This window comes from Lotus japonicus, chromosome 1, assembly GCF_012489685.1.
Source record: "Lotus japonicus ecotype B-129 chromosome 1, LjGifu_v1.2".
NCBI lineage: Eukaryota > Viridiplantae > Streptophyta > Magnoliopsida > Fabales > Fabaceae > Lotus > Lotus japonicus.
In genome coordinates this window covers 68,582,397-68,654,485 of record NC_080041.1, presented here as the reverse complement: position 1 = coordinate 68,654,485, position 72,089 = coordinate 68,582,397, and the positions used below count along the sequence as shown (strand labels likewise).

Here is a 72,089-nt window from a genome sequence, read left to right as displayed (position 1 = left end):
AATTATGAACTAAAAAGGGACTTAACTTGACTAACAACTCAATGAAGAACTCAAAAGGGAAAAGAAAGAAAGAAAAAGGACTCGACAAAGATAGAATAAATCTCGGGTCATCAATTACCTAACTTCTATTGGACACCATGTGCTGCCCATTGTGTGGATTTAATCTTGGAAGACATTGGAAAGATCCCTCTAATAAAAAAAACAATGGAAAGGGCTATATATCTTGTTGGATTCATCTATGGTCACTCTAGAACCTTGAGTTTGTTAAGGTTCTATATCAACAAAAGAGAATTGGTGAGACGTGCTGTTACTAGGTTTGCTACATCCTACCTTACATTGGAAAGGTTGCAACAGGAGAGATCGCATTTGAAAAAGGTGTTTGTGTCTGATGATTGGAATAATAATAAGCTGTCCAAATAGGCCAAAGGTAGGCAAGCTACAAAAATTATTTTTTCAACAGCTTTTTGGAACACTGTAACTTATATACTCCTAGTCATGGGTCCACTTGTGGAAGTACTGTGCAAAACAGGCAGTGAGAGAAAACCTTCTATGGGTTATATTTATGAGGCTATGGATAAGGCTTAAGAAGCAATTAAGAAATCCTTTGAAGGGAATCAAAGAAAATATTTGAAAATTTGGGAAATCATTGATGGGAGGTGGACATGCCAACTTCATCAGCCTTTACATGTTGTTGGCCACTATCTAAACCCAAAGTTCTACTATAGTAATCCTGACTTGGAGTTTGATTATGAGGTGACGAAAGGGCTCTATGACTATAATGATAGGTTGATACCTTGTGTTGAGATTAGGAGGAAGATACTTGAGGAGCTTCCACTTTACAAAACTAGTACTGACATGTTTGGAGAACCATTTTCTATTGAACAAAGGAGCAAGATTGCACCTGGTGAGCATAGTTGATTTTTTTAAAAATATGTTATAGCAATTGCTTTCTGCATAACATATATTTGGACTTGTCTTTTGCAGCTCATTAGAGGAGAATGTATGAATTGTCAACACCAAATCTGCAAAGGCTAGCTATCAAGATCTTAAGCTTGACATGCAGTGCTTCGGGATGCGAATGCAATTGAAGTGTTTTTTAGCAAGTAAGCACTTAGACTCCAAACTGAACAAATTACAAATAGTAATTTTTTCTAACTTTTGAGTTTCGTAACTTAGATTTTAATTATTATATCTTTTCCTATTTATAGATTCGCACTAAGAAAAGGAATAGAGCGAGCACGAAAGGCTTCAGGATTTGGTGTTTGTGAAATACAATCAAGCACTACTAAGGAGGTACAATGTTAGAGATGAGTTGGATCCTATCTCGCTGACCGACATTGATGAGTGCAATGAGTGGCCTGTTGGGAAGATGGACGCGAATGAACATTATGTTGGAAATGAGAGGGTTTTTGCAGATGATGACCTTACTTGAGATTTTGTAATGGATGCTTCTGGACTTGGAGATGATGGAATGAAAACTAGGCAAAAAACTAAAAAAAAGAAACAATAGCTCAAGTGCTGAAGGTTCAAGGAAGAAGAAGAAGAAGAAGAAAAATTGTTCTTCAAAAGGAAAAGAGGTTGTAGTAGCTGAAGAGGATGAAGAAGAGATATAGAATATTGATTTGGAGGACTCAGAGGTTGATGCTTCAGGATATATCTCTATCTTTGATGGTGAAGATAATGATTTTTTGGGGAGGAGGAATGAGGGGATAATGAGTAGAACCTTTTGTGTTTTTATTTTCACTGTGTGGAGTTTACAATGACTGATTATTTTGAACTGCCTTGGATATTTTAATATTTTTATGTTATGAATGGTTATTTCATGCATTTTCATTACATGTCTTTTTTTTATGTAGCAGTTTTTTATTTGAAATAATAGCGTGTGACAAGCTTTTTTTTATATAAAGTTTAACTTATTTTAACCACTATGCAGTTTCCGCTATTTTCCCGTGACCTTATCCGATATATGTCATAGCGGATTTTGGCCTCATCACGATTTTCCGTGATCCGTGATTAATTACACTGTGCAGAACCGACTCAAGTTGTGTGTAAGAGGCAGTTTTTAACACACAAAATACGAACCCCACAAGCTTCCTTGCTCCTCGAGGAGCCTCCATCTCCATTTGGCCATTAGAGATTTATTAAAGGCCTCAAGATCCCTGATGCCTTACCCTCCATCCTCTTTCGGCCGACAAATAGATCCCCACTTCACTCAAGCTATCTTTCTCGAACTCTCTTCTCCTCCCCACAAAAATTGCATTTGAGTCTTCATGCATAAAGAGGAAATAGCTCGAGGCATTTTGTAGAAGAGCGGAATGGATGAGAGGGCTCTTATAATCAAACAAATTCTCTTTCGAAATGAAAACATTTTTCCCTTCCAGGAAGAAAGTCTCTTTTTTAATTTATGGATTATCAGTTCCCATGTTACCCTCCTCCTCAGATTTCCCCCTACTGGGATTCCCAAGTAAACAAAAGGGATATTCATGGTCTTGCAATTTAGAAGTTGTGCGTGCCTTTGTAAATCAGATGCATTCAAGTGTGCTCCTTCTACTTTGCTTTTGTAGAAATTCACCTTAAGGTCTGACATAAGTTCAAAGCATCTCAAAATGCTTTTAATGACTAATACATTTTGGATGGTTAACTCCCCAATGAACAAAGTATTATTCGCATACTAAAGAAGTGAAACCACTACCCCTCCACTTCCAAATTTGAAGCCACTAGACAAGTTCAATTGAACTGCTTGCTGCATCATTCCACTTAAGCATTCAATGAGGCTTCTATTAACCAAAACTGAAAGAGAAAGGGAGCTATGGGGTCACATTGTCTCAATCCTTTCTCCATAGTAAATTCCTCTATGAGGCTTCCATTAACCAAAACTGAAATTGAAGCTGACTGGAAACATCCTCTAATCCACCGAATCCAAGTAGCACTAAAGCCCAACCTATGCATCATATAACACAAGAAGTTCCAATTTACTAAGTAGTACGCTTTCTCATAGTCCACTTTGAACACCAAACATGCTTTCTTTTTTCAAATGACTTCGTCAATGACTTCTTTTGCCACCAAAGCACTATCCAATAACCCCTTCCCTTCTATAAAAGCTTATTGGTTTTCATCGATTATAGGCCTCATAACCAATCTAAGTGTATTGGCTAGCAGTTTTGACATTATCTTGTACATGCAACCAATAAGGGAAATTGGCCTGAATTCATTCAGATTGGACGGGTTATTGACCTTTGGAATTAGAGAGATGAAAGAGGTGTTCCCTCCCTTAGGACATACCCCATTCCTGTAGAAGTCCTCTAGAACTCTCTGAATATCCAGCTTAAGCACATGCCATAAAGATTTAATGAAAAGAAAGTTGAAGCCATCCGTCCCGGGCTCCTATCCCCCTCACAATCTAAAACCGTAGCCCAGATTTCCTCTAACCCGAAGCTAGTCGTGATAGATACATTCTCTACAGGTGAAATAGAGCCGAAATGGACACCTTCTAAAAGGAGACCCGCCCTCGGGTTCACTTTGAATATGGACTCAAAGAACTCTTTGACTTTGCTTTTTACCACTAGAGGATCATACATCCAAGCACCTTCCACTGACAAGCTTCTAATTATGTTCACCTTCCTCCTCCAATTCTCCACATTGTGGAAATATTTGGTATTTGCAGCATCTCATTCTTTGATCCATCTATCCCTTGATTTTTGGTTTTGTAAAGTGATGACCCGGATTTAGTAGTGTTTTTAGGGTCATTTCTTAGCTTGTTTTGAGTCTTTTTCGTGTGTCTCATGTAGTGTTTCATGCATTTTTACTTTTATTTGTGCATTTGCATTAGTTTAGTAATTTTGTAGTTTTATAAGGGCTTTAGTTGCATTTTATTAGAGTTTAGGAGTCTTAGGCAATTTCCACTTGTTTTGGAGCCTTTGTGCAAAACTGACCTCTAAGTTTCTTGATATTTTCTCTAGCTATGTCATCAAGTTTTCAGGTTGTAATAGCTGAAGAGGGAAGGTCTATAGGCTTGGAGACTTGAAGGAGGCAATAAAGTGGAGTTAAAATGGAGTTTAATGAGTTTTTTGACAAGCACGGGGGGTCATGCGCCCCTGTCTGGCGCCTGAGCGCCAGTTAACCAGTATGTGTTTTTGCCAGAATTTGTGTCTGGCGCTGGAGTACCCCAGGAGAGCGCTAGAGCGCCGACACAGCAGAAAAACGTCCATTTTGCCTATAAATAGGTTTTTAGTGGTTTTCTTTTGTAATCCTTGATACCCATTCCATTTTTACATAAGTTTAGAGGTAGAGGAACATCTAGGAGAGTGAGAGAAGGCTTCCAAGCTTGTAATTCAGGTTCTTAGCCAAGCATGGCTCTTGCCATGTTTGGCTAATCTCTCTTCTTATGCTTTGGTTTTCATGTAAGACTTTTCATATTTGAGTTATAATCTTAAGTTCTTTCCCACATGATCTTCTTCTTTCCTTGAATCCCATATTCTGAATTTCAATCTAAGCTTGTATGCATGCTTGCTTTTTGCTTTTCTATAATCAGAACGGAAGTTTGTTATAGATTAGGGAACCGATTTGGGATTACCCCTTCTTTGCTTGCTACTAGGAATAGAGGAAGGGCTGGGGTTTGTTGGCCTGAATTTGCATGATCTAAAACCTCATATAAATGACTAAGTACACAAGGAATTGGGCTTAGCTTTTAGTTTGGGAGAATTGCTTATGTGAGGAATCAATAAGTGAGTAATTAGGCTATAGCATCAAGGAAAGATCCATGAGAACATGTGCTTAGAATGATGTGCTTAAATTGACTAGTTGAGCAAGAACCCAAAGCATGTTCTTTTCTGAGTTTTTGTTTATTTTATCTTTGCTACTTCGACATATCTTTGATTCAATAAAATAAATCTTCATACTCAAGACTTGAACTGAATTTTGTCACTCACAATCCCTGTGGTTCGATAATTAAAACCGGGTGGATTCGTACACTTGCGAATTTACCAACATAAAGACTCACTCATCTTAGACAATCTCCAAAATTATGCTAGAAAATTCTCCCTTAGCTGGTTCTTTCGTGTACTTAGACTCCCATCGTCCTCCTTTAGATCAAGGTCATCACTTTTGTTACTAGTTCTTTGCACCTCATTTCCAAGTCACCAACATGCTCCTTATTCCACGATTTCAGCTTTTGTTTTAAGATTTTCAGTTTTTCCTTGAAGACAAAAGCACCCGACCCTTGAATACTAATTGAAGACCAAGTATCAGAGATGAAAGTCCCAAAAGAAGGATTAAACAAGCAGCAATTCCTGGTTTTGAAGGGTTTAGGGCCCCAATCCACACATTCACTCTTCAGTAAAGAAGCACAAAGATCAAGACATTCTTCTGTAAGACAAACTGAGCATTGTTTGGCCAAAAGTCCCACCACGTGAATTTTCTCCCAATTAGAGGAATGTCATCACGCTCCATAGAATCAATAAAGGCATTAAACTCCAACATTTCTCCCGTACCAACTCTAGCATCGACATTATTCCCGTTTCTCTCATCCATACTTATAACTGAGTTGAAGTCCCCTACAATGGACCATAATTGGGCATCAAGAGCCTTCCACAGAAGAATAAGATCCTGACCCCCCCAACCTTCTTTTCCCCCTTAGGCAGCAAGGAAAGTGTACATTGACAATTACACAATCTGACTCTTGCCACTTTCCTAGGAGACCGATGAACCCATTACCAGGAAAACTTACCTCAATCTTGAAGACACTCTATTTCCAAATGCACAAAAGACCACTTGCTTTGTTTGTGGCAGGAACATCTAACCACTCCAACTCGTTGTCCCCCGAAACAGCTATACAAGAAGCTCTATTGAGCACCTCTAACTTAGTTTCCTAGACCAGAAGTAAATCAACGTTGTCTGCTAAAACCAGCTTCCTCAAAGCCTTCTTCTTCACTATTCCTCCCAAACCCCTAATATTATAACAAAGAATCTTCATTGATCACACCTTGTGCACCCTCCTTCCTCTATGTACGATTCTTTGCAGCCTCGGTACCATCTCTTTTTTCCATCTCCATGAGCTCGCAAACCATATCCTCATCAGAGTCTTGGAAACTAACTCCCAACCGCGTCCCCAATTCCCACAATTTGGAAGCTTCCTTTTCCTCATTCCTCAACCAAAAGATTTTATTACAATTTCGAAATCCAAGTCTGGAATCGAATTGCTAAAAGAGTGAATCAATTGACATACCTCATAGTTATCGCGGCCTATCGCGCCGCTATTGAAACTGAAGGGTAAATGACATAAAACCCCATTGTTTTAAACCATTGAAGGTTAGTGTTAGGGGAAAATTAGGAATTTTTGAGGAAACTAGGTCAAAATCATTCTTCATTTATTTCTTATTCATTCACAGCCGCTTCTTGCTTCTCTTTCTCGGGTTCCACTTCCTTCTGCCTCTCGTTCTCCGGAAACAACTTCTTCTCCGGAGACAACTTTTTAGAGGTTAGTTTGTTTTTCAGTTTCCTCTTCTATCTTTCCCACTCTGTTTGTTTTCCACTTTTCCTTTTGTTACCCCTCTTTTTTTTTTCTATTTTGTGTTCCTCTTACAGTTCAGTTTTGTGCTATTTTCGAAATTTTCCTCTTTCCCTTTATATTTTTGAAATTTTCCTCTCACTGTCTCTTCACACTTCAGTAACCCTTTCCTCTTCTCTGATTTCCATTGTTGCTGTATATTTTGTTTCTCTTCTTCTTATGCTGGGTTTTCTACTCTTTTTGTGATACCAACCATGGAATCCCCCTTTGAAGTTTAACCAAACAATAGTGAAGAAGTTGTAGGCAACTGGAGGTGTACAACAAATGGGCTTTACAAGCCTATAGAGGATAACATTGATATAACATGGCAGTGGAGCAGGTTGAAGAATCCACATGATAGGAAGAGAGTAACATGTGATTCTGTGGGGTAACAACTTCAAGAGGAATTACAAGGGCTAAACGTCATCAAATGAAAATATCGATGGCTTGTAATAAATATAGGAAAGTTCTAGAAGAAGTGGTGTTGTTGTTGAAGGAAGCTCTTGCTAAGAAAAAATGGCAAACATAATACTTGACGTGATTGATTCAAGATGAAGAGGAGGAAGATCGGTTTCAAGAAATTGTGTCAATTAAAAGTGGGAAAAGGCCTATAGTTTCAAGTGGGGCTTCCTCTGTTGTTTATAAGAAGCCAAATGTTAAAGGCCCATTGGATTTACTTCTTATGAGAGATCCGTTGACAAGTTTGAAGTTGACAAAATCTAAGAAGCTGACAAGCATGAATGTTGCATGTGATAAAGAAGCTAGAGCAAGGACAATCCAATATATTGAGAGATTCTTTGTTAGGAATAACATTCCATTCAATGTTGTGCGATCAAAGAGCTTCAAGTTGATGATTGAGGCTATTGGAAACTAAGACACTCACTTGAAAGCTCCAAGCTACCATGAGATGAAAGTCCCACTCCTCAGAAAAGAGTTGGAATACACCCAAAACTTGATGAAATGTAATGTGGAAAAGAGGGCAAAGTATGATTGCTCGATTATGTCCGATTCTTGGACGGATAGGAAGCAAAGGGCTTCGATAAATTTTTGGTGAATAGCCTTGTTGGATCTATGTTTGTTAGGAGTGTTGATGGATCTTCATACATGAAGACCGGATATAAGTTATTCCATCTTTTAGATAGCCTTGTTGAGAAGATTGGTGAGAAGAATGTTGTGCAAGTGGTGACCAACAACGGAAGAAAGTATGTATTGGCCAGTAAGTGACATTAACTAATACTTTGTTAGTGTCTTATTGATAATGTGTTGCTCATTCCAATATTTTTTTATTTGGAATTGGGTCTTAGGTAAACTTCTACAGGCTAAGAGGAAGCACTTAATTTGGACTCCATGTGCAGCACAGTGTATTGATTTGATATTAGAAGACATTGGCAAGCTTAAAAGAGTTCAAAAGCCCAACAAAAGGGGTATAAGTATTGTTGGTTTTTTCTACAATCACACTTTGGCATTGAACACCATGAGAAAGTTCACCAAAAAATCAAAAATTGGTTAGACATGGAGTTACAAGATTTGCCACAACGTTTTTGGCTTTGCAAAGGTTGTACACTCAAAGAAACAACCTTAAGAAGATGTTCACTTCATAAGATTGGTCAAAGTCTAACTTAACTAAAGTCACATTTTGGAATGATGAACACAAATGTGGTATTCATGAACACATTTTGGAATCATGTTGCTTATTGTCTTAGGGCTATGGGGCCATTGGTGCATGTCCTAAGGCTTGTTGATAATGAAAGGATGCCGGCAATGGAATACATATATGAAGCAATGTATAGGGCTAAGAAGGCCATTAGAAGTGGTTTTAAAGGAAATGAAAGCAAGTACTATGAGATTTGAGCAATAATTGATAAAAGATGAGAATATCAACTTCACCACCCATTGCATGCAGCAGGACATTTTCTAAATCTGGAATACTTTTATGCCAATCCAGATATGGATCGTGATTAAGAAATCATGGGAGGTGTCTACACATGTATTGAGACACTTAGTGAGAATGATGAAGTGGGTGATAAAGCCGTGATTGAATTGGTTGAGTATAAGATGGCTGAAGGCTTCTTTGGAAGGAAACAAGCCATAAGATCAAGGACTACAATGTCTCCTGGTAAGTGAAAATCATGCTCCTTATATAGATTAAATCTTAAAGTATCATGAACTAACTTATGTTGCATTATCTTTTTAGCTGAGTGGTGGAAGTCCTTTGGACAGAGTACTCCTCATTTGAGTGTCATTGCTATTTAAAGTGCTAAGCTTGACGTGTAGATCATCCATTTTTGAGCGAAATTGGAGTATCTTTGAGCATGTAAGTTAATATTTTATTTACTTATTTTTATAAAGTATTAGTTTAGAGTTTCATAAAATAATTATGAAACTAACATTTATTTTATATTATAATATAGATTCACTCAAAGAAGAGGAGCTGTCTTGAGCATAAAAAGTTACAAGATTTAGTCTATGTGAAATGCAACCAAGCTCTTAAAGAAAGATTTGATTGTCGTGATGTCATTGACCCCATTGTCCTAGATGGCATTGATGATAGTAATAAGTGGTTGTTGGGAGAAATGGGTGGAGATGGAGAAGAACATGGTGAAAATGATTTTGTTTCTGAAGGGGATAACTTAACTTGGGGAGATGTTGCCAATGCAGGAGGTGTTGATGAGCCCTTGACTTATACTAGGAGGACAACAAGAAGGGGTATTGATGCTGCCACTACATCTTCTACTACTAGGCCTTCAACCACTAGAGGGAGGGAAAAAGCAGAGACAATGGATTGGTGATAGCAGAAGTTGATTTAAAAAGTGAAAAGGAGAGGTGGAGGAAGAAATCTACCACTCGGACACAAGTGAAAGTGACAATGATGAGGATCCTGATCTAGAATAAGATGATGATTGATGGTTTCTTATGTAGTTAGGAGCCTAGTAACTCTTATTTCAAATTTCAAGGTTGTTGTTCATGTTTTAAACTTAGATGCTTGAACTTCTTTAGCATTTTAGTGGTTTTTAGTTGTGTGTTATTGTTTTAAGACTTATGACTATTATTGCTATAATGAATGCTGTGAATTTTAAGTAATATTTGTTATTTTTTAGTATTTATATGTGTATTGTATTAAACTATTATTTATATTCAAAAATCAAAATAACGGCCATCCCGCTATCCGTTATCCCGTTATCCCACTTTCGAGGTTGGCCGCTATGTGCCGCAATTCTAAATTGACTACTATGGCATACCTCTCTTCTATTAATTTTCGGATTAGAGACCCCCTTGATAGCAATTCACGGTCTCCTATGAATTTGCAGTTTCTCTGACTAAAGAACCTCGAGACACTCCTCTCTAGCTAAGGGAAGCCTATTCGTGGAGAGATATTGGTGGTAAGGAAGCAATCACGGTGACACCAACTTCCCTCTCGCTTGGATCTGCGTCAAGCTCCTTCTCCCTGTTGGACACGTGTTGTTCAGTAGAAAGCTCTTCCCCTCTATGTTTATCGGGTCCGAAAGAAAAAGGAGAAGAGAAGTGACATCCTTCCCCAAGTGTATCTCCCATTCCTAAGTCACTCATCTACCCATGAAGGGGGGGGGGAGGTTTTGTAACACCCCAATTCTAAACAGTATATGTATTGCAAATATCAGAGTGATAAAAAGTTTAACACTCATGAGGCATTACATAATCACTTAAAACATTATCATAATGCTCCTGTAACAGATACATAGCACATAAACTTTGAGATGAACTCATAAATAAACTTTAATGCTCTTGTGACAGTTAATTAGTCATTGAACTAGTTCACTTTGACAAATAGTTATGCAGCGAATCCAATGTCTTTAAAACTTAAAGAAAACATAGTATCTTGCCCACAACTTAAAACAGAAACAACTTCTCAAATAACAACTTAATTCAAATTATAACAGAAAGGAAAACAAGCGTCCATTTCCCCCCCGAGTGCTACGTATCAGAGCAAGGACTCCAACTCGAACTAAAAGCTATAGACTACTCCTCCTGGTTACCTGCACGTTACCGACAAGGGTAACATTCAAACAGAAGGGGTGAGATATCGAGTAACATAAATAGGAGAATGAAAATTAATATGCTAGATTAAGGCCACACCATTTCCTTTTACATTTACATAGCTCAGTTACTAAAAACAGTCACAAATAACATCATCAACTCGGATACAATTCGAACACAACAATGACTATGCATATGTATGTGGTACCAACAGGGCTTCAGCCCTCATCACTAATTGCCAATTATTGGAGGCACAAGGCATAAGCCTTCATCACAAATCGCCAATACAGGCCATCACAGAGTATGCAGATGCTATGCGACTCAAAAGAACGTATACATCTCATAATCATCACTTCAACATGAGGCATTGCGCCTATATCACTACATCACTAACATCGCTTAAAACAACACAATTCAGCACACATGCATTTTTATCAACTATACAATTACCCTGACATCTTAGGCAATTTTGGCAACAAATCAATGAAACAACTCACTTAAGCATGCAATCATGGAAGAAGCTATCACATATGGTAAATAAATTATGGATTTCATGCTAAAGGTGTTCAGCCACATGCATAATCCTCATAGCTAATACATGGCACATAAAGACATTAACTTTCATACAACATGTAAGCTAAATCTAATTATATTTTCAAAACAATCAGAATTTCCGTAATCTGGAAAAACAGCAGGAACACCAGCCACTAAAAGCGGTCTCATGAATTCGTTACTGAACCAAAAATCATGTATTTTATATGCCTAGAAAGCTAACTTAAAGTCCTACAATTTCTTAGTTGATCACATCTTCATTTGAGCACTCTAACTGGGCGAAAACAGGTCTCGAAGTGTACTGTCCAGCCCTCAAAACAATCAGAATTTCCGTAATCTGGAAAAACAGTAGGAACACCAGCCACTAAAAGCGGTCTCATGAATTCGTTACTGAACCAAAAATCATGTATTTTATATGCCTAGAAAGCTAACTTAAAGTCCTACAATTTCTTAGTTGATCACATCTTCATTTGAGCACTCTAACAGGGCGAAAACAGGTCTCGAAGTGTACTGTCCAGCCCTCAAAACAATCAGAATTTCCGTAATCTGGAAAAACAGCAGGAACACCAGCCACTAAAAGCGGTCTCCTGAATTCGTTACTGAACCAAAAATCATGTATTTTATATGCCTAGAAAGCTAACTTAAAGTCCTACAATTTCTTAGTTGATCACATCTTCATTTGAGCACTCTAACTGGGCGAAAACAGGTCTCGAAGTGTACTGTGCAGCCCAGAAAATTTTGGACAGCAGCACAGCATCATCAAATCTGTGCATAAATCATATAGTACCTAGCCATTTAGCAAAGTTTCCTATGAATCATTGCATACATTGATAGCATCACAGAATCCATGTATCATGAATCCCATCAACCAGACCACAGGTACAACAATCGTAAATTCAAGACAGAAACTCAAAACAGAAATTCAAAACAGAAAACCATGGCAAACCAGAAATTAAAACCAGAAATTTAGTCCAGGATTTCAATCCAGAATCTGTGAACCCCAATTCCAGATTTTTCCTCCCCCATTCAATCACCCAGAATCCCCAAAATCATTGGATTCAATTTCAGATTTCCAGAGCATCATTAACAACAACAATTATACATCCCCAAATCCACATATCATTCACCAAAATCCCATTAGAAACTCAAAACCCCACCCTTACCTTTGGATTGAGTGCAGCTCCGAGTTCCCTGATCAAAATCTTTGAAACGGAACCGTTCTCCCTCCCTTTCTGAGGTTTCACGCACACACTACTCTTTCTCTCCTTCTCCTCCTGCTACCTCTCACACGCACGGCCTTCTTTCTTTCCTTTTTTCCCAAACCCTTTTTTTTTCCTTTTTAAATCTCCATCCTACCCTTTTTCCACCTTAACCCTATTTTCAATATATTATAATTCCATTAATACTATTACCATCACAAAACTAAACCCTCTTAATTAATTACATACTATTAAAATTAATACTATTCTAATATTAATTTCTCCTGACTAAAATTTATAATTTACCCGATTATTAATTAATCGAATACAGGTGTTACAGGTTTCTTAACCATATACTGATAATCCAAGAAAGGTTAAGTTATTGACTGTTGTGGACCAGATTCCACGGAAGCCAAATATTAAATTAAGATCACAAGGAATGTTCTGTTTGGAGAGCATGATCATATAAAAAATATCTCACTCCTCCCGGAATGAAGCAATTCGATATATTGAAGCAAAATACTTAGGTGTGTCAGCGCTATTGGGTCATCCCTTGAAGCTTCGAGGGAATTCTTTAAATGAAAATGACCTCCTTCCAAACCAATATGAATTCAATGTGATTTAGGGTATAAGTGCCCAAAAGGCATTGATGGCTAGGTGGGCTAAGAGGAGAAAAATTGGTTCGTGCAGCCAGAGAGATCCCAATATCACCTCCATCATTGCCTCTAGCAGCTACTCACTTGATTCTGGCCTTGCCTTTTGATATTTTACACGCAACGCCTAAAATCACAGAATGCACGAGACAATGTGTTGACACCAAAATATTTAGTAGTTCGTAACGACTAGAAATTGCTTTTATGGAAGAAAGGTTAGCCTACCATTTCCCAAATTGTTAGGGCTTAACTGCACTTTTGGTCCCCAACTTATACCAATTGTGCGATTTTGGTCTTTAACAAAAAAAATTAGCACTTTTCGTCCTCCACGTTAACTGTCGTTTGCATTTTTGGTTTTCCATTATCTTTCTGTTAGAAATCTAACGGTTTTTTGGAAAAAAAACGTTAAAAAATTAAAAACCCAGAACTGGCTTCATCTTCTAACATCTTCATCATCATCTTCAACCTAAAACCCAGAAAAATTAAGAAAATAAAAAACTCATCTCCTCAAACTCATTCTCCAGCAGCTCCTAACCAGACGACTTTCACCAATGCAATTTCCCTTCCTCGCAGATTCTTCAACTCACGATTTGCAATACGTACAGGCATCGTCTCCACTGTGAGATTGTCCCGCACTTGCACATCATCCATCCGAATCACATGTGATGGATCGGGTATATATTTCCGGAGTTGTGATACATGAAACACATCGTGCAAGTTAGCAAGATTTGGCGGTAACGCCACTCGGTAAGCAACTTTTCCAACTCTATCCGATATCTGATACGGACCAATAAAACGAGGAGTGAGCTTCTTAGACTTCAGAGCTCGGCCAACACCTGTCACAGGTGTGACTCTCAAAAACACATGGTCACCGGCTTGGAATTCCAAATCTTTCCGCCTTTTGTCATGGTAACTTTTCTGTCGACTTTGAGCAGCTTTCATCTTTTCTCGAACTAACCTTACCTTCTCAGTAGTCTCTCGAACAATCTCAGGTCCAAGTACTACACTTTCACCTGATTCATGCCAACACAACGGAGTCCTACACCTCCGACCATACAACGCCTCAAAAGGGGCCATCCCGATACTAGAATGGTAACTATTGTTATAAGTGAACTCAATCAACGGAAGATAAGTATCCCACGAACCTCCCTGCTCAAGAACACATGCTCTTAACAAATCCTCTAGAGACTGGATCGTCCTCTCGGTCTGACCATCTGTCTGCGGATGATACGCCGAACTCAACCTCAACTTAGATCCCAACGCTTCTTGCAAACTCTTCCAAAAATCAGAAGTAAACCTCGGATCTCTATCTGACACAATACACAAAGGAACACCATGTAATTTCACAATTACCTTAGTATAGATTTCCGCCAACTTGGGAACTGGATATGTGATGTTAATAGGAATAAAGTGTGCCGACTTTGTAAGCCTATCAACAATCACCCAAATCGAATCATGTCCTCTCGAGGTATTCGGTAATCCCGTCACGAAGTCCATCGAAATGCTATCCCATTTCCATTCTGGGACTTCTAACGGTTGCATCAACCCTGCAGGTTTCTGATGCTCAATCTTCGACTTCTGGCAAGTCAAACAAGCATAGACAAACTGTGCCACATCACGTTTCATACCAGGCCACCAAAACAAGCCTTTCAAGTCCTGATACATCTTAGTAGCTCCCGGATGTATGCTCAAACGACTTCTATGACTTTCTTCAAGAATCATTTTCTTAATTTCTTCATCCTCGGGAACGCAAATCCGACCTCGGAATCTCAACACGCCTTGCGTATCTAACTTGAATTCATCATTCTCCGACTGATTAACTCCCATCATCCTATCTACCAACTTCACATCCAGCTTCTGAGCCTCTTTGATATTGTCGAGAAATTCATTATTAACTTTTAACATTCCCAACATAACACTTTGCGGTGTCACTTCGCAAACCAAACTCAAGTCTCGGAACTTCTCAATCAATTCCAACTCTTTAACCATCATTGCCGACATATGCAAGGTCTTTCGGCTTAAAGCATCAGCCACAACATTAGCTTTGCCTGGATGATAATTCAAACCGAAATCAAAATCTTTCAGTAATTCCAACCATCTTCGTTGTCTCATGTTCAACTCCTTCTGATCAAAAAGATACTTCAAACTCTTATGGTCACTAAACACTTCAAATCTGGAACCATAAAGGTAGTGTCTCCAAATTTTCAGCACAAAAACAACTGCAGCCAATTCTAAATCATGTGTGGGATAATTCTTCTCATGAGTTCTTAACTGTCTCGACGCATAAGCAACCACTTTACCATTTTGCATGAGTACACCACCTAAACCCATTAAACAAGCATCACAATATACCACAAAAGGCTCTCCTGGATTAGGCAAAGTCAACACCGGAGCCGACGTCAACCTCTTCTTCAATTCAGTGAAACTTTCCTCACATCGAACATCCCAGACAAAAGCCTTGCCCTTACAAGTAAGCCTAGTCAACGGAAGTGCCAACTTAGAAAAACCTTCGATAAACCGCCTATAATAACCGGCTAATCCCAAGAAGCTTCTAATCTCAGTAGCTGACTTTGGAGCCTCCCATTGCAACACAGCATCTACCTTAGAAGGATCTACGGCAATGCCACTACCGGAAATGACATGACCAAGAAAACTAACCTCTTGCAACCAGAATTCACACTTGGACAACTTCGCATACAACTTCTTATCTTTCAAAACTTGCAACACAACCCTTAGGTGGTCTTCATGTTCATTTTCCGATTTAGAGAAAATCAGAATGTCATCAATGAATACTACCACAAACCGATCCAAATATGTATGAAAAATACGGTTCATGTACTCCATGAATACTCCTGGCGCATTAGTAACACCAAAAGGCATCACCGAATACTCGTAATGCCCATACCGAGTTCTGAACGCGGTCTTCTGAATATCATCTCCTTTCACTCTAATCTGATGATATCCTGACCTCAAATCAATCTTAGAAAACACTCTTGCACCCACTAATTGATCCATCAAGTCATCAATTCTCGGAAGCGGATACTTGTTCTTAATCGTCACTTTATTCAGCTGTCTGTAATCAACACAAAGTCTCATACTTCCGTCTTTCTTCTTTACTAACAATACTGGAGCTCCCCACGGTGATACACTTGGTCTTATAAACTTTTTCTCAAGCAACTCCTCTAATTGCTTCTTCAGTTCGGACAATTCAGATGCAGACATCCTGTACGGTGCCATGGATACAGGTCTGGTACCAGGTACAAGATCAATTGTAAACTCAACTTCTCTTTCTGGCGGTATATCAGGAATTTCATCAGGAAATACCTCAGGAAATTCTCGCACCACTTGCAACTCATCAATTATAGCTTGATTCTCGATAGATAACGACGCCAACAACGAGAACATCTGCGCTTCGTCTTGCATCAATTGCCTTAGCTGTTTACCAGTCATCAAGCCATCTTCTTCCTCTTCCGCAGTAGAAAACCTCAACGATTTGTTATAACAATTGATATGAACGTAGTTATACTCTAACCAATTCATACCCAAGATCACATCTAGACCGCTTAACGGTAAACAAATCAAATCAACAACAAAGTCTCTGTCGAAGATCGACAAGGGACAACTCAAACACACACGAGAAGTAGTCACCGATCCCTTAGCTGGGACCTCGACGACCATTTCCCCTTTCATAGAAGACAACCCCAGACCCAATCTTTCAACACAAGCAGCGGCAATAAAACAATGAGTAGCACCGGTATCAATAATAGTGATTAATGGCGTACTATTAATGAAACATGTACCTCTGATAAGTCGGTCCTCACTAGGTGTCTGAGTCCCAGCCAAAGCGAACACCTTGCTACCAAGCGCTTTCTTTGGTTTCTGACACTGAGTACTTATATGTCCTTCTTCACCACAATTGAAACAGACAGCTTCCTTATGCCTGCACTCAGAAACTGCATGTCCCGCCTTACCACAACGGAAACACCTCTTCACCTCAGCAGTAGTGCACGCATTGCTCCTGTGACCAGGCTGCCCACATTTGAAACACACAATCTTAGCAGGAGCGTCTCCCCCACTAGTCCTCTGACCTGGAGAAATTCTCTGTTTACCCTTTCCCGCATCATAAGGCTTGCCGCGGTTCTGTTGACTCTTGCCTCTCTTATCGGTAACAACTTTGTGATGAGCATTGCTATCTTCTTCAAAGATTCTGCAACTATCAACCAAATTAGAGAAGACACGAATCTTCTGATATCCAACAGCCTTCTTGATGTCAGAGCGCAATCCATTCTCAAACTTGATGCACTTAGAAAATTCAGCACCTTCTCCATTGAAATGTGGGTAGAACTTAGCCAACTCAACGAACTTCGCAGCATATTCTGTCACTGACCGATTCCCTTGTTTCAGCTCGAGGAACTCAATCTCTTTCTTACCCCGAACATCTTCAGGATAGTACTTCCTCAGGAACTCCCTACGAAACACATCCCAAGTAATTCCCTCGCCTGCAGCTTCCAATTTGTCGCGCATTTCCAGCCACCAGTCATCAGCTTCGACTGCTAGCATATGAGTGCCATACCGAACCTTTTGAGCTGGGGTGCAATCCATCACACGGAAAATCCTCTCAATCTCCTTCAACCACTCCAATGCTCCATCTGGATCATGCTTACCCTTGAACACCGGTGGATTCTCTCTTTGGAAGGTCGCCCAACTACGAGATCCAGCATTCTCGTCAGCATTCGGCTGGTTCTGCATAGCCTGAGCCATCGCTTGCAAAGCAGCAGCAATCGCAGCATCATTCCTTCCAGCCATCTTATCACTACAATACAAAAATCAGTTAAAATGAAATAACAATACTCGATTGTTAGACAACTACGACTCGTTAACTTGGCCGGACGGACCGACCTGCTCTGATACCACTAATGTAACACCCCAATTCTAAACAGTATATGTATTGCAAATATCAGAGTGATAAAAAGTTTAACACTCATGAGGCATTACATAATCACTTAAAACATTATCATAATGCTCCTGTAACAGATACATAGCACATAAACTTTGAGATGAACTCATAAATAAACTTTAATGCTCTTGTGACAGTTAATTAGTCATTGAACTAGTTCACTTTGACAAATAGTTATGCAGCGAATCCAATGTCTTTAAAACTTAAAGAAAACATAGTATCTTGCCCACAACTTAAAACAGAAACAACTTCTCAAATAACAACTTAATTCAAATTATAACAGAAAGGAAAACAAGCGTCCATTTCCCCCCCGAGTGCTACGTATCAGAGCAAGGACTCCAACTCGAACTAAAAGCTATAGACTACTCCTCCTGGTTACCTGCACGTTACCGACAAGGGTAACATTCAAACAGAAGGGGTGAGATATCGAGTAACATAAATAGGAGAATGAAAATTAATATGCTAGATTAAGGCCACACCATTTCCTTTTACATTTACATAGCTCAGTTACTAAAAACAGTCACAAATAACATCATCAACTCGGATACAATTCGAACACAACAATGACTATGCATATGTATGTGGTACCAACAGGGCTTCAGCCCTCATCACTAATTGCCAATTATTGGAGGCACAAGGCATAAGCCTTCATCACAAATCGCCAATACAGGCCATCACAGAGTATGCAGATGCTATGCGACTCAAAAGAACGTATACATCTCATAATCATCACTTCAACATGAGGCATTGCGCCTATATCACTACATCACTAACATCGCTTAAAACAACACAATTCAGCACACATGCATTTTTATCAACTATACAATTACCCTGACATCTTAGGCAATTTTGGCAAAAAATCAATGAAACAACTCACTTAAGCATGCAATCATGGAAGAAGCTATCACATATGGTAAATAAATTATGGATTTCATGCTAAAGGTGTTCAGCCACATGCATAATCCTCATAGCTAATACATGGCACATAAAGACATTAACTTTCATACAACATGTAAGCTAAATCTAATTATATTTTCAAAACAATCAGAATTTCCGTAATCTGGAAAAACAGCAGGAACACCAGCCACTAAAAGCGGTCTCATGAATTCGTTACTGAACCAAAAATCATGTATTTTATATGCCTAGAAAGCTAACTTAAAGTTCTACAATTTCTTAGTTGATCACATCTTCATTTGAGCACTCTAACTGGGCGAAAACAGGTCTCGAAGTGTACTGTCCAGCCCTCAAAACAATCAGAATTTCCGTAATCTGGAAAAACAGCAGGAACACCAGCCACTAAAAGCGGTCTCATGAATTCGTTACTGAACCCAAAATCATGTATTTTATATGCCTAGAAAGCTAACTTAAAGTCCTACAATTTCTTAGTTGATCACATCTTCATTTGAGCACTCTAACAGGGCGAAAACAGGTCTCGAAGTGTACTGTCCAGCCCTCAAAACAATCAGAATTTCCGTAATCTGGAAAAACAGCAGGAACACCAGCCACTAAAAGCGGTCTCATGAATTCGTTACTGAACCAAAAATCATGTATTTTATATGCCTAGAAAGCTAACTTAAAGTCCTACAATTTCTTAGTTGATCACATCTTCATTTGAGCACTCTAACTGGGCGAAAACAGGTCTCGAAGTGTACTGTCCAGCCCTCAAAACAATCAGAATTTCCGTAATCTGGAAAAACAGTAGGAACACCAGCCACTAAAAGCGGTCTCATGAATTCGTTACTGAACCAAAAATCATGTATTTTATATGCCTAGAAAGCTAACTTAAAGTCCTACAATTTCTTAGTTGATCACATCTTCATTTGAGCACTCTAACAGGGCGAAAACAGGTCTCGAAGTGTACTGTCCAGCCCTCAAAACAATCAGAATTTCCGTAATCTGGAAAAACAGCAGGAACACCAGCCACTAAAAGCGGTCTCCTGAATTCGTTACTGAACCAAAAATCATGTATTTTATATGCCTAGAAAGCTAACTTAAAGTCCTACAATTTCTTAGTTGATCACATCTTCATTTGAGCACTCTAACTGGGCGAAAACAGGTCTCGAAGTGTACTGTGCAGCCCAGAAAATTTTGGACAGCAGCACAGCATCATCAAATCTGTGCATAAATCATATAGTACCTAGCCATTTAGCAAAGTTTCCTATGAATCATTGCATACATTGATAGCATCACAGAATCCATGTATCATGAATCCCATCAACCAGACCACAGGTACAACAATCGTAAATTCAAGACAGAAACTCAAAACAGAAATTCAAAACAGAAAACCATGGCAAACCAGAAATTAAAACCAGAAATTTAGTCCAGGATTTCAATCCAGAATCTGTGAACCCCAATTCCAGATTTTTCCTCCCCCATTCAATCACCCAGAATCCCCAAAATCATTGGATTCAATTTCAGATTTCCAGAGCATCATTAACAACAACAATTATACATCCCCAAATCCACATATCATTCACCAAAATCCCATTAGAAACTCAAAACCCCACCCTTACCTTTGGATTGAGTGCAGCTCCGAGTTCCCTGATCAAAATCTTTGAAACGGAACCGTTCTCCCTCCCTTTCTGAGGTTTCACGCACACACTACTCTTTCTCTCCTTCTCCTCCTGCTACCTCTCACACGCACGGCCTTCTTTCTTTCCTTTTTTCCCAAACCCTTTTTTTTTCCTTTTTAAATCTCCATCCTACCCTTTTTCCACCTTAACCCTATTTTCAATATATTATAATTCCATTAATACTATTACCATCACAAAACTAAACCCTCTTAATTAATTACATACTATTAAAATTAATACTATTCTAATATTAATTTCTCCTGACTAAAATTTATAATTTACCCGATTATTAATTAATCGAATACAGGTGTTACAGGTTTCTTAACCATATACTGATAATCCAAGAAAGGTTAAGTTATTGACTGTTGTGGACCAGATTCCACGGAAGCCAAATATTAAATTAAGATCACAAGGAATGTTCTGTTTGGAGAGCATGATCATATAAAAAATATCTCACTCCTCCCGGAATGAAGCAATTCGATATATTGAAGCAAAATACTTAGGTGTGTCAGCGCTATTGGGTCATCCCTTGAAGCTTCGAGGGAATTCTTTAAATGAAAATGACCTCCTTCCAAACCAATATGAATTCAATGTGATTTAGGGTATAAGTGCCCAAAAGGCATTGATGGCTAGGTGGGCTAAGAGGAGAAAAATTGGTTCGTGCAGCCAGAGAGATCCCAATATCACCTCCATCATTGCCTCTAGCAGCTACTCACTTGATTCTGGCCTTGCCTTTTGATATTTTACACGCAACGCCTAAAATCACAGAATGCACGAGACAATGTGTTGACACCAAAATATTTAGTAGTTCGTAACGACTAGAAATTGCTTTTATGGAAGAAAGGTTAGCCTACCATTTCCCAAATTGTTAGGGCTTAACTGCACTTTTGGTCCCCAACTTATACCAATTGTGCGATTTTGGTCTTTAACAAAAAAAATTAGCACTTTTCGTCCTCCACGTTAACTGTCGTTTGCATTTTTGGTTTTCCATTATCTTTCTGTTAGAAATCTAACGGTTTTTTGGAAAAAAAACGTTAAAAAATTAAAAACCCAGAACTGGCTTCATCTTCTAACATCTTCATCATCATCTTCAACCTAAAACCCAGAAAAATTAAGAAAATAAAAAACTCATCTCCTCAAACTCATTCATCATCTAACACTTTACAGAAAAGAAAAAACAAACAATCACTCATAAACACTGTAACACATCTTCATCACGTTCTTTAGATGAAAACTCACTATAACCCTCAATATAACTTTTCAAATCACAAATCACATAGAGAGAATTGTAGATCGGAAAACATAGGGTTTTATAAAACCCAGAAAGGACAATGTCAAATTCTCACAACTTGCTCAAAAAAATCACACGAAATTTCAGATTGGAAAGATTAGCAAGAGAAACAGAAAGGGGAAGAGGAAAGACAGTGACTTGTGCAGGGAATGTGAAGAGGAAGAAGAAACGAGTGGGGGTGAGAGAGATCTGAGAAAGAAGCAGTAACAAGAGGGATATACGAGTGAGAGTGACTCCTTCTCCCCTTTGAACAAATCATGATTAGACGGAGCTTTGCGGCGGGGAGTTCTCAGTGACGACGTCGAGATCGCGAAGCTTGGTGCTACGGTGGCTGCTCCTCCGTCAGAATTTTTCCCATTGGTGATGGATCTCGATCTGGGTTTTTGTTGTTGATTTGGGTTTGGGGGATTTATTTTCTGGGTTCTTGTAATACTAGGATAGGATGTTGATTATCGATGGAAGGGAAGAAAAGGGATTTATTCAAGAAAGGGAAAAACTTAGGTACAGTACCATAAGTCCAGTTTGTACTGTTCTCCAATAAAAGTATGACATGTGTACTATTTTACTCTCTCCCACTAACTCCGTTAACTTTCAAAGAGCTTCTTTACTTCTGCTTAAAAAAAAACTTTTCCACTTCTTTTAATGAATCTGTTTCTAGAGAATCCTTGTCGCACCCACCCTTCTTCAAACCGTCAAGAATCAAGAAATCGACCTCCGGCATCATCGCCGCGGTGAACAAAAGCCACCGCTGACAGCTGTGGTTTGCTCTGCCATCGTTGCGCCGTGAAGTCCTTGAATCGGTTGCAGGAGGAGCTCCACGCCGCCGATCTACGCGCCTAAAACGGCCACAGACACCACCTTGCCGCTGCCCACCGCGGAGGCCACCTACACCATCAAAGCCCCATGCCTCCAAGGTTTTGGTCGCTCTCCATTGTCGGATCGTCGAAGCTTCGTTCTCTTCTTTCTCTCTCCTCTTCTTTTTCCTTTTTCTCCCTTTCCCTCTCTTTCTTGGCCGCATACTGCTTCCCATTTCAAAGCCACAACCCCATTAGATTTGGCCGCTCAAATTTTTTGAGGTTTGATTCAAAGATTCCAAATCCACTGCTTGAAAACCAAATCTAGCATAAGCTTTTAGATTGAGAAAATAACCAAACGCTGGTGAAATTGTTGCTGGTATATCAAATTCGTTAAAAACAAATCCCAAAGCCACTGTGTTGTGCTGAAGAGAGAGAAAATGTCCTATGAAAATCGTGATAGTGGAGAGGTTTTTCTTTTTTTTTTTTTACAAAAGTTAACTGAAAGTTAACGGAGTTAGTGAGGGAGTGTAAAATAGTACACATGTCTAAGTTTTTCCCTTCAAGAAATTGGAATACGAAAATTGAGCATCACAATTCAAGGGAAAAGGAGTGTAAGGATGAAGGACGTGTGTGTTGTTGATGATGGATGCTGGGTTCAATTCAGATTAATTGGGATTTAGAGGCATAAAATGAGTGGCGAGCAACATTTGGGTAAGAAAGTGAGGGAGGGGTTCCAGAGAGAGTGGAGAAAAGAATAAGATAATGATGGTGTGTTAGTTTTTCAAGAATATGAGCTTTTCCCTTCACACACAGTGGGCACTATCTTTCTTTTTAAAATTAAACGTGAGAGCGTAAGAAACGATTTGGATGTTTCAAGTGATTTTTGGGTTAGAGTTTTTTGGATTTTGGTCTTTCTTTCCCTTTATTTTTTGTTTTGATAATGAAGATGAAGGTGGAATTGTTGAGGTTGAAAGGGGGTGGTTCTGGATTTTTCAGTTTTGAAGATGAAGCAAATGATGAAGATAATAGTAATGGAAGAATGTTTGAAGTGGATAAATATTTCAGGAAAATCCAGAAACTGTTAAATCTTAAACGGAATTGGACGGAAAACCAAAAGTGCAAACGGCAGTAAACGTGGAGGATGAAAAGTGCTAATTGTTTTTGTTAAGGACCAAAATCGCACGATTGGTATAAGTGGGGGACCAAAAGTGCAATTAAGCCAATTGTTAGTCGTTACAAACGCCTAGCCAACACAAAAGATAGCCCGCCAAGGAAGAAACTTGCATCTAGTTTCGATTTTTAATGACTAATAAGACTTAGGAAAGTTATATATTTGAGATAAAAATCCTAGGCTTTAGCACAGAAAAATTGATCAAATCCTTAATAATAGGAATGATTGTTGTAGCTTGGAGTCACCCGATACTCTATAGACCAAGTCTTCAAGCTTACTAGGATAGTGAGGCACGAACGAAACCATGATCTTGAAGTGAAGCGTGATATTAGGGCGTGGGTGAGGTGGTTCATGCCTTGTAAATGTTGTAATTCACTAGGATTTATCCAGTAAATAGGTAAAATCATTTTGTAACAACAATCAATCAATGCAAAATATAAATATCTTTCAATTTCATTTACGTATCATTTACTTTCCTACCATTTATTCAAACAACTTCAGCCTCATATTTTCAAGTTTTACTTTATTTAATTTCTTTAGCCGCTTATTTACTTTCGCAGTTGTTCTTCTTCTTTTCTTAATTTTTTTAAGTCCTTTAGTGCACGTTTCTCAATAATGGCTATTTAAAAGATGTCTAACGGGTCCTAGGAACATACATTAAGGGCCCGTTTGGTGACCAGGACAGGATAGGATAAGACAGGATAATAATCATATCCTGTTGTTATCTGTTGTTTGTTGCGCCAGCAGGATATGATAACACTATCCTGTCTCCTATCATATCCTGTCAGTCATGTGTAAAAGTTATCCTGAGGGGGGAGTTAGGATAGAGCAGGATAGGATACCAGTTATATATTTTCTTTCAGTATCCTAACTCCAAATTAATTTATTTTATTATTATATAATTTATAATTTATAATAATATTAATTAATAAATATAAAAATATTAATTTAACTAAAATAAAAAATAAATAAAATTATTATTCATAAATAGTAAAATAGACTACTCACTTACAAATATTAATTTATTAATAATAATAGACTAATTTAATATTTTCATCTCCTATTATTTAAAAATTATTTATCTACTTATATAAAAATTTAAATATAAAGTATTTTTAAAATAATAATATTTTTAATTTAGTTAATTTTTATTGTTTATCACGTGTCACAACTAAGTGAAAAACATTGATTATAAATATTGATTTTTTTAATAGTAAAAGATTAATTTTTTATTTTCATCTCCTATTATTTAAAACTACTTATCTACTTATATAATAATTTATAATTCAAATATAAAGTACTTTTGAAATAATAATATTCTTAATTAAGTTAACTTTTATTGTTAATTATCACGTCTCACAACTAAGTGAAAACCAATCGGATAACTGCATAATTTTATTTGAAATATAGGGTATCTTCAAAACAATAAAATAGGCTAATTATTAAAATTTAAATTAATTTAATTTATAATAAAATATACTCATTCATGAAAATGTAAAGAAATTAAATTTAATAGAATGATCAATTTTAAATGTATTTTTTATTCAAATATAAATCTGATACATTTTTCCTTATCATATCCTGTCCTTATCATGTGCACCTCAAACACAGGATATGATAAGAGTCTATCCTGCTCTTATCCTATCCTGTTGATATCATGTTCACATATCATATCCTGACCACCAAACGGGCCCTAAAGAAAATAGTTTTTCTTACTGTATTAATCGCTTTGAATAGATAATTATCCCATTTGGTTTTTCAACCCACTACTCCCTGATCTAATTTATATGAACAATCAATATGCACACAGCCAATCTAAAAAGTCCTAACCAGTGAGACGTGTTCCAAGAGGCGAAGGACGCTGGTGACATGGATGTCATGGTGGGCATGGAGCTACGTATTCCATAGAGCACCTCTTGTATCACCTCACACAAAAAAGCTACCCAAAATTTCTCCACCAGCCACGTGTCCAAGTTGAAATCCACAACTCTACTAAAAAATATCTAACTCTCCCACTCCAAAAGCGCCACGATGTGCTTTCACCAACACATAGCTACGTCAGCATTAGTTTTCCCGAACAGCTTACGTGTTCCGATCACAAACCGTTGATCTCGTGGACATTGATTCCCGGCCGTTGATTTCTCGGAGGCAAAAATTGTGGTTCCTGTAATTCTCGTTTTTCAGTTAAATACAACAACCTCAAAACATGCTAACCTTCTCTCTCATTCTCAGTTTCAGCTCCAGAAGATTCTTTCTGTGTAGATTCCTCAACTTCTTACACGATCAAAGGTACTCCTCATTGCTTCACTATTTTTTCTCTGAACTTTTGTTCCTTGAATTGATCATTTTGATTCTCCAAATTTTGTTTCAATACTTGCCCTGAATATGTGAATGTGACAAGCACATGTTGCTTCTTGTTTAGTTCTGATTAGTGGATGTTTGGATATCATTCTTGATTCTAAATTTTTAATCAATTATGAGAAGAAGCTTATATGAGTAGCTTTTATGTGTCAGAATTAATTATGACTATGAGAAAATAGAAGGTGATCCGAAGATGCTAAAAGAGGGTTGGTTGGTATGGGGTGATGTAAGAAAGGGTTGAGTGATGATCATTCGGATTTGACAATTGTTAAATTGAGTCTATTTCTGTTAAACTTTTTTAGGACATTTTTTAGTATGCGTTGTTTGGCCGCTGCTACTTAGTTGAAGGATCAAGGAGTAAATGCTATGCTTAGGAAAATGGATACCACTTTCTTCCTTTGGTTGGCAAGAATTTAATTTGCCCATGAACTAGATTGTCTATTATATGGGTTTGAACTTTGAAACCATTTTATAGCATGTTTGGATCAACTTCTCTTTTCTCATAATTAACTTTGACACCCAAAAGCTACTACGTACTCCCAGCAGATTCTTCCCAATTTATTTTCATCTTAGAACCAATTATTGAATGGTTTCCAAAATTGCACTTACTTATGGATAAAGGCTATTGATGGCCAATATATACTTGTCCATGTATTATTCTTTGGGTACTATTAATGTTGAGGTTGTCTCAAATGATTAATCAAGAGATTGTGCCTGTGGTTTGATTATCCTATGAAGCTATTATAGATGTGAACTTGTGTCAGCACATTTTGCTTTGGTGCTGTTGCTTGATCTTGGCATTGAAAGTTTGTTATTTAAATTTCTTTCTACATTTGGATCAGGTAACTTGGTATGGGAGTTGTGACTGTTTCTAGCTCAGCTGCTCGGTCTCCATTAGGATTGAATACCAAGTTTTCCAGTCACCATTCCGCACTGAAGAGACATTTAATCGTAGCGTTTAAAGGTGATAAGCCGAATGACTCAGCTTTGGTTGCGAATCGAGAAAAAAATCCCATGGCGATTGAAATGGCCAGGACGCAGAGGAAAAGGATAGGAAAAACTAGTAAAGTACCTAAGAAAGCGAGAGCTGTTACACAGGAAACTTCACCGTCTTCATTGGATGTAGACTACAGTGAAGCTGCTGCCATACTTGAAAATATATACAAACTCAGTCCTGCATCTGATACTGAAGACTGCAAAGATAGAAAAATTAAAAGAGTCTCCCGGAGGGGAAGGAGGGTCGGCGAAGACAGTGAAGAAAAAGAGGTAAAGAATGATAGGGTAGTCAGGAACAAGAATATGAAAGCAAAACGATTGAGTCTTAATGAGAGGATTGCAATGAAAAAGAACGAAAGTGGGGATGTAGATGTAGTCATTCCAACTCGAAAGAAGAGAAATGTTCAAAACAGAGTCGAGAAGATTGATGAACTTGTTAGGGAATATTCAGGGACAACTGATCTAGCCAGTTTGGACTGGAAAAAAATGAGAATACCTGCAGTTCTTCCTTCTTCAGAACATGCTTGGTTGTTCAAATTGATGCAACCTATGAAGGTGAGCAGTTAATTCTCTGATTCTTTTTAAAATAGTAGTCTAGATCTTGTTATTGCTGATAGCAGGAAAACATTCAACTTCAATCTAGTAGCTTAAGCTGGAAGACAAGGCTCATACTTACTTTTATATCTAACATAATTCTTTATGCTAGAGTCTTCTATAAAGGTCTTTAATTGTGGTTGCGGTCGTGGTTGCTGCTACGTTGCGGAATTGCAGACAAATGTGGGCTGATGTGGCTGCAATTGAGACCGTGATACGGACCCGCAATTAAAAACCCTATCATCTATACTTTTCGGAAGAACAAAATAATTTCATTACCACCACTGATGCTAAGCTAAATTACATATTAGAATGAGAATGGAGACATCAAGAATTCACATGTTGATAGTATGATAAGCATTTTTTGTTTTTTTGCCACTGATGGCTTGGAGGTTAACTGATAACCTCCTGCAAAACCTAGTACCTGCAAAATTATTTCATACCTTTGGTAATATAGGGTTTCAAGGCTTTGATACCATTTGAAGAAAACTTCCAATACAGTTAACATTAGGCAGAAAACTCGACATTGATTTTATTTCAGAGGTTAAGCTATAACTGTTGATTTTTAGGTATTTCTTCAAGTGAAGGATAGTTTACAGAAGGAGCAAGGAAGAGAACCAACAGAGGGGGAAATAGCTGATGCAACAAACATGAATGTCTCTCAAGTCAAGAAAGCGATAGAGGTTGGCCGAGCTGCAAGAAACAAGCTCATAAAGGTAATTTAAAGTGCTCATAACTTTACAACTTGGCTTTCATCAAGTTTTGTAAGATGAGTTACATAATTTGCCTTCATTCCTCTTACTTTCCTTTTCTCTCTAGTGTGGAGCTGAAATTATTGGTGGATTATTTGAAATGAGTGAGTTATAGCAAGAATTAAGAAATTGTGGTGATATCTTTTGCAGCACAACCTCCGGCTTGTCTTGTTTGTGATCAACAAATATTTTGCGGATTTCGCTAATGGACCAAGGTTTCAAGATCTTTGTCAGGCAGGGGTTAAGGGACTTATTACTGCAATTGATCGTTTTGAGCCAAACCGGAGATTTCGGCTATCTACATACAGTTTGTTTTGGATAAGACATGCTATCATTCGTTCCATGACCCTCTCAAGCTTCACACGTGTTCCCTTTGGACTTGAATCGGTATGCATTTTTCTTACAATGCATGATGGTTAATGTTTTGGTTTAAACAGCATATGGTCTAATTGCTGCTACTTTATTTCAACTAGAAAATTCTTTGTTTTCATTGTCAACTTGTAATTCTTAAATCAATGAGTATATCATGCAATGGGTTGGAATAAAACTACAGTAGAATATGAAGAAAAATAATAATTGGTAGAAAACCCAAACTGTATTTCAGCCAAAGACATTCAAAGAAAATATGACTTTATAAAATATTAGAGAAGAAATGAACTTGGATAATTGATTATGCTGTGCCTGTGTCTCAGCTTTGTTTAACTTCTCAACTGCTTTTTAGAGCAGGTTAGAGCGGAGATCCGGAGAGCTAAAGCCGAGTTAACAGTTGAGCTTCAAAGGCAACCAACGGAGGAAGAAATACTAGAAAAAGTTCAGATATCCCCTGAAAGATACCACGATGTAATGAAGGCTTCAAAGCCCGTTCTTTCGCTGCACTCGAGACATAAAACCACACAAGAAGAGCTTATTAATGGGGTTGTTGATGATGAGGGTGTTAATGGTGATAATCGGAAGCAACCTGCTCTACTAAGGCTTGCTCTAGATGATGTGGTAAGTGTAACAACTCAACCACTTGAGATTTTTTTTTTGATATTGCATTGTTCACTATGATAGGTCATTCTATTAAATTTATTATTAGTATGATCATAGGAAAATTATATGGTGGACCATGTTAAAAACTGATTCATTCGTAAACCATGTTTTAACTACCAACATTTAGTACATGATATTTACAATATGCTCCTTATGTGCTAAAATTAATTTGTAGAGGAACGCTTTTAACTTGTAAACTAGATTTTTCTTGATTCACAGTAGACAAAGTCTGATCATAATTGGATTTGTTTAATGAATTAAGTCAGTCAAATTTGCATTCTTGTCAACAATAAAATATTGTTTCACTTCTTAAGTCCCATTTGGTGCCCTTCCTTGATGAACCATGGCTCATGGGCAATTGTGACTAAGCGTGTTTAGAAATTCTTCTACAATTGATTCAAAAGCTTAAACCAATTTTGGGAAGAAGCTTATGTGAGGAGTTTCCTGGTACCATATCCAAACATGTTGTAACCACCAAAGGCGTTGAACTCAGTAGAACTTTTCGGTTTAGGTCATACTTCAGTGATGTTTCTAATTCAATTACCTCATGTTTCCATTGTCACTTTTTGCATCATAAATTTTGGTTTAATTTTATTTTCTTTGCTTTGTAGCTTGATTCCTTGAAGCCCAAAGAGAGCTTGGTGATAAGGCAGAGATTTGGACTTGATGGGAAGGGTGACAGAACGTTGGGAGAAATAGCTGGGAACTTGAATATTTCAAGGGAAATGGTAAGAAAGCACGAAGTCAAGGCTCTCATGAAGCTCAAGCATTCTGCTCGATTGGACTATCTTCGTCGCTATGTTGTATAAAAATTCAACTAATCTACATATATGCTTCCCTTATAGAAATAATTGTGCCATCATGGGAATCTCCATGCTTTACCTAGTCCTACACTAGATTGTTAATTTGTATGTATCACCAGTCACTTGTATATTCATACTCTTGTATGATAGACTTGAAATTGCACAACGTATATAACCCTATACAGTATACATGTTACTGTAATTGTTACATGTCATCCTTTAATGAAATTACATTCTTAGTTAACAATATTTGATCTTGAGCTGTGGAGAGCAGCCTCTTTTTGTGAAACGACTTTATGAAGTAATTTTTTTTTAAACCCGGTTTCATTCAATTAAGAAGAAGTCATAGGCAAAAACATCATCTTGGATGATAGAGGTAATCTTCAAATGAGTCTCTTCAATCCAAATCATACAACCCAACCAAAAAGCTAAACGTGCCAATAATAAATTTACATGACGGCTCTAACACTTAAGCCTGTAATACTTATTGACCAAAAAAGAAAAACCTGTAATACTTGGTACACCTAAACAAAGTTAGGACTTTAGGAAATTAAGAAAATTACGTGCAAACTCACCCCTAATATCATTAGTTATTTGAGTATTGACCCATTGTGTTGGCCCAACACTTTTCTGATCGGTGGCAAACTGCATTCATGGACAACAAAAAACCAAGCTGGCGCTGCAATTTTTTTTGTCTTATAGCACTTTAACGAGCCCTCTGCAGAGCTATGGGCCAGTTAATAAAACTAGGCTTAATCCAGTTTTTGGTCCCCAACTTTTGTCATAAATATGACTTTAGTCCCTCGCCGGAATAAAGGTGGGGATTGGTCCCCAATTTTTTGTAAAATGATTGACTTTTGTCCCTCCAGCCGGTTGAGTTAACGCCGGAGCTCCGGGAATCCCATGTGGCACTGCCACGTCATTTAATGAGCTTATGAGGAATTTTTATTTTATTTTTTCATTTAAAAAAATTTAAAAACCCAGATTAATTAATCACCCTCATTCAATCTTCATCTTCATCATCCTCAACTTCATCTTACTTCATCTTTTCTTTCTTTTAGAAACCCAATCTGAAACTTGCACTAATTAAATTAAATAGATCTTCTTCATCACCATTTCATCACCTTCATGAATCAAACCAGCCCACATGTGAAAGATGTTAAACTGAACATAATTTTGCTTTTCCATTACTGGTGGAGAATTTTGTTAATCTGGATTGTTCCAACACTGGTGGAGAATTATGAGGCCTGCATTTTTCTAATTCTTTCTTCAAAACTAAAATTGCTGCATAAACACTGACAAATAGACAAACTCCAAAATGGCAAAACCCATTAGCCCCCATTAAATTCTAACAAAAAAAAGCTCTGGTCCTCGCACTTCACCTCTACGCCATGTTCGTTTCATCGCCAAGCTCGCCGAAGAGCCGCCATTCACCAACTCACCCTCGTCGTCGCCGCCCACAACACTACCCAGTTCATCAATGAAGGAGTGCCCTAAATTGAACCGGGAACACCAACCCCATCTTCACCACTGATTCTTTCCCAAAATCGCAACTTTTAACAACCCATTCCCCCAAATCCAACCTTTCATTCACTGTCAAAATACCTGGACACTACGGTGGCTGGCCTCCATGAAGATGATGGTGGCGGCGCGATTTCGACCGAAGCTTGCATCACCGCGCCAAGCCACCACGACCTTCGTCTCTTCCTATGGTTTTTGTGTCTTGGAAAAGAAAGCAAAGCATGTAATCTTACAAGAATCATAAAGCAGTGGAATGGAGGAGAATGTGTAGCCTGTTGATGACAACCAAACAAGTTTTGGACATGACTGATATCGAGAGGAAGGGTCCCTTGATGATAACCAACGGGTTTTGGGGCTTCTTGATCTGAGAATGATGAAGATGAGGATAAAATTGTTTCTGATTAAGATTTTTTTATTTTTTAGAATTTTAAATAATTTCATTTTTTAAATTAATTAGGTTTTTTTAAATGAAAAAATAAAATAAAAATTCCACATAAGCTCATTAAATGACATGACAATGCCACATGAGATTCCCGGAGCTCCGGCCGTTGACCCAACCGGCTGGAGGGACCAAAAGCCAATCATTTTGCCAAAAACTGGGGACCAATCCCCACCTTTACTCCGGTGAGGGACTAAAGCCATATTTATGACAAAAGTTGGGGACCAAAACCTGGATTAAGCCATAAAACTATGGCTATATTTCCTTCATGTCTGATATGATATCACCTCTAGAACGGTAAAATATTAAATATACCTTATCTAGTATTGAACGTAGCATTGAAAAAAAAAGTATTTAACGTAGCTACGTACGCACTAACGCACACAAAGTGAAAGACACAGTCAGAGCGTCGCCAGCAACCTTCCGTCCCCCTGGGGTGCTTCTCTCTCCACATGAAGATTTTTTTTTGCTTAGGTAGATTTTCTCCATATCCCCATATCCTTGTTCTCCTTCATCCTATAATCACCACCCATTTTTTCCATTCATATAATTTCCTTTGAGCTCTTAGTGCGACTACCAGCTGCCTCTATTCTTCCCACCACATCCTCTTGTTTGGCTTCATATTGCCTATGTAAAGCTTAGTTTAGTGTGGCTGAATCGCTTGCTCGTCATTAGCCTCTATTGTATTGTAGCACTCTAGCAGAGTTAACAAGGCCTCGAAAATAGGGGAAGCGAAAAGAAAATTAGCTAAAGATTTTCTTTTTTTATGTGTAATTCAATTAAAGTAGGTCTTTTTTATTTTGTATCTACGGCTAGTTTGTATTTTTGTGAGCAAAAGTACTATGTATTGTAGTGTTTTATTCTTTAAGCATTGTAGTATTACACTATTACTCCTTTGTGCTTATGTGGGGTTTGTGAACCCTATTCGATTTATCGATGGAAGTGTTATTTGGCTGGCTTTAATCAAATTATACTCTTGACATAAAAATGTATCTGACGCAGTTTTATTCACATGAATTTGAACTGCTAAGTTAGAACAACCCCGCATTAATATATGGACTGGACGAGACCCCAGGGTCCCTCGCCTAGGAGCGCTAGCCTCAGGCGGAGAGTGCACCAGAGACTTGGGCCTCCCTCCCCGAGGCCCAATTGGCCCATTAAGATACATCAGAGGCGCCAAGCCCAACTCCACACATATGAATAGGGAACGGTTACCAATTGTAAGGGACTATTAACTCATTTATGCAATAACAAGCTTGAAATTCAGTTATTTTCTCTCTCTAAGCGGTTACACTCTCACTTCTCTCTAGAAATCTCGCATCACGTTCCTTGCATCTTAGGTACTATACCTCATCTCAATATTCATGATGGAACATTTGGCGCCGTCTGTGGGGATCAGTAGATTTCGATTCCCGGACTACGTGGAGCATAGTTTAGCCGAGTGAAGTTCGTTTTTTCATGCGATTCTCTTCGATTTTCGATTTCTGAGTCAAATTCTTGATTTGCTGGTGACACTTGATGGAAGTGCAACGTCGACAAGGCAAACGAAGGATGAGACACGCACGCAATCCGCGTCAAGCATATAGAGGGCGACGTGAGGAGGAGGCGGAATTTTCAGTCTCCTTGCTGAAATCCTCAGAAGGAAAACCGCCATCACCTTGGTCGTTGGACACTCTCGGAGATTGGAGGTGGCTGATTCGCGACATAAGTCATGGTCTGGAGCAGCAGGACGCGGAGGCTCGGGAAGCGCATACAGCGGCGAAGCTTCGGATATTGCAAAGGGAAAGCTATTGGAAATCCCCGAAGGAGGGGACAAACTCATCTCTAAAAGGAAAGCTGACATGCCTGGACAAACTATCTACATCAAAAATCCTCCGAGAGCCGTTAACAACGCGAATAAGTGGCGAGTCGAGGGGTGAGTGGTGCGTTTATCACCAGGCCATAGGCCACGTCATAGAGGAGTGCCGCACGTTACAGCGTGAGGTCCGGAAGCTGATAGCGGCAGGAAGGCCTACTAGAGCGCAGGGCGGTAGAGCTCCAATACCCAAAGGAGTGCACACAATCGCTGGAGGGTTTGGAGGAGGAGGAATCACCAGTGCAGCTAGAAAGCGGTATGCTAGGGCGGTGAACACGGTAACAGAAGTTCCTTTTGGTTTTTCACATCCAGACATTACCTTCTCGTCCGGTGACTTCATTGGAATAAAGCCACATCTGGACGATCCGATCGTAATCCTCCTTCGCGTCAACCAACTTAATGTACAACGAGTGCTTTTGGATCAAGGGAGTTCGGCGGACATCATTTACGGCGGGGTATTTGATCGGCTCGGTTTGAATGAGGCAGATCTCACTCCTTATGCAGGGACTCTGGTGGGGTTTGCGGGCGAGCAAGTGTGGGTGAGAGGCGTCCTTGACCTTGACACCACATTCGGCGAGCGAGAGAACACTAGGACGCTAAGAGTGAAATACTTGATCCTAGGAGCGGAGGGATCGTACAACATGATAATTGGCAGGAACACCTTGAACCGGTTGTGCGCTGTGATTTCGACGGCACACTTGGCGATTAAATATCCTTTGCCGAATGGACAAATTGGGAGAGTGGTTGTGGACCAAAAAACGACGAGGGAGTGCTATTGCAACGCGATAAATCGGTACGGGAAAAGGAACGCCTCGGTGGGACACCGATGTAACGAGGTCGATGCGCCGGAAGAGAACCTAGACCTAAGGGGCGAGGGGCGAGTCAACAGGCCCACACCGATCGAGGAGACCAAGGAGCTGAAATTTGGCGAGAAGACACTCAAGATAGGGACCCGACTGACTGAGGCTCAGGAACAAAGATTATCAAAGCTATTGGGCGAGAACTTGGATTTCTTTGCTTGGAGTCACAAGGACATGCCAGGAATAGACCCGAACTTCATTTTCCACAGGCTGGCACTAAATCCTGGAGTTAAACCAGTGACTCAGACACGCCGGCGACTGGGCGATGAAAAGGAGAAGGCAATCCAACAAGAGGTGAATAAATTACTGGCGGCAGATTTCATCCGAGAAATTAAGTATCCTACTTGGCTGGCGAATGTAGTAATGGTAAAGAAGGCGAACGGAAAATGGCGGATGTGTGTTGACTACACAGACCTGAATAAGGCGTGTCCGAAAGATTCTTACCCATTACCAAGCATAGACAAGCTAGTGGATGGAGCTTCGGGAAATTAGCTGCTGGGTCTGATGGATGCCTATTCAGGATATCCCCAAATCAAGATGCACCCGTCGGATGAAGACAAAACGGCCTTCATGACTGCTAGGGTAAACTACTGTTATCAAACTATGCCCTTTGGGCTAAAGAATGCGGGGGCGACATATTAGCGGTTGATGGACATGATATTTGAAGGTCAAGTGGGGAGGAACATGGAAGTATATGTCGATGATATGGTTGTGAAATCAGTTTTAGGATCAATCCATCATGAGGATTTGACAGAAGCTTTTGATAGGCTCCGAAAGCATAATATGAGGCTCAATCCGGAGAAGTGTTCTTTTGGTATACAGGGCGGGAAGTTTTTAGGCTTCATGATTACGTCCAGAGGGATTGAGATCAATCCAGATAAGTGTAAAGCAACCCAAGAAATGAAAATCCCCAGCAGTGTAAAAGAAGTGCAGCGCCTGACAGGACGAATCTCAGCCATGTCCAGGTTTCTCCCTCATTCAGGCGACAAGTCAGCCCCATTCTTCAAGTGCCTAAAGAAGAATGTGTAAGATCAAGATTTGGTCATGTGGTACAACTCTATGTTTTGATGATAAAAAGTATTTATTTGTGGATGAACAATTATGGTACTATAACGTTTGTCTTTAGTGTTTTGACAAACAGGTTCTGATTCTGACACCAGAAGATATATTCATCAGAAGATCTGAAGACCAGAAGATCTTAAGACCAGAAGATCAGAAGATCTGAAGACCAGAAGATCTGAGGATCAGAAGATCTGAAGATAAGAAGATCTGAAGACCAGAAGATCTGAAGATCTGTAGATCAGAAGATCTGAAGACCAGAAGATCTGAGGATCAGAAGTTTTGAGGATCAGAAGATCTGAAGACCAGAAGCTCTGAAGGTCTAGAAGCTCTGAAGGACCAGAAGCTTTGAAGGTCCAGAGGCTCTGAAGGTCCAGAAGCTCTGAGTTCAGAATCAGAAGATACAACGGTCAGAGGATCCAAGCTTCCCTCTTACTCTGATCACCAAGCTTCACAAGTTCCAACATGAAGCGTCGTCAGATCAGAAGTAAATGGTTAAAGGCAAATGTCACTATCAAGAAGTACAAGAGCAGTGTACTATTATGACAAGCCTACCTACCAAGGTTCAGCCACAACAGGTTCTGGAAGTTCCAGAAATGCCCTCCAACGGTCATATTCTCTCAACAGAAATATCCTTTGCACCTTGGACTATTTAAGGCTGAAGAAAAGAAGAAAGATAAGAGAGAGAAACCAAGAGCTACAATACAAGAAAAGATTCAAGCCTCTACTTTCTTCATCTGTTCTTATTTAGTTTACACCTAGCTTATTCAGAAGCAAACCTTTGTAAACACCAACCTCAAACAGTTGTTTGATTTTCCTTAAGGGACCGGGTAGGTCAGTATCCTTAAGAAGACTAGGATCTGTGTATCTTAGTGGTGATTGCTTTAGGAGATCAAGGTTGATCGGATCCTAGAGAAGACTAAGAGAGTGAATCTTAGTGTGAGCTAAGTCAGTGTATTGTTAGTCACTTGTAGGTTTCAAGTGCAGTTGTAACAATTATCTGATTAGTGGATTGCCTTCATTCTAAGAAGGAAGAAATCACCTTAACGGGTGGACTGGGTTAGCTTGAGGGATTTATCAAGTGAACCAGGATAAAATACTTGTGTGCTTCTCTCTTCTCTCTATCTTTATCCGCTGCACCATCTATCTCAGATAAACCGAAAAGATTTACTTTAAATCTTAAGGGGAAAGTTTTTATTTTCAAAACTCTATTCAACCCCCCCTTCTAGTCGTTTTTCAGACCTTCAGAATGCGGCGTTTGAGTGGAATTCAGAATGCGAAGAAGCCTTTAAGCGCCTAAAAGAAATGTTGTCTGTGCCACCCGTGCTGTCAAAACCTACCCAAGGCCTCCCTTTGCACTTATATTTTTCTGTCAGTGATCATGCAATCAGCTCTCAGGAGGTAAACAGAGAACAAAAAATAATTTACTTCGTAAGCCATACACTCCAAGGGGCGGAAATTAGGTATCAGAAGATAGAGAAGGCGGCGCTCGCCGTCCTCGTTACCGCCCGACGCCTAAGACCCTACTTTCGAAGCTTTCAGGTAAAAATAAGAACTGACCTTCCTTTGAGACAGGTGTTGCTGAAGCCAGATTTGTCCGGAAGACTTGTCGCTTGGTCGGTTGAATTGTCAGAATATGGTTTACAGTACGATAAAAGGGGGAAGGTCGATGCGCAGACTTTGGCCGATTTTGTGGTAGAATTGACGTCGAAAGGCGGGGAGAAGATGAGCACGCAATGGATATTGTTCGTCGACGGGTCATCAAATGACAATGGAAGAGTCCCTCAGATTCCAGTTCAAAGCCAGCAACAACCAGGCAGAGTATGAGGCCCTGATCGCCGGGCTGATGCTAGCAATTGAGGTACAGATTGATAGTCTGCTGGTTTGGACGGACTCGTTGCTAGTAGCAAACCAGGTGAATGGGGAATTCCACGTGAAAGAGCCGGCCTTGATTAAATATCTAGAGCGCGTGCGACTGCTAATGGGTCGACTACAGGAGGTGATAGTTGAGTACGTGCCAACGGCGCATAACCAAAGGGCGGACGCCCTGGCAAGATTAGCCAGCACTCGAAAAATGTGCATAATTCGTGAAAAAATGTGAAAAATGTCAAGTGTTTGCAGACTTGCCCAAGGCCTCAGCTGAACAGTTAGCTACAATTAGCTCCCCATGGCCCTTCGCCATGTGGAGAGTTGACCTCGTTGAGCCTTTCCCCACCGCCAGGTCACAAATGAAGTTCATTCTCGTAGCGGTGGATTACTTCACCAAATGGGTGGAAGCAGAGCCCCTCGCAAGCATTACAGCAGTCAAGATCGTGGGTTTTTACTGGAAAAGAATTGTCTGCCGATTCGGGGTACCAAGGGCGATCGGTTCCGATAACGGGACGCTGTTTGCAAGTAATCAAACGAAGAAATTCTGCGAAGGGATGGGTATCCAAAGAAGATTCTCTTCAGTAGAACATCCTCAAACTAACGGGCAAGCGGAGTCGGCGAACAAGGTAATTTTATGGGGATTGGAGCGCCGGCTCTCGGAGGTGAAGGGAGCCTGGTTGGATGAACTCTCAGTTGTAATCTGGTCCTACAATACAACGCAGCACTCAACCACTGGGGAAACTCCATTAAGGATGAACTATGGGGCGGACGCCATGTTGCCCGTAGAAATAGACAACAGCTTGTGGCGAACAACGCCGCTTTTTTAGGGAGAGAACTCTGCCAACATGGCGGTAGATTTAGATTTGTTGTCAGAAACACACGATGAGGCTCGCATCAGAGAGGCAGCAATGAAACAACGAGCTGCGGCAAAGTATGACTCGAAGGTGCGACCGAGGGCAATGTAAGAGGGGGACCTGGTGCTAAAGAAGCGAACTGGGAACACTGGGAATAAGCTGAGTCCAGTCAGGGAAAGCCCCTACAGAATTATGAAGGCCTTAGGGAAGGGAGCTTATCACCTAGAAAGCTTGGACGGAAGGAGAGTGCCCCGTTCCTGGAACGCAACGAGCCTAAAATACTATTACTGCTGAGGGACTGACAAGGAGCTGGTTTCGGCACGGGGGCGATCAGCCAAGCGCGCCTCGCAGAGATTGGAGGTGTAAAGATAAAGATACATTCTTGTTCTCCATTTCGAGAGTCTGTTGGCCAATGTGCCTGAATGGTAAAAACAAAGACACGTTCTTGTTCTCCATCTCGGGAGTTTGTTGACTATCACGTCTGATTGAAAATACAAAAATTGTATCCAGCAATTTCAATCACACTGAATTGCGGCGAGAATTAGGTGGGAAAAATTCCCTGAAGGTGGCAATCCCAACACGACCTTGATGTCTGGGGATCGCTCCGGAAAAGTCGACGCAGCTCGCCGTCACTCGTCGGCGATGTGTGCGGATAAGCTTCTTATCCCAAAATCCCCCCGAAATATGGGCGCGCGAACATAACTAGGCATAAGTCTGCATAAACCTATATGGCCATTGGGTCCCTATCATTTCAGGGCATAAGTCTGCTCTTCCAGGGCGATGGCCTGGGCATCTTTCTCGGCCAAAAGTCTGCATTTCGATTCCAAATCTGACCGGGCCTCAGCAAGTAACCCACCTTTGGTCGCCAGCCTCTCGCGCAGATCAGCAATCTCCTTATCTTTGGCAGCAAGGTTTTCTTCCTGGGAAGCAATAGCGGTCTCCTTGGCACTAAGGTCCTTGCGGAGTCCCTCGACCTGGTTCTCAAGCTGCCTCTCCTTCTCGTCCGCCGTAGCTTTTGCAATCGTTGCTTCCGCCAGCTTTTTCTGCATCTTCTTTGTTCTGTCTACCTCAGTGGCAAGCTGGGCAGACAACTTGGAACAGGTCTCGTTGGCTTGAAGGTTGATGGAATACAGCTTTTCCACCTCTTGACGGAGTCCCGCAATACCAGTAAGGGGCCGAGCCTGCCAAGCCACATGGGCGAACAGACAGCCGGCGCGAAGAAGACTTGACACAGCTTCTTGAGCAACCTCTTGTGGGTTTTGGCTGGGTACTTCCCTCAATTTCTCAAGATAGGGATGAGAGAGTAAGAAGGAGAAAGGATCGGCGGAAGAGCTGCTTGAGGGGCCCTTTGGGTGGTATGAGGGAAACCTCTCTTCCTCGCCGCCAACCCCGGGCGAGTTAGGGGAAGGTGAATCATGAGCAGTTTGGACGGGCGGAGGAGACAGCGAGCGGCCAGGGGACGGATGCTGTTGACCCGCCGTTGAGTCTAAGGGGCGGGAGGTGTTCACAGCGGGGGAAGTTTCTGCTTCACCATGATGATCGGGCACCAGGGAGTCACGTGCCCTTTCCGGAGCAGTCGGGGCGGACGCAATGGTTCCCTCGCCTATAGCAATCGAAGAGCCTGTCTCGCCCAACTTCTTTTTCTTGGGAGAGCCCTTGTAACGCCCCGATTTCTCGGGTGTCACACAGTAACTAGTTAACCAATTTTCGTAAAGAGTTTTCGTCGATTCACTTATTAATCTTCAATTAATGACAAACCTTTCATTTTACGAAAACTCCTGAAACATAACCTTTCCAAAAACACGCGGAAGTAACCAACATCGTAAAACTTTTTAAATAACCAACTGTAAAGAGTACGAATCAAAGGCCTGAATGAAAATAAAGATTACATCAAAACTTGTTCATTCGAATTTAAGCAATAAAATTGTTCGATACCAACACTTCGGAAACTCTCAACCCCAACAGAAAACAAAAGACTCTCAACCCAAACCCTATTCCTTAGCCTCTTCCTCTGAAGTGTAGTCGTCCTCCGGTATTGGCACGTCACGTAGCATCAACTCCCAAGAATGAGTCATCGCCATTATCTTCACGACCATCTACCCCCCCCAAATAAACACATAGCAAACAAGCAGGGTCAGGTCCAACAAAAAGAATGATAACGACAAAATCAACAACAACATATATAATATAAGTACATTATATGTCTTTTATGGGAAAGAGTCAGTTACTAACGGAATCTCACTTCACACAACCCACCAAAACTTCCATGGCCATCTTCGTGCTTCCGCAGAGGCACGGTTATCACGGTGACCGCAGTCAACCAAATCACGTGGAGCCGCAATGATCCACAAAAGTTCACGGTGACCGCAATCAACCAAATCACGTGAAGCCACACCGGCCCACAAGGTTCACGGGAGACCGCAGTCAACCCAAATAACTCCCTCGCGTGCAAGGTACCATCGTTCTCATGGACCATAGTCTACCTGACCTATGTCCAAATTATTCACATTTACTTGCAAGCGAGTTATAAATTCATTCTCTTGGTGTTTAAGGCTCTAATGTCAATCCTAGAGTCTTATGAGTTAATATCGTATCAGATTACAACGTCAAGAAATAACAGTCACACTAGGAGGAATTACAGCTGGGTGAGCGACCTCCTAAACAAGTCACAACTAAACTTCATGCAAAGCATAGAAATAATCAGGGCCTCCCAAATTCACAAATTATTTACAAATTCCAGAGGCTCAGTTTACAGATATCATCATATAAAAATCTCACAAAGGCCCTAATCACATGTTACTAACATTTCCAACAATTTCTCAAATTTAGTGTTTTTGGACAACAGGTGCAGCGTGTACTAAAACTGGTCTACAGACCGCAATACTTAGCCACAAAATTCACATGATACATGACTGGAAAGATAATTCGAAACTCTACACTTTTATAGTTTATCACTTTTCCATTTGAGATCCAGAATTAGGTGATATTAGGCCTTAAAGCTTGCTGTCCGGTACAGGAAGAACAGCAGGTGCAACAGTCACTAAGATCGACCTCCAGACCTCATTACTAGACCAAAAATTATGTTCTTTATATGCATAGAAAGCCAATTCTAAAATCAACAATTGTCCAGTTTATCCCTTTTTCATTTGAGACCCCGAATTAGGTGTAATTAAGCTCCAAAACTCGCTGTCCAGTACAGGAAACTGGCAGAGATACTTTTGCCTTCAAATTAATTTTTCAACCATTCAAGTCCCAGAGTTTTAAACCATATTCCAGCAGCAAGAACCACATATCATATATCATATATCATGCTTAAATTTCCAGAACCAAGATAACCATCAATTCTAGCACAAAAGGCAGATCTAAGCATATAAATCTTCAATCATTTTAATCAAGCAAAGTCATAGAAGAAACGGTAGTTGTAGTGATGATTAATGGAGAATCATGGCATCAACATTTCATCTCAAATCAGAAGCAAAACATCAAGATCTCAAGGCAAAAAAAACAGCAAGCATCATGAACACAAAACTCTTGCAAAAGCAATCATGTTCGTGGCTTTTCTCATAGTAAAACATGGCAAATACCCTAGGCAATCTACCCAATCCTAGGACCAGCCCTTACCTTTGTCCTTAGGCTTGAAGAAAAGATGAAATTGAAGAGCAAGGTTCTGGTTTCTCTCCTCTTCTCCCACGCGTAACCCTTCCTCTCTCCCTCTCGCTCGCGAACTCCTCCTCTCTCTTGCGCGAACACGTCGACGGTGGTAGGGCTTGGGACGGTGACGGCTAGGGTGCAAGGGGAAGGTTTCTCTCACTCTTTCTCCTCTGTTTTTACGTGTTTCAGAAGTGCACAAGGTTTCTTTCTTCAGAATAGTGTGAAAAGAAACCCTTTCCCTCCCAAAACCCTACATAGCCCGCGTCCCCTCTCTCCCTCTCTTGGGCTAGGGTTTGTTTTCTTCCAAGCCCGACCCAAGTCAAAACCCTTGACCCAATCACTTAAGAACTTACTCAGGCCTGAAACTAATCAAAAACCTCAGCCCTTTTTAGTAATATCACGATCAAACTCGGAATTGAAAGGAAACAAATCAATTAAATCCGCTGGTACTGTACAGCCAGGACCATCGTCACTAAACCGATGATATCGCGAGCTACAGAGGTCGGAATGACCTGATTCCACTTCGAGAATTTTCTAGACTTAAAGGGCTACAACTCTCATGAAGGAAGTTTTCCCAAATGAAGTCGTTAAGACCCTCTAAAAATTCACACAAGTTGACAGTTCTAATCTGCCAGCTATCAAACATTAACTAAAACTTCAATTTTATTCAAACTTCCATAAAATTGTTCCAAATTGAACTTAGGGCCTTACAGCCCTCGCTTGTCGGTGAGCTCTGTCTTTTCTCTCCAACTTGGACTGGGGAGGGTGCCTTGACGTTTTCAGAAAGGAATGCTTTCAGCAATTCAGAAGTAGAAAACGTCATGTTCCCTGAGAAGCAAAGGTAAAGTCATCAGAAGCAAAGAAATTAAGATAAAGGTGTAAAGAAGGCGGTAAAGGGAAAACCTAATCGAGGAAACAATTTGGATCCGGGAGAAACCGCGAGTATATCAGTGCAACTAAAAAGAGGAAGTTAGGATAAGACACCAATGGCGAAACTCTCTCTAGAAGAAGAACGTGTCTCGAGAGAATTGAATACGGTTTTGGGACGCTGTGTCTAGTAAAGAGGGAAAAGGGCTTTCCCGTCCTTTTGGGTAAATGATGAGGGGTAGGCAGGGTGGACGATGACCCTGAAGTACCGGCGAGCCAGGCAAGATTCGGGGCCAATTTGGTAAGGGGAAAATCGTTCGCGACCCGGCCGGGGTACCAGGATGACCCAGCCATGGGTCCCTAGAGATTGGGGATCCGCTCTGAAGAAAAAAGAAAATAGGGCAGGGGAAGGAACCACATCAACGCTGCAATAGAGAATTTCGAAACACTTCAGATAAGCCCAGGAGCACGGGTGAAGTTGACAAGGAGAAACGTTAATGTCACATAGCACTTGGGTGAGAAAGGGAGAAAATGGAAGTTTTACACCAAGATCAAGAAACAAGTATTCATATACAAAGAAAAAGTGGGAATATTTGGGGTCGTTAAACACACGGTGTTGCCAGGGGCGATCATGCTTTTGGCAGCCGGTCGTACGAAGGAGGCCCTCTAATAATGGGGAACTGCAAAGCCCCCCAACCCTATGGGCAAGGTTCGAAAGGGATTCGCTGGTAGAGAGCTCTGATGGTTGGTCAAGAACTCCCTGATCAGGAGCCTCGGAGATGGGGGAAGGTAGAGTGGAAAAGGTTGCCAAGCGATGGGCTTTGATCTCCTCTACGGAGTAAAGGGCCCCGCCGGAAGACATCATAAAAGCAAAAGAAGAAGGAGAGGATAAGAAACTAACCAGAAAAGGACTGAGAAAGGAGGAGCAAGAGGGGCTGGAGCTTTAAGTTCGCAAGGTCAGCAAGGGGAGCCGGAGCGTGTGAGAGTCAGAAATGAATATGGGAACAGTTGATGGGAAAAGGCGAAAAATGGAAGGGGAGAGAATTTGAAGACCAGGGAGAGTAGCGGTTGGGGAATCGTGCCATGACGTGGCAAGGTAAAATGATTACTTAAGGGAATGCGGCATGAGTTTCGGGAAAAGAAGACAATGCATTAAACGAAGGGTTACAACAGTTAAAGCTTATTAGTTTGAATTCAAATCGTCAGACTCTACTGTGATTCGAAGGGACGTCCCAGAGATAGTGGTTGAGATTCTTTGGATTCGTTGACTCTTGTATCGCCTCAGGGCGCAGCACGTGGCGCAGGCTTAGCACATGTCAAAAAGTTACGGTTCATGGCACGTGCGCCACTACGGTGGGGCGAGCAAATCCAGCCTCATCGCCGCAAGCTCACTTGTGGACTCAGACTGCCCGGAGAAGAGGGCACAACAAAAGTTTGAGATGTAGATTTTAAAAGCTTTACTCACCAAGCCATGTTGGCCTTTAATCTCCGTTTTTAGACCTTAGGTTTTAGCGTTGGATAGTCTCTTATGGCCTTCGCCCTAGTTTTTCTGCTTAAAGACACACTTAGCTCTCATGCTTCGAGCTCGGTGTCTTGTGGACTTGTGGACTGGGCGAGACCCCAGGGTCCCTCGCCCAAGAGCGCTAGCCTCAGGCGGAGAGTGCACCAGAGACTTGGGCCTCCTTCCCCGAGGCCTAATTGGCCCATTAAGATACATCAGAGGCGCCAAGCCCAACTCCACACCTATAAATAGGGGACGATTATCAATTGTAAGGGACTCTTAGCTCATATATGCAATAACAAGCTTAAAATTCAGTTATTTTCTCTCTCTAAGTGGTTACACTCTCACTTCTCTCTAGAAATCTCGTATCACGTTCCTTGCATCTTAGGTACTATACCTCATCTCAATGTTCATGATGGAACAATATACACATGTGGTGGGAATTGGGTTTAAAGCTCCACCCTTTAGGCTCCCCACCCCACCCTTTTTTTTTATCCCAAAAGTACCCCACGGTTAATCATTAACCGTATTCAATATATGGAACACGGTTAATGATTAACCGTATTTAATATATGGAACACAGTTAATGATTAACCGTATTTTTTCCCACAGTGTGAACACATTTGTCACTGTTACTCCTCCTTCCACCAAAGAACAAATACGGTTAATGATTAACCGTAATGAATATATATAATATGGTTAATCATTAACCGTATTATGTCCTGACAGTGTGATCACATTTTCCACCATTACTCCTTCCTCCACCAACTCCTCCCAGGCCCCCTGTACTTTATCTGACAAGCAGCAGGTCACTGACCATTACTCATTTCCATCAACATTACCCTCCTGAACTCCCTCACATTTCTTCTTCCCACCACCACCAACATCTCCACTTTCCTTCTTTCCACCACCACCACCACCACCACCACCAAGGGAAGCTTTAAACTCCTGGTAAGTGTTGTTAGTTTTTAGTACTTTATTTATAGTTAGTTTAAGTAGTTAGTTGTTAGTTTAGTAGTTAGTTTAGGTAGTTAAGTTGGTAGTTTAAGGTTTCTGCATCGTGAACAAATACGGCAAATGAAAGTTCATATTCAATACGAAATTTGATTTGCCGTATTGAATATGAACTTTGATTTGCCGTATTGAATGTGAATATTGATTTACCGTATTGGATATGAACATTGATTTACCGTTTTCACTTCCAGGGATGACAGATTCTTATGTTTTTGGTGAGTCACAATTGATAAATGCTGAATTGGAAAATGATCATCTTAAAGAGGAGCAACCATCACCATTTGAACCCCAGAGTATAACTATAGATGTCTCCCATTTGTATGCGACTAATCAGGTACTCATTGAAAAAAAATTTGCATGTTTTGTTTATGCTTTGTCTATGCCTTGTTTATGCATTATGACTTGTTTATCATTAAACAGTGTTTCCCTACACGAGTTGATCTTCTGAAATGGGTTCACGACATTTCTATTAGAAATAAATTTGTTTTGGTGATCACAAAGTATGATAGTGGTGCGAATGGAAGAAAAGAATATGTGCTTCTGGGGTGTGAGAAGCATGGTGAGTATGCTCCCTACAAAGACTCTGATCTTGTTGAAGGAACGGCAACACAAAAGGAAGGTTGTCCATTTAGACTAAAAGGACGACCTACGAAAAATGATAGAGACTGGTGGCTGAAGGTGATGGATGGTAAACACATCCATCAACCAGCTAGGTCACTACTTGACCACAATTACGCTGATCGACTAACTAGTGTTGAGAATGAGGAAGTGATAAAGCAGGCTAAGATTTGGGTTCCACCGAGAAAGATGTTGTTGTCTTTGAAGGAAAAAAATCCTGCAAACTTGTCTATCATCCAACAAATTTATGGTGTTTGCAAGAGGTTTAGATAATCCGTTCGTGGGTCATTGACAGAGATGCAACACTTGCTGAAGAAGTTGGACGGTGACAACTATGTTCACTTTGAAAGACATGAACCCGAATCGGAAGTCATTAGAGATGTATTTTGGGCTCATTCGAATGCTGTTAAACTGTTCAACACATTCCTTTATGTAGTGATCATGGATTACACTTACAAGACAAGCAAATATAAACTCCCCTTGCTCGAGATTGTTGGTCTGACTTCCACAGATAAGACATACTCCATAGCATTCTGCTACATTGGCAGTGAGGCCACATATGACTTACATTTGGGCATTGGAGTGTATGAAGTCTCTTATTGCTGACCAATCTAGGTTGCCTACAGTGATTGTGACTGACCGAGATCTGGCCTTATTGAGTGCTCCTAAACAAAGCCTTCCCACCACTACCCATTTATTATGCTTGTGGCACATCAACAAGTGTGTTTTGGCAAAGTGCAAATTGTATGTTGGCACGGATAATTTTGCTGCAGAGGTTATGGAGAAGTGGGCCGACTTGGTAGATGCTTCAACAGTTGAAGAATTTGAAGGTCATTAGATGGAATTGTTTAATGTAACACCCCGATTTCCAGGTGTCACTTTAGTAACCAAAAATAAACTTTACGCGGAAAACAAGTAATTTTTTTTTTCGATTGATTCCTTTAAATAAAAGCGATAAAGGACATAAAGACAAAACCCAACAACTAAACTAACTGATATACAATATATACACATGTACAGCCTCAGCTGCACTCCACGTCACGCGAACCCGCAGTGACTCCCAAGTAGTGTGCCCTTAGGAAAATATATACAGACCCAGAAGTGTAAGTGAGAAAATTATAATTACAAACCACTAGGAGAAAGTCGGCCTCAAAATGACCTAAGCAAAGACCCCTATGGTCCGACTGACTCACTGTGATCCCTCAGTAAGAGAACCACACAAAAGTCATGCGTCGGGAACCTACCCTGTCCCAATAGCAAAGCGAATCAGAGCTCTACACAAAATATGACGCCTGCCTAAACCTACCCTCCCAGTACCAAGTCCACTGCGAACTGAAGTTGGCAAGTTGAAGCTCAGCTCCATGCGTCGTAAAGCTCCTTTCGTCAGACGTCCACTCTCGTCAGTCCGGTCCTCCATGACCCTTCCCCGGTACGTCGCCCGATGACCCACAAGATAGATCACCCAAGCGGTGGGGCATGACGGTCCACCAACTCATATCTGATCCCCCCCGAGGGAAAGACCATCGAAACCCAATCCACCGTCGACATCTGGCAGCAGGCCGACCGCCCAAACACAAACATACAACCAAAGCCAAGGCGCTAGGGTCAACTCACAGAAATAAGTAGATATACACTCAACATGTGATATGGGGTATAGATATATGTTGATATATATATATATATATATAAACAATCCTAGCATGTTATGGCTCTAACATTGCTTCAATAACCAAACATCACACAGTTCAAGTCAGAATGAATGTATGCGTGATATGCAATCATGAATCCGGATTTGTGACGCGTTCCCGTTCGCCACAAGTGAAGCATTCCCGTTCTTCACTATGGATGAACCATTCCCGTTATTCATCCTGGATGAACCATTCCCGTTATTCATCCTTGGTGAACCATTCCCGTTATTCACCATATGATGAACCATTCCCGTTATTCATCATTAATGCAAGGTGAACCATTCCCGTTATCTACCATGAGATGCACAGGTGAACCATTCCCGTTATTCACCCGATTGATGCAATATGGTTAGCCAAACAACGAATCGCCCTTACCACGAAAGTGTTTAGCTCACAACCCAACCTCAACAGAACCATGAGTTAGTGTCGGTCAATACAACACAACTCGGAGTAAGTGTCGGTCAATACAACACAACTCCATCAACAAGAATACACAAGGGTCTAGTGTCGGTCAATACAACACAACCCAAACAACAAGAGCACTAGGTGTCGGTCAATACAACACGGCTCCACAACACTCCCAAGAGTACTAGATTACTCGGTGACTTTCAATCATCACCATAGCTCACCTTAGTGGCTTTCCCAATTCCAAAACTCTCCAAACCCACAACAAAAGTCGACTTTTCCCCGTCTTTCGTAAATATTTTCCCCTCCAATTCTCCTATGATTATTCATTTAGTAAAAACGTTTCGAATTGAATTAGTCAGGTTATGAGTTTATTTCTCAAAGTCTAAGTCTCCCAAAGTCTCTAGTTTTCGAAATTCTAATCATTCTAAGTTTTCCAAAGACAAACCACCCAAAAGAAGTTTCCCGGGGAAAGTCTAAGTATTCAAACGAATCCCAACAAATGGCTAAGTCTCAACCCCTCGTTTGGACTTGCCTAGGGTTGTTCATCCAACCCGAAATATCAAAGATCACCAGATCAATGAATCTCCACTCCGAAGTCGCGTCAAAACGCACAATCCAACAATATCACAATATCACAAGTTATGGAAAAACATCATAACATCAACTCATCATCATAAACAACATCAGATAAAGCATAAGTCAAGTTGATCGACGCCTATCATGCAGTCATAGCTAATATGTAAGTTGCCCTAACCTTAGGCGCTTTCCTTACTAAGTTGCGACTCAAATCAAATCCAGTCATATCTTTGCTTTCCCGTGTTGGCTCACTTCCGTTTGTTCTTTGGCTTCATCGTCAAGCGCTTCCGTCCTTCGTACCCTTCACAAGTTCACATACTAAACCATAGCCTCTAAAGTTACATCTAAAGTTCCAGAACAAACTTAGCCAATCATTCTAGCTCACTTAGGCTAAATGCACAAACTTTATGTTTCAAGGACTAAAGTCCAAAGATAAAATATTTGTGAGTTTTAAAGAAAGGTCCTTAAAAAAAAACACATTTCGCAAACAACTCCTCAATTTTTAAATAATTCAACCCTAGTCCCTTGATAAGCACATAATCAAGAAAAGGTCCTCACATAAAAGTAAGTTCTTTTTCAACCCTCAATCTTTTATAAATTTATCAAACAAACCCCAAGACTTTTAAAACTCCGGTTTAACCCAAAACTTCTCAGCCTCTTGTGCTTTAATCCTAAAGTTTTCCCACAATAAACTTTTAGTCCTCAAACTTAACTTATGATTTTCACTAAACAAAAACAAGTTTCATAATTGATTTTCCAAACCCAAAACACATGTCATAGGCTCGGCCACATCTACATAACTATGTATAAATTCACCTTTTTCCCCAAATCACTTCCAAATCCATTTGTAACATTTAAACACAACTAATCAAGACTTAAATTAAAGCTCTTAAAATCCCAAAATCTCTTAACTAAAAAAAACAAGTTTTAAGAAAACTAAATGGTGAAATCCATAGATCCGGTGATGGGGAATAACATTTGTAAAAGCACTTTGGAAAAAGCTCTAATTGAAAATTTTACAAAGACAAGAACTCAACATTTTTTTTTTTGAAACAAAAACCATAGTTTAATGAATCATTTCCATAGTCATAACTTTAATGAAAACACTATGTGTGGAAACTAAGAGAATAAATTTCATTGACTAAAAACATGATCAAAGAAACTAGGAGGAGTTTTACCATAAAATGAGAAGATGAAGATGAAGATGATGGTGGTAATGTGCCTATGCTATCGTGGCTCCTTCTCTTTGTAGTGATTGTCCCCTTTTTTTCATGGAGGAGCTCTCGGCTGTGATAAACAGAGGGGAGAATGAAGGCTGGTTGCGTGCATGGCTTCTTGGAAATAATTGGAAGCGGAGAAGGCTTAATAATAGCCTTGGCCGAGAAGAAGAAAATGGCATGGTTGTAGTGGTGTTGTGGTGCTGTCCACGTGGTTTCATGATGGTGGTGGTGTGCTTCAGCAAGAAGAACGAAGAGAGGGTGAGTGAGGAGGAAAGACAAATAAAAGAAATGAATGAATGTTTGAAGAAAGAAAGCAACGTTCAGAGGATGAGAAAATTGACAATGGAATGAAGGAATCTTGCTATAAGAGAGGAAGGGAACGGATTTGCTGATGGGTGAGGAGAGAGAAATCATGAGGTGGAGGGATAAGGATGGTGAGATATTTATTCAGGATATTTTGAGAAGATATTTTTAAAATTAGTACAAATTGATTTAGACACCGAATGATTTAACTCATAGAGTTAAGAGAAAAATATAGGGGTGATATATTATTATCCCAAAAATTAAGAGGAACTCTATGAAATGATAAAATATAAATTTGAATCACTTTGGGCAAAATAAAACGATCCATCGACAAGAAAATGAGTAAAAACTGAGCTAAAGAATAACTGTTAGACAATTACAACAAATATGACGTTGTCATATTATGCAATTAATCTAAGTATCGATCCAAGAAAGGGCGATACTTGCATCGGGCACATTTAAGTGAGAAAATGGCTTGAACGCAGTATGCTTCAAAATATACCGCAAAACTACTTTTTGCAATTGATGTCGGATGAGAAAATTTCCTTCTGAAGAAAGATTGGAAACGTCAAAACAAATCTGGCAACGCAGACGGAAACTTTGTTAGAAGTCCCGAATAGAAAAAATCTTCATCCAGCGCTTGAATCTAGGGTTTCGAAGCAAAGAAATTAGCGTCGTCGGACTTCCGAAAAGTGAATACTATCGTGCGTACAGTCCAGAGTTCCGAAATGAAACGCTGGTCGAAGGAAAAATAAAGAGAACCTTTAAATTTTCCAAGGATTCGAAATCTCACGTAAAACGTTGCTCTAAAGCGAAATTAGCCTATTCTGGACACGCTCGCCATAAGGCAGGTGTGCAGACGACTCGCACTAATTCCTACAGCGACTACGCAACATTCCTCAAGCAATTCCTGAACTTTCTTCTTCATTAATCTTTCACAAACAGCAAACTCCTGTCACGCTTACACTGATTCTACGCGTGAGTCGGAAATTAACTTGTTCGGCAAATCCAGGTCTTACATTTAAAATGTGCAAGGATAAATACAGCAACTTTATCACTTATTGTTCTACTACATGGTTGGTCCACAAGGAGAAATTTGTCAAGGCATGGACAAATCATGTGATGCATTTTGGAACAACAACAAGCAACAGGTACAAGAAATATGTTATTACTTGTTATATGTTTTTCATTTGATAGATTATTACAATATTAATTCTTATATGTTTTAACGTAGAAAGTAATAAGGTGTGTTGTTTGTTTGCAGGGTTGAAGGTGCACATGCCAGCTTGAAGAGGATGTTGTGGAACAGCAAGGGTGACCTGACCACTTCATGGGATGCGTCGCATAGTTTGACCATGAATCGTCACACTGAGATAGTAGCATCGTTTGAGCGCAGTATTAACATAATTGATCACATTTTCAAGACCTCATTCTACATAAATATTAGAGGATTTGTGCCAAACAAATGCTTGCAACTCATTGATGCTGAACAGACAAGAACGAAGTCCTACGGCGGCAGATGCGATTGCTTATTGAGAGAGACTCATAGACTACCTTGCGGTTGTCAACTTGCAGGTTACCGGTCAACCACTCTCTTGTCAATTGTTTCTATTTGTTATTGAATGTGACACGTGTGTGAACTTGCAGGTTACGAAAGAATTCCGTATGAGGCAATGCATCCATTCTTGAAGAGCCTAAGTTGGGAGCATGTACCTGTTGTAGAGACTGGCAGCTCAAATATTTGCGGCCTAAACCATGGAGAAATGCACCCATAAGTAGATGCACTGACACTTTATTTCCATTCTTTGGATACTGGAGGCAGAGTATGGTTAGGAGGAAGCTTCAGGCGATATATTGTCCTGAAAGCAGTTCACTGTGTACTCCTGAGGTTCGGATAAAGTCCAACCGCACTCTTATGTTGAAGGAGAGCAAACCACCCAAGGGCCGAGCAATAGGATCCTTGACTCGTGATCCTTCAGGGTTTGAAGATGTTGACATGGAGATGAAAGCGGCAAAGAAGGCTTCACAACCAGCAAAGAGGAAGAAGTGTATGAAGAACTTTGATACAAGCTATTTCATGAGTCATTTTCCATCCTTTCTCCATCCATATATAGACGGAGTTACAAATGTTGAGGATGATGACAACTGTGGCTATATAACCATTGCTGCATTACTGGGGCATTCCTCAGGTGAGGACGGTTGGCCTTGGGTTAGGGCCTCGTTGATAGGAGAACATGAACATAATAGGTTGATGTATGAGTCCATGTGGTCCAGACAGATTGTTACTGCCTTACATGATCGACTCACTCTTCCTTATGGTGACTCGGCCACCCCTGATAAATGAATGCAACTACCATAGATGGGATACCTTATAGCAACAAGGTTCCAAGTGGTTCTCATAACCTTCTCCTCTATGGGTTGTAACACATACCTTCCACTGAGAGGAGCCGGTCCACCAGATGTGCATCCTGTTATAGCTATTGGTCATGTGATAAATCACTTTATACAGGTATATTTTGATTAAGTACACTAATATTTTGGTTACCTACTAGCTTGTCAATTAATGTTTGTATTTGGAAGTTATCTAATTTTGTGGTTATTCCCTATAATATAGCTCCATTTAACTCCTGGACACCCTATGCCGCCTTTTGCTCCCCAGTGGCAATGGCATGCTGATACTGCCTCCGGATACTGGGGCACCCCATATGGTCCACGTTTAGCCATGTTCGCTGCAGAATTCCAAGCTTGGCTTGCGAATTTTGGTGGTCCTCTTGGTCCTAGTCAGGCTAGCTATGTGGACATCACCACAGATTAAGTGTTCCCTATTGTGTAATATTCATTTGTAAACGCTCTGTAATATTAATTTGATGGCCCTTATCCTTAGGTTGTTAAGTAGTTCACTATGTAGACATCACCACAGATTGAGTGTTCCCTATTGTGTAATATTCATTTGTAAACGCTCTGTAATATTAATTTGATGGCTCTTATCCTTAGGTTGTTAAGCAATTCACTATGTAGACATCATCATAGATTGACAGGTCACTGCATGTAATGTTCATTTGCTGAATAGTAAAGCTCATTTGACATTTCATTTCATTATCAAAGTCTTGTCATTTCCATCCACTACACGACAAACTAGAAACCTAACATTACTCTCAACCACCAACCCCAACCACACTTCTACCAGCCACCAATACACCATAAATCTTCTGACCATTATGCTATAAATCTCTATTGTGTATTGCCTCTTCTTCTTACTCTTCATCCTCTTCTTCCTATCTTGTAACCTAGACAAAAAAAAACACACAATGGAACAAGACCCAAATGCATTCGTCCGCCATTGCAAACGTCAAAGCAACACTTCTGGCAGCTCTCGTCCTCTCATTCCTGGCTCGGCTGGCGCCATCCAGGTTGCCATGTATGCTCGTAGATCCACCCCTAACACACCACTAATTTCGACCCAGGAAATCGTGAGGCGTGTGCTCGAACACGGATCAACCGAAACCGATCCTGATTTCAATTCAAATGCTTGGCTATCAGCCTTGCAAGAGTAGGGATTTGCCACTCCGTTGGGCTCAATGACAGCGAACGTTGAGAGAGTGGAGAATGTTGTTGCTGTTATCAAATCTTGCACTCCCAACGGTTTCGGAGATGCGAAAGTTACCCTCAAGGTATGTCCTTGCTTTTGTCCCCCTTGTTTTAGTCCCCCTTCTCTAACCGTACATCGTTCCTATTTATTTCTCTCACGATTGCAATAATTTAGGACCCTACGGGTACCGTTGATGCTAGCATCCATCGCAAGGCCTTCACTCACAGTGAATTTGCGAATGACATAACTGTTGGATCTGTTCTCGTTCTCCAAAAGGTCTATCCTCTAGAACCTAAATATTAAGCTTGCTTCATTTGGACAACTATGCATGGTTGGATTAAAGTCTGCAATTTACTTGCAGGTTGCTCTGTTTGCACCTAGAAGATCTGTTTGTTATCTTAATATAACATTGCCCAACATAGTCAAGGTATTTCCAAAGGATTGCGGACCCCATGACTTCATCGATATCACAGAGGAATAATTTTGTTTTTCGTGTTGCTTCTGGTTAATTTGGTTGTGTAACCTTCGAACTGTTTGTCATGGATTATTTATGTTATTTTACCTGCATTGGATTATTTATGTTGTAGTTGTTACTCTTTTTTTCATTATAAGAGTCTTAATATTAAGACTAAAATAGAAAACATGTAAATAAAAAGAGTCATAATATAAATAGTCTCATATGTCCACATAAAAATATACATAACATACAAGAGTCATAAAATCACTTTCCCCGACCCCGACCTCTACGACCTCCTCTAGGTCCACGAGCTCTACCTCCACGAGCACCCTCTCCACGAGCTCTGCCTCCCGCAGCTGCGGCTCCTCGAACAGCAGCAAAGGCAACTCCCTGGGTACCAACGAAGGAACTCGATCTAAAAAGTTCGAGCGCCCTCTCAGTGAGGAGTCGGGCCTGTGTGCCTACTGCAGGAGCACCTGGCACCTCCAGTGACTGCTCCAACATCTCCACACCCCTACGCATAGCAGACTGCAAAAAATAATATACATGTTTAGTTACAAAGAAAATGTCATTAACAAAAATCACAATTGAATGGATAAAATAATATACAAGTTTAGAATCCAAACTTACCACGACACTGAGCTCCTCCCTCCTATCATCAGGGATGATGAACCGATAGGACACTCTGCAATACCACCTCATGTAATCTGACACTTCGTCTCCCAGACGTATAGCAGGGATCCCATGAGGGGCCAGGTGCGGCACGTAGTCAGCATAGGCAGCATCTGCGGTCTCAGCAAGGGACCCCGTCGTCTGGATCTCAGAAGGGTGTCGAGGGATATTATGTATGTAGCCAAACTGGCGCATAACCTTCTCTGGTAGATGACGTCTCACAGCCCGGCCGAAAGGTGTCCTGATGTAGCCATATTAGAGGGCCCTCGGATCCCGCTGTCGATGATCCTCAAATGGAGTCCATATGATGCCATCCACCGTAAGCTCATCGAGCATGACTCGTCTCTCATCGAGTCTGGCATGCCCGATCCGGGACGTAAACCACTTATGCGCCCTAGGCTGGTCTGTGAGTAGTCCGGAACCGCCCTCCTGATAATGACGCGGTCAGAAAGGTACTCACATGCGCATGACAGCAAGAGCGAGGTGAACCTTCCCATCTGGGCTATCTTCCTACGGGATGCATGACTAAGCTGGTCGTACAACGTAGCCAGCGCAATCGCGCCCTACGCGGGTTCCGACACTCGCGCAAGGTCCTCCAGCATCCCAATCCAGTAGACAGTCGTGTGATATCCCCCGCTCTTGCTGGCAAAGAGCGTCGCGCCAAGCTGGTTCACCAGCCAAATCCGGGCAGCATCCTCATATCGGTGCTCTACAATGAAATGAATTAAGTTAACAGTTTATAATAATACGTTTAAAATAGATACAATTTAATCAAGTAATAATGAAGACATACCATCCAAAGCAGTCTCATACAGGGTCTTCAACATAAAGAACCGAATAGTCTGGTCATGCGTCGCATCAAACTCCTCAAGATAATCAGCGGTGGATCCTCCCATGAGCTGGACGCAGAGCGCTGCACACTCATCTCACTCCCCCCTGCCAGGCGTGTAGAACCTCGACCCCATGGGGAGATGGAGAAGAGCCGACACGTCGTCCAGGGTGATAGTCATCTCCCCGAACAACATGTGGAAGCTACGGGTCTCCTCATGCCACCTCTCAACAAAGGCCAATATGAGGCCAGGGTCTGTCTCCGGGTACCCGCACCAAGGTAGGTGATACAAACCCGTCTGCTCCAGCAGCTGTCGAACCTGTGTATGGCTGTCTGAATCGCCATCACAAGGGAGGTTCCATACCTTCCCCCCAACCGTGGCCAGCCTCAATACCTGACGGTCCACGTACCGCGGGTCTGTGCGTAGGAGTGAATGCCACGTCAAGGGAGCCTTGTGATCGGCATAATGCGTGAGAAGCGACAGGTCATCAGGCCCCCCGGAAACGGCGCCACCCTCTGGATCAGGTCATCATCACCGCCCTGTGCCCCCTCCTTTGGCACGACATCAGCATCAAGCTCTTCCTCAAGAATAAGCTCCTCCTCACTACTCCCCTCATGCTCATGGTCAAAAGAAGACTCCTCGCCAGATGTCTCATCGCTGGAAGGCTGCTGAGGAATGGCATGGGGAGATAACTCAACCATCGGAGACGGCGGAGTAGGATCCAGCACAGCAGCAGAAGACTCTCCCCTGGTAGACGCCACAGAAGCAGCTGCAGCCGGAGCTGAAGAATCTACCATGGGCGACGACATAGTAGCAGCCGGAGCTGAAGACTCGACCGCCTGAGTGGCTGCACAATGATCGTCGCGCCGACTAGAAGCATGCAAGCGCCGATGTCGATCCTCTGTACCTCCTACATCCTCACTAGTAGATCGAGACCTCTTTCCGCCCTTCATTCTCGCTATCGATTCAAAGCAAACAAATTTAATAGCATTAACATCAAATTTTATCAATTATTTCAATATGAACTATTCAATATTCAACTATCTAATTTATCTCAATTATATAAGTAATTTCAACTATCTATGTTATCTCAATATTAAAGAATTCACTAAATAAATTATCTATTTCCACTAATTAAATATGCATTTTAAATATAATCACTAAATAAGAAAAATAAAATCTGGCTTAAAAAACGGTTAATCATTTTCCATAATGAAAACGGTTAATCATTTTCCATGTTGAACACGGTAAATCATTTACCATGTTGAAAACGGAAAATGTTTCACCGAATTTACAGTGAAACCCATTCACGACCTAGGCGTGAAACCCACTCGTACCCATACTCATTTCATGCAATTTCAGACAACACAAGCTACCTCTAATTATCAATCGACTACCCTAGTGTTGAAATATTCACCTAATTTAAATTTAAATGGTGAGAATCGGTGAAAATCAAAACTTACCCTTTGAATGTAATGAATGGGAGTTCTGGTTCTTTGAGGGAGCTTTGGTGATGATAAGAACGGATCTTTGAAGGAGATATGGTTCAGGAACGCACGTTTGGGAGTGATTTGGAGAGGGAGCGATTTGGGGAGGGAAAGTGGGTTTTGAAAATGGGGTTGAAAACGACTCTGGTTCCTATTATAAGTTTAAATAAAAAACGGTAAATGATTTGTCATATTGAAAACGGTTTATCATTTACCGTGTTCTAGTCAGGATGGACTTTACGGTGATTTCCCCACTTTAGGTGGGGTGGGGAGCCTAAGGGGTGGGACGTTAAACCCAATTCCCACATGTGGTGGTTAAGAGGATTAGATCATCAATATTCAAACTCATGCTTATAAAAAAAAAACAATTCAAACTCATTATTACCATTATAAAAGAGGGTGTCACCTAATATGCACCACTTTTTAGTGGTGCAACCTTGCACCACTATACCAATTGTCCATTTTACCCCTGTTAAAAAAATTATTTTATAAAAAGAAAAAATTATTGGTATTACCGGGTGGATTTTGATGGGATTAATTTTTTGAACAGGAGTAAAATAGACAATTAACATAGTGGTGTAAGGTTACGCCACTAAAAAGTGGTGCATATTATGTGGACCCATAAAAGGGTGCAAAAGAGATCAAAGAAAAAAACTTTGGCTGCAGGGAGTCAGGGACTGACACACTCATTGTTTGGGGTTTCATATATGACCGAATTCGGACGTGAAGTTGAAGGAGTATCAGTCAAGTTATTATCAATGGCTTCAAACTCCGAAGCAATCTTTTGCAATCCCCATTCGGCCATTTCCCTTCTACGAGTTTGTAAGCCCAAATTAGAATACACAAAAGACGGATCAGCAGAAAGTCCAGAATAAGATTTTTTTTTTTCAATAAAAAACTTTGCTGATGGAGTACTAATGGTGCTCCATTAAGTCAATGATATTATTCTAAATTTGATTAGCCGCAAAAATAATTTTGAAAAGCCCAGATCATAATAATCAAACATATTTTCACACTTTTTGCTGTCTCTTCCATTGAAGATTTCCAAAGCATTTAATACTTCGCTCTTTGATAGAATACTGTTTTTAAAAAGAAAAATAATCACCATACCAATCATGTGCAGGTTGAGTTGAGCTTTGAGTGCTAGCTCTCATTTCATCTTTTTGAAAAAACAAAGAAAATTTTGTGGTTTTGGTTGGAGAGTGACTCAAAGCCAGGTACGCTATCCTACAATCTGAATTCGGGATTGGGGATTCTTGGCTGCTTTTTTTCACATTAATTAAATATACGGTAAAATAAGTATTTATAAATAGTACTCCCTCCTCCGTTCTTTAATATAAGAACCAAACAACCACTTCACACCCTTTAAAAAATTTAGTTAATCTAGATAATTGCATTAAATTTGTTTTAAATTTATATCAACTTTCCAAAGTTACCCTCCACCCATTATTCTTAATTTTTATGCATCATTAATGATATAGCAAGTGGAAAGAGAGATAAATTCAATTAAATAAGGGTATTATTGTCTAAGAATAATTAATTATCCACAAACTCCAAGTTGATTCTTATAAAAAGGATTAAGTGCACTTTCTATTTGGTTCTTATAAATAGGAACGGATGGAGTAAAACAGTACTCACTTCGAAGCTAGTTTTTTTTAATAAAGTTAGATAGACATAATCTAAATTTTAAGATGGTACTCCCTCTGTCCCCTATTATAAGTCACTTTTAACCAATTCTCTATGATTAAGAAAAATTGTTAAAATTAGTTAAGAGCAATAAATTTGTAGCTTTTTAAAAAACTTTCAAAAATCACACTCATATGAAATTCTCTCTCTATATTAATATTTCATTACCTTTAAACTATAAGGGTCTTGAAAATCAAGCAAAATTTTGGAAAACATATAAATTCTTTAAATGTGGAGTATTAAATATGAGGGTGAACATGGAAAAATATAATTAATGCTTCATAGATAATGTAAGGTGACTTATATTATGAGACAAAAAAAAACTCAAAAAAAGTGACTTGTAATAGGGGATGGAGGGAATATGAGACTATGAGAACTTATTATTATTGATTTGTTTACCAGTCACTATCTATGTATGGACCACCCCGCACATGTCCTTTCCTACAAATTCTACGCCCTATAGAGATCGGGCGCATGAATGGTTAGCTTAACCTGTTAGGTAAATGACCCTCTATGATTTTTATATTATATTTGTGACATGCCCCCTCATGCGAGTTCACTTGGGCTTGAAGCGTGAACATGAATCCACAAACTCACATATATATCATGTGCTAAAATTCAACTTGTTTTGTTTAAATGGATTGGGGGTGTCTAGGGTCGAGTTGTAGACCACTTAGTTATATAGGCTTTGATATCACGTCGTGAACCAATTATCTTAAAAACATCAGCTTTTGGTCCTTGGACCCATGAATGATTACGTTTCTAATACAACCTTGGTTTTGAGGTGTGTTGGGAATGTTATAAGGTCACGCGCCTTGTAACCCCTTGGAACATGTACGATGTGATCCAACCATTTTGGATACGGGTTCTTCTAATTGGAAGTAGTTGAGTGCGCTGATCGTGGGGCGAGGGATTAGTCTCATGGCTGTCGGCTGTGGGGATACCTTGGTTAAGACAAATAAAAAATCCTTTTAAAATATGAGGATTTGAAATCCTTCAACTCATAATTATTTACAATATAATTAAATGATTAAATCAGAAATTAACAAAATTGTTAAAAAAATCATTATAAATTAAACCTAAAGAATATAAAACTCTTACATTTTGTATGGATATGGGAGAAACTACCTAGAAAAAAATTCGCATATGCGCTTGTACGTGTTTTTTTTATCAGCACTTGTACATGTTGTTGACTTCAAAAATTAATATCTGATTTGGACAAAAGAAAAGATCTGAGGCCCGGGTTCCTTTTCATTCAAAAACATTCCTATCACAATTTCAAACGTCATACATAATAGCCAATTGTTATTCCACAAGATTAAACTTTTGGGAATTAGTATGCTTGTACATTTTCGGTCTACGATCGAGTTGATTAGGACTTAGAATTGATCAAACGAAAATCTATGAAGGACTTGCGTTGCATGTACGATTTTTCTAAAAAAAGGGAAAATGTGCCTAACCTTAATTATATAATATACATGCCTAAATAAGAAATATATGATGGAAATTAAAAAGTTAACCTCGCTGTACATTTTATTTATTAACTTTACATACGACGTGCACCAGAGGGATATATTAATAGAATAATAGCTGAATATATTTGGATGCTAAAGGTTTTATCTACCAATCTCTAATCTATCATTACTATTAGCTCACAAAATTAGAAAAATGCTATCATGGCACAGCTGGGTACAATTTGCATAGAATCAATCATGACTCGGACATAATATATGATCTCTCCAGTGAAAATAAGAAAACTGAAAGGGACCAAACTGAAACCATAGTACATAATTGAAACATAAAAAGCTTAATTTGTGTGTGACGAATGGGTTGGTAATAATAAAGATATGGAATGACTGACTCATGTCATGTAGTGTGCGCCCACTTTGGTTGATTCTCCTTAACCTGCACAATGTTCCCTCCCTGTATCCTACTCAGGTACTACTAAGCAATGACACAGATCCAACTGTGTTAGTTAAGGAGTAAGGACTTACAGATAGTTCTACTTGGTAGGTAGTAATTTCCTGAAATACCATATGTTTAATGGTTTTCTGCTGGAATTTAAAATTTGGTAAACCTTTTCAGAAGAACGCAGTACCTTAAAATTTAAAGTAGGATTAAGATTCTCTTATGTGAAAACTCTCAAATGTGTCGCCATGTGAAATTTTTGTGTCTATCTTTCTCCTTAATCATATTATTAAATATGTGAAATGCTTTAAATATTTATGAAAAGATATTGTCATAATATATATTCCATTTTACATTTCCATGTCACGTGATGAAAATCCCTCAAAATATGTTCAAATTCTTTATTTTTCAGGACACTTTTTTGTGTTTTATACTTTATATTAGTTTCCTGAGTTGGATTGGAATAGTTTCGGGAATTTTAAAAAATTGGTAGTGTATATTAACATTATCAGGATTTCAAATCGGGTAAAGAGTTTTGATGCTTTTTTTTTTATTCGGACAACGTCGCTAATAATATCATAAAGTCCAAAACCCGGCATTTTATTTTTCAAAATTCTTAAGCATCAGAGTTTTGAATCTCCGGCATTGTTAGTTTGTTACCATTACCAAATATTAGAATTTGGTAATTACTTCTTTTTCTTTGCAGGGTCTGATTCTAGCACTTGCATCTGCATGTTCCTAAGTTGTTACACTTGAGTTATTTTTCGAGAAATATGTGCTATGTTTTTACTATTTGTTATAATATAATTTAAAATATACCTTTTAATTTATGCGTTAAAATTAATTTATGAAAAAAAAATTAATTTATGAACCAAAATTTTCATGCTTCATATGAGCGAGTCTACTTGGTAGGAAGTAGGAACTATGACAAAGTCAGAGCAGCCACCACTTGCATTTCCCCCCATATGATTGCTTCCCATTGAACATGGTCAAAACTCATACCCAGTCCAGCTGGATTAACATTTTACATGGCCACCTACAAACAACAGCAAAAACCATTGAAATGAAGTACTATTGGTCATAGATTTTAAAAACTTTATTGCCATGTTAAGCTGCTCAAGATGATTTGGGAATCTACGAGCGAGCTTTGGCCCATGTGAAATATGAAAAAGTGAGCGAAACTCAAGTTTGCTAGTGACAATCTCTGCGGCTTCTTTGTCTCTTTTTTATTTCACCTTCCAATTGGCTCACCCTCTCATCTTAAGTTTTTCATGCAATTTATTGTTATTTAATTTGCTATCTCTCTGCGTGTGATATCCCCAATATTCCCGTCAACATCATACTTCAAATAATGTTAAGGAGTCACAAAGATTTTTTGAGAACAAAAAAAAAAATTAATACCATACTCCCTCTGTCCCCATATATAAGTCACTTTTTGAGAGTTTTTTTAGTCCAAAAATATAAGTTACTTTATAATACCAATGAAGCATTTAATACATTTTTCCAAACTTACCCTCATATTTAATATGAAAGAGATAATGTAATTTTGAAAAGAAATTAATTTGGAGAGATAAGTTGATAGGTAATCTAGGAAACTCAGTAAAACTTTTTACAAATTTAATACTAGCAACTTCTTTTCTTAATCCGAGAGAATTATGTAAAAGTAACTTATAAATGGGGACGGAGGGAAACAATTAATATACTTTTACTAAATATTTTAATTGTATAACAATAAGTGTTATTATTAAAGGTCAAGGAGTTCTCTTACTCATTCTATGCTTGGTATACTAACCCGTTGCTTTGCATTCATGGACTATAAGTGGATGGTGCTGCTCTCTTCTTGGTCTGTTTGAAGCATCTGGTTTTGTGAGGCTGGTTGGTGGTGACCGTTTTTCTTATCCAGCCTGCTGGACTCTTGCCCAAGTTTTTTTTTTTGAACTGCTGGTGTCTTTTGCTGGTTTAGCAATTTATCCTCTGTTTTATGTACCTTTTCTGTTTTTCCTTGTTGTATTAAGGGTTGAGGTACCCCTTGTACCTTCTTTTAATACAAGTTTTGCTTATCTAAAAAAAAATAAAATAAGTGTTATTATTATAAATGGGTTTTTGCTTTCTTTGGTTGGTGTGCTCAAATGACTTATCCATGAGAGGGTTGTTCTCATGAATCATTTTCTATTAATAAATTTCATCTTTTGTTGTCAAAAAAAAAGTGTTATTATTTTTGGTAGTTTCAATAATAAATTGTTTTTCATTTAAGTATTTATAACTAGAATTAGTTCACATGGTACATATTTGATTTCTCTATGAAAAGGTTGGTTAATACACTATAAAAATGTTAATTCACGTTGCACATGCTTAGTTCAACTTGAAGCTTAAAATTGACATTAAATTGACCCGCATATTTTCCCTTACAACTCATCGTCAAATGCCCGACCAAAATGACCTGGCTGATCTGACGCTAATGCGCCTTGATCCTTAAAATTAGCCTTAAGCCCTAACCCCCCCTAAAATTGGCCCAAAATCCTAAACCCACATGAACCCATAAATCAGCAATAAATTTGACCTGCTCATTTCTGCCAAGTCATTGTCGACCCACATGAATTGGTGTTGAACCGTCGTCGATCTGCCTGAGGTGACACTAACATGTCATGAGCTCGAAAATTGGCCATAAATCCAAAAATTGACCTCAAACTCAAAACCTGACATGAACCCTAAAATCGACCCTAAATTTGACCGCCTAGTTTGCCTGCTTACTCGTCTCTGGCCGACTTGAGTGGGTGCCGACCCGACGCTGAAATGCCCTTAACCTGAAAATCTACACATAAACCCTAAGTCAGCCTACACCCTAAACACGAGCATAACCCTAAAGTCAGCCATAAACCATAGGAGGTGATATAGGTTTGTATTAGGTCATTCCTCCTCTTACCAATATGCTCAAAATGAGCGCAAAGACAGTGGATGGTTTTTTCTTTCAACTTTATCCTCACCAACTATTTTCATCAATTTGGAAAAAAAATCCTTATGGGTGAAAATGTCTTTTAAAATAAATCGTAACTTTATGTTTTATTTATTGAGTTTATCTCTCTTCTCCATTTCTCTTTTATTTCTATCATACAAAACAATCTATAATTCTCACCTATTTTTCTCTCTTTTTTATTTCCCTCCTCAACCAAATTAAGCAATAAAGATATCTCATTTATTTTATTTTTTCAAAAAGAGAATGAATTATATTTAACATTACTTTATTTACACATCAATACCTATATGACTATATGATATATTAAAATAATTATCATTTTAAATATTTCAATTAATTTAAAATTATTTATAATCTCAAAAATATTATATCAATTTTTTGTTTATTTTTTGTTTCATACTTTTATTAAATTAAATAGAAAAACAAATAACTTCATATTAAAATAAGCTTATATTCGTTAAAAATTAACAAAACATTTTTAAAATTTATATTGAAATTTGAATAGTAATTATTACAAACTAAAAACAAATTGAGGTTTAGTGTTTTAATAAATATATATAAAAAAAAATTGATGGAATTGTAATAAAATGATAATAATAAAAATGAGAATAAGTTAAATAAACTTTAAATTTAATTAATAAGCTACATCAGGTAGCTTATTAAAAAACTTTAATTTACAAAATTAAGTTTTTTACTAAATACTTTTAAAGAATTTTAAACTAGTAAAATAAATTTTAAATTAATCAATCATATTTTAAACAAACTGAAATCGCATGTCAAACATACTTGATTTCATTGAGAACATATATACCGAGCTTTTTCTAGAATTGTGAATGGATAATATTTTGTAATGCGTTTCACTGCTTAGCTAGGGAACCATCTTGGCTTTCATCAAATCCACGGGTCCACGTGTATTATCGAGTTTGAATTTTAGATGTGTCTTTTAAAGAAGAGACAAACAATAAATGGAAACGTGATTCAAAAGGTTGTGTTATTTTTCAATAGTCTTAACTAAGCAAACCAACATAGATGTGTTCTCTAGACCTTACTTGTAATCTCTAAAAACGTCATTAATTATCCAAATTTGTTGTCCTCATTTTGCAATATTGATTACATTTCATCGGGTCTTAATATTGATCACATTCCCATATTAGTCCCATGCATATTGTATAGATAGACATGGGGAATTAAAGCAACTTTTGCACTATGGAATACTAAATGAATATAATGTTTCGTGGTTGGCCGCTTAAACTCGCATTATGTCACTATTAACAATTTTTAACCTCAAATTTTTTTAAAATAATTCTTTCTCGAAAAATTTTAAATAAGCCTTCCTTTATTTATGTATCTATTTCTCACCATACATGTTAGATGATATGAGAAAGGTGAAACTCTATAAAAAGAATATATATAATATTTCACTGGACATACATGATATATGATATTAATTCAATGTTAAACCACTTTCTCACAAACTTGTAATAGAAAATTAACTAAATAAATTGACATACAGGTTTAAAACTTTATCCTTTAAATAATTAAATAGTTGAACGTTCCAATTTTAAATCTTGTGAAAAACTTCTTAATCAATCTCAAATCGCTTGGTGCTTTAATAGTAGGTAAAAAATTAAACTCACAACTATTACATGTAGGAATATTTTGATTAACATAAAAAAAATACCCTGATTCACAAATGACTTTGTGGTGTCCAAACACTCATTTTATAACGATTATAGACATAAAATGAAAAACTTACATAAACATATTTTGGGACAGTTTAAACGGTCACCAACAATGATATATACACACCTCATTTTCTAAACATTTCATTTCCACTCATTTTTATTTCTATCTCTCTCATCTTATTATCTATCACATCTCATACTTTCTCTCTCTTACTTTTTCTTTTCTTCCTATCTCTCTCCTCCTCCACCTCTCTCCACCTCATTTTAGAGGTGTCAACATAACATTATTCAACGGTCACAGATGTATAGTGTCTACATATATGGACACTGTAGTATTGACTACAAATCATTTTTTCCGACAAAATGTAATATAGACTTATAGAGAATTAGTTTTAGTGGCCATGATTAGGACATTTATAATTGTTTTTGTAATCATTGAGACTCCCGACCATGACGTGTGATGTGTAAATTGCTGAATTTATTGTAATTTATAAATGTAAATTGCTGTCTGACTTGGTGATGAGTAGAAAGCTAAAAGCACGTGACCAGGAGGAGGGTTCTTGTTCGTACAAATTAAAGTACTGATCCTTATAAACCAGCAAGAATTTTCCGAGGACACAAAAGAAAGTTGCCAAATTGTCTTGCTTAGTCCTCAAAAATAACATTCGAGCTCCTGAGCTCCTCCACCAGCATAAAAAGTGTTGTATCAGAAATATATCAAGAAAAAGACAAGTGGACTACGAGAACAATATTGATCACATCCAACACTCACTTTTATCTTAGTTTTATTATGGAACAAAGTGAAAACATGATTTTTATTCTACTTTTTGTTGTAATACTTTTATGACATCCACATCTTAATGAAATTCGTTCTTTAGTAGTACCTCTGCATCGTGGTGGTATACACTTTAAGGGGAATTGCTATTCAACCCCCCCAACAGCTATTCAGACCCTTCAAAATTGGTGAATTGTCCAAAATGCCCCTGTTTAAAAAAAAACTTCAATTTTCCCCACTAACCCGCCCCCCCTTCCCACTTCGCCCACTTCTTCAAACTTCCCAAACCCCCCCTCCCCCAAACACATTTCACTCATTTAAATCTTCCTCATTCAAAATCTCCCTCCCTCTCTCACGCATCCTCCTCCACTGCCTCCGCCTGCCATGCCATCGGTTCCGCCAGCGACACCACAACCAAGTGGAGTCGCCACCACCCCCATCGCCACCTTCTGCTGCCAACCACCCAAGATTCTTCCTGAAACCCAGGTTCGTAACGCGACCCGACCCATTATGTTATGGTTTTTATCGCACTTTGTAGATGCGTTTGTGTCGCAGCTTGAATGTGCGTGTTCAGAATACACGCACCTTAAGGGTGCGCTTGATACGCACCTTAAAGGTGCGACCAAGACGCATCTACAAAGTGCGTCTTAGACCCTTATCTGTCCAAGCTTCAATGCCTTTATGTTTTTGTTCTGTTTTGAGTCTTATATTTCCAATGTTGGTTCAGATATGGCAAGAACAAAGAATTTGAATTTGCCCCCGGCCAACCGTTCTAGCCATGGTAGTAGAATCCCCCGCACGGCATCAGTACGTAAGGAGCGTGAAGCCGCCGCCCTACGAAAGAAAGAAGAAGCACGTAAAAAGCGTGACGAGGTAACCCGTAAAAGGCGTGCAGGTAGTGCAATGACTGCTGCCAGTGCAGTACAGGAGCCTGAACCTGAACCAGTACAGGAGCAAGAGCCTGAAGATGATGATATGGTTGATGCAGAGCAGGGTTCTGGTGAAGGAGAGGAGGAGAGTTCTGGTGAAGAGGAGGAGGAGAGTTTTACTGAGGAGGAGGAGGAAGAGGAGGACGAAGAGGAGGAAGGGGATACACAAGCAGATCAAGGTGAGGACGATGATGATGATGACATATTCTTTCCTGGGGGGCCTTACGAAAATACCTTGCTGAAGAGCTTCAAGCAACATATATCACTGGAGGTGTGAAAGCATTACAAGAAATCTGTTGAATGCTATGCTTAGGAAGGATAAGGAGAAGCATGACGATGTGAGAAAATGCTTTTCGACTTATGTAAAAAGAAGGGTTGTGGATGCTGGTCTATTGCCTTTGTTGGCATGCAACCTTCCCTCTGTTGACAAGACCATGCTAACATCGTTTGTGGGGAGATAGCAGCCGGAGACATCCTCTTTCCATATGCCATTTGGGGAGATGACCATCACACTAGATGATGTTAGTTCTTTGCTACACATTCCCGTGAAGGGAAAATTCTTCACTCTCCCAGTCCTGAGTCGTGAGGATGCAGCAAGCAGCTGCTGAAGAGAAGATCCGGAAGTGCTTAGGACCTTATGCTCGGTATACATGGTTGTTGAAGGTGGCTGAGGACATGGCTAAGCAAGGGAAGACCAAGAAAGCTGCTAGAGCCTTCTTGCTGCGTTTGGTGGGGATGACGATCTTCTGTGGGAAGACAAACAACAAGGTGGATGTTGCATATTTGGGGATGTTAATGGACTTGGAAAGGGTTGGGGAGTATGCATGGGGCGCCATGGCATTGGCTTTCCTTTATGAGCAGCTGAAGGACGCCACCAAGGTCTGCACCACTAGCCTTGGATGATACTTAAATCTGTTTCAGGTATGTTTCTATAACTCTTATTTTAGTTAAATTGTAATTAACGTAATTTAATGGATAAAGTATCACATTTTTATGTATGAATATTTGATTGCAGGCATGGATATTTGAGCACTTCCCTGCGTCATTGTTTGATAGAAACCTGAACAAGAAATATAGTGAGAAAGACTCGCGAGCTTCCAAATGGGTCACCAAGAGGGGGACTGTGGACCTGCATGCGAAGAGGCTAATCCTAGATGACCTTACGGGTAGCAGTGTTATATGGACTCTATATGACGGGCATAGAGAGGATTGACCCTTTCAGCAGGAGTGTCTTTACAGTGAGTGGATTCGGCATACAGGCATCATCCGCCCATATCTGCCAGAGCGTGTGTTGAGGTAGTTCCATATGATCCAAGATCAACCCAATTTACCACCGGCAAACATTCCACCTGTTGAGGATATTGATGAGAGGTTTGAGAATATGACTCATTGCGTGACTGGTCAACATACTGAAACTCCAACGACAACGCCTCGCTACTTTGAGTGGTACAAGTCAATCTCACACCGCTTTGTGGTCCCTCCTGAAACAAGAGGTCCTGTGACAGTAACTCTTGTGGTAATGATCAATAATTTAATGACTAGTTTGATTTTGTTTATGTTACAATTTATGATTTTGTTCCATTGTTGCTTGTACGGTGTGCTCGACCAATTACGAGAGTTGAGTGATATCAAAGTTGACCCCAATAAGACGCCACAGCGTATCCTCGAGGCAAACCAGCGTATGCGGGATATCATACTGCAGAACTTGGAGTATGGAGGTGATGATGATGACAGTGGCAGTGGCAATGGAGTTGCACCTTATGGTGGTTGTGGCCCTGACAGAAAGAAGAAAGGAAAAGCATCTGAGGTCTCAACCTCGAAGACTAGTTAGGTCTAGTGTTTTATGATTAATTTATGGATGACTGTATTGAAGACAAATTACTTTTCACATAGGTTGTGTTAAAAAGACAAATTACCTATCGTTGACATGTTATGTTATGTTGTGATGTGATTAATTTAGTCTCCAATTGTTGTGTTTTGTACCATTAAGCTGCTATGTTTTTTTATCATGTTTCTGTTTTGTGTGATGGTGTTATGGGCATGTTTCTGTTTTGCCTGAAACGTTTCTGTTGCAGAGTTCACTTGTCCGCGCACTCTCAGGGTGCGTGAACATCGCACCATGTAGGTGTTCTCGTTACGCACTCTCAAAGTGCGACATAAGAATCGCACACTCAGGGTGCGTCAAAGTCGTACCCTCAAGATGCGTCAAAGACGCTCCATGAGAGTGTGTTATGTTACAAAATGTATGTTCTAACAACAACTTTAAGGCCAGGGTCCCTGTACATTACAGAAGTTCTGAATTAATCGCACTCTAAGGGTGCGTTGTAGACGCTTCTCCAGGGTGCGTCTTAGACGCTCCTTGAAGAAGCGTCTAGGACGCACCCTGAGAGTGCGATTTGAAACTCGAAACCAGAAACAGATCTGAAACAGAAACATGATGAAACAGACATGAACATAAACATATCCAAGATAAAAACTTTATTCATAATTGTTTGATGATACGTTACAAACTTTTCCAACATACAAGTACAATGACCCCTAGACCCTAAGTCCTAACCCTAGTACTTGACATATACAAGTACAATGACCCCTATATGGGATACAACCAGGAAAAGGCAGTCTTCTTCTTCTTCAGGTCTCTTTCTTGGCTTCTGAGGTCCTTTCCTTGTCTTCTGCTCCTCGGCATTCCGAATGGATCCAGTGCAGCCACCTAAGCCTGGGTGAGCCTAGATGTTTCCATGACAAAAGGAGACGCCGGAGGGCATTTTCTACTGGAGCATGGACCTATTCTATTTAGCAAATTTGAGTACTTTGAACAAGCAAGGATGAGCAAGGATGGTAACCCCTACATTAACAACTTTGGCACTCTGAATTTGAAATTTCACTTTCAAAGTTGCTAATGTTGGGGATAACATCCACATAACCCCAACCACTCAAAACCCCCTAAACCAAAAGAATAACATTAAAATAAAACATAAGAAAAGCATAGAAGAGGAGGGGAGGAAGAAGAGAGATTTTGTGTGAAAAATGAAGGATTGGGAAGCCCTTTTTATAGAGCTGCGGTGACCTAGGTTGTAATGACGCACTTAATGACTCATTTAATGAGTTTTATCGATTGTTAAATAATGGTTAATGGCTGGTGCGTTTTTAACGCACTCTCAAAGTGCGTCACCAACGCTCTCTCAATGTGCGTTCGTGTCGCACTCGGAACATGAGGTTCAAACTGCGACTATCACGCAATCTAAAGGTGCGTTCGAAAGGGGTAATTTCGGGTTTCAGAAAATTTCTTCCGTCTGAATAACTGTGGGGGGGGGGGGGCTGAATAACAATTCTCAACTTTGAGATGGATCATGATATTCGATGCTATGTGGGAGGTGTTATCATTACAAGAAAGTCATGATTATCGATGACCAAAAATTGTTGGTAAGGGAATAGATTGTAAGTAGTTAAATATTTCCAACGATCTACTAATGGCCTCGTTTGCGTAAGTATAAAGTTTATCAGTAAACTATCAGTGGTACATACGCTATAAGAAATTTACCGACTACGACTATTGGTAATTTTCTAAATCTTTTGACTAGGGGTGTCCAATAGGCGGTTTCGGTCGGATTAAGGTCGAAAATATCATTTACGTCGGTTGAAAACCCTAGCAAACCACCGGGTCCGCCACCATTTGTTCAATGGACACAACTTATTCAGGTTCGGTTTTCTCGGTTTGCGGTTTCACCAGATGAGTACCTACGGGTTGTTTAGGGCTGATTTTTATGGTGCTAGTGTAAGGTTCTGTTGCTGGTCTAGGGTCTGAAGAGGATAGTGATGATGGTGTGGATGGTGTCCCTAAGGCTAACAGTGTTGGGGCGGTCTCTAGTTAAGATTCCGCAGGGGTTGGTAGGTCGTCTGTTTCGCTCTTTGTTGACGGTATTGCGAAGTTGGTTGGTTATTTTCAGATTAGAAATCTCTTCTCTCAATATGGAAAAATGGTGAACGTGTTTGTACAGAGAAAAAATAGGTTGGGTTGTCAGTTCCAGTTTGGATTTATGCGCTATTCTTCTTTGGAGATTGCGGTTGAGGGGATCAAATGTTTGGATGGTATTAGAGTGGGTGGGGCATCCTTATCTGTGACTTTTGCAAAACCCCCTCGGAAGACAATGACAGGAGGCACCCCATCGCATTTTTTGGCTTCTTATAAGATTGTAAATGGTTATGCTCGAACTTGGCGACATGTGTTTGTTGGGGCAGAGGAAGGGTGCGTGTCCGGCTGTTAGTGAGGAAGTTGATATGCTTTTGGACTTCAAGTTTGCAAGGGAAGTTGTTCAAGATACTAGGAATCCAATCGATGTGCTTTTCCCCGAGTTGTTGGCCTCTGGCTCCTATCAGGCTGGTGAGCAGTCTCTCTTCTTGGACGGGCTTTCAGGGACTCCATCATTTTCGAGCTATGATGAGAGGTCTTTATTGGATGAGGATATTTTCAAGACTTATGTCTATCAGAGAGTTTGGAGATGCAG

At 39.7% G+C, this 72,089-nt stretch overlaps 1 protein-coding gene and 1 long non-coding RNA gene across 4 annotated transcripts; one reads left to right on the top strand and one right to left on the bottom strand.

Annotated features, from left to right (window-relative positions):
- Positions 1-25,899: 25,899 nt before the first annotated feature.
- Positions 25,900-30,536, top strand: LOC130743044 (RNA polymerase sigma factor sigE, chloroplastic/mitochondrial). Its single transcript, XM_057595154.1, has 6 exons — positions 25,900-26,040; positions 26,955-27,663; positions 28,272-28,418; positions 28,605-28,841; positions 29,181-29,444; positions 30,098-30,536. The coding sequence occupies exons 2-6, from the start codon at positions 26,965-26,967 to the stop codon at positions 30,293-30,295; spliced, it is 1,545 nt and encodes a 514-aa protein (XP_057451137.1). The 5' UTR covers positions 25,900-26,040; positions 26,955-26,964; the 3' UTR covers positions 30,296-30,536.
- A 10,064-nt stretch (positions 30,537-40,600) lies between these two features.
- On the bottom strand, positions 40,601-50,673 carry LOC130743022 (uncharacterized). Of its 3 annotated transcripts, none has more exons than XR_009021328.1 (3): positions 50,248-50,673; positions 42,368-49,370; positions 40,601-40,842 (listed from the first exon to the last, which is right to left on the bottom strand). It is a non-coding gene; the product is annotated as an uncharacterized LOC130743022 (long non-coding RNA). The 3 variants fall into 3 exon arrangements; XR_009021323.1 differs by lacking the exon at positions 50,248-50,673 and having other exon boundaries at positions 42,368-47,945; positions 49,248-50,240; XR_009021326.1 differs by lacking the exon at positions 50,248-50,673 and having other exon boundaries at positions 42,368-50,240.
- Positions 50,674-72,089: the final 21,416 nt, after the last annotated feature.

Excerpts from the sequence above, each read along its gene's own strand:
- LOC130743044 (XM_057595154.1), top strand. The coding sequence starts at position 26,965 with ATGGGAGTTGTGACTGTTTCTAGCTCAGCTGCTCGGTCTCCATTAGGA. Across the intron at positions 27,664-28,271 it reads AATTGATGCAACCTATGAAG|GTATTTCTTCAAGTGAAGGA; the intron begins GTGAGCAGTTAA and ends GTTGATTTTTAG. Across the intron at positions 28,842-29,180 it reads TTCCCTTTGGACTTGAATCG|GTTAGAGCGGAGATCCGGAG; the intron begins GTATGCATTTTT and ends TTTTTAGAGCAG.